Here is a 72,089-nt window from a genome sequence, read left to right as displayed (position 1 = left end):
TCCCTGCTGGCCCGCCCCCCGCCCACCTGAGGTCACTAAAAGCATCCCTCACCTTCCCTCGTTGGGACACAGACTCTCTCTGCACACGGTGGCGGCTGAACACGAGGTGCTTTCCAAGGACATCGACCCACATCTCTCCGCACCCGCTTCGCGGGTGCCGCATCGTTTGGGACTGCGTGGGGCTCTATCAGCAGAAGAACAGGAGCGGTAAGGCGGCTTTTGGGTGTGTGGCTTCGGCGGGGCTGCGAGCGTGCAGGGACTCCAACAACCAGGAGTCCCTGCGAGACCAATCACCAGCATCCGGTCCGCTCTCCCTGCTGGCCCGCCCCCCGCCCACCACGCCCCCTATATCACAACCTCAGACTCCCGCAGCTCGGGACGCAGCTCGGGCAAAGACCGGGCTAAGAGCGGGCCTTTTGAGGCCGTTCGAGGTCTAAGAGGTCTGGGCTGGGCCATTCCCCTTGGTCGGACTGTCGATTATCGCGATAAATTTCACTTGTGTCACATCATTTTGTTAAATATCCATTATGTGTACACGGGGTAGTCGCAGCAAAACTGCTAAGGGCCTTAATAAACCCAATGGGACCCTAGATGATTTCCTCACAAAGACCAATCTGGCCATTGATGTGGAAATCAGTAAAATGCAACATAGGGTTTCCTTAGAATTAGAAGCTGTGCGAAAACTCTCCCTCAATTTAGCTTCCTCCAAGAAATCATCTTTAGGTAACCTTGCCCTACCTCTAACCCCTGAGCGTACGTCAGGTCCCCGCCCCTTGCTAATATCGGCAGACATCCATCATCCCCCAACCACATCCCTACCCGAGCCTACTCTGAAATCAACATTACCACCTCTTAAGCCCTTGGATCTTAGATCGGTGGAACAGGGACTCAACTATGATCATGAAATGCAATATTTCCTAGGCAACTGATATATGGTAGTGATGAATTATACTGCTACGTGCCTACATATATATCAATGATTGTTAGAAGATATAATGTAAAGAATTTTGTATATTTCCTTTATGTCATAATGACTCCCCTGTACTTTCTTTTGACATGATGTTTGTGTTATTAATGAGATTGAATATGATCCCATCATTTCACATGTAATAGCAAAATGTATAGATACTACGCGTTGTATATGTAGTTTTATATACCCACGTGTGAATGGAATGAGCACCGTTAGTATATAGATTTCCCAGCACGGTGGTCACTACCCTAGTTCACCAGAATACAGCAATTGTTCAATAAGATTTAATTTATTTATTTTTCACAGCGAGCGACCAGTTAGGCGTGCTGTGGACTATCACCTATATTATTCTGCACTTCGCGCTGGGCCGTCCACATCAATTACTTAGAAAAAATCACAAAAAGCCCCCCCCCCCTTTTTTGTCCTGGTATTGGTGCCGTTAATATCGTGGTACTAATTACTCAGAAATACGCGGATAAATATTTACTTAGAAATATCCACACGAGATGGATAGCGTCTGAGGGTTCCCATGACAACCCAACATGGAGGACGCTTACGGGAGACATACGGTCTAGTTTTTTCACACGCGACACCCAGACGCTATTTAAATGACGTCAGAGCGCCGGTCACGTGTCCATACAGGAACACGACCGTCGGATCCAGACGTTTCACAAGCCGGTTCTCCGCTTGACAGAGGTAAGTTACCGATAACATTGTGGCGGAAGCCCCTACTTCAAGCAGCGTTACCGATATACGTGAACTATTTCAGGATCATAAGTCCGTTCGTATTTTATGTCGTTACAGCTGGGAGCACAAAATACTTGGACAGACACCACGGTATGCAAACATACCATATACCATTGGGTAAGACTTAATATATATCACGCTATTCGGTGATAACTGTAGTCTACGATCCCAAAAAGAACCAATTATTGATTTTGCCCCTAACACTTTTCAGAGCATTATCCTACTCGCCGTGGGCAGACGCAATAGAAATACCTTACATTTGGAAATTGTCAAGCGGATACTTTTTGATACACTTCGAACAAAAAAACGTAAGTGTAATTAAAATAACTTACCATAGAACCTGAATACCCTCGGATAAGGGGAGGTCATGGGTGCACATGATGTTCTATAGAACCGTCTTATAACTTATATGTTATGAATACCCTCGGATAAGGGGAGGCCAGAGGTGCACATATGTTCTGTTATTGATTATCCACCATATTATTTTGTGGTAGGCCTGGGTGCGTTGTCTTTATTGATATTGAGTCAGTGATTTTGTACTCAGAATCATAGACTGTCATACCATATATCTTCGTTTGTACTGCATTTTTTCAACCTATGATATGCAGACGCCTGTTGCAATAATTCAGACCGCTAATCTGATTACAGAACTGTTTCGGATACGCGATTGGAGTATCCATGGTCAAGGGCCCAGCTGGGTTGGAAATATCACCAGCTGAGCGGTGAGCGTCCACATACTTATTTACCTCACATTCGCATTACTGTGTTCTTCTTGCCTGTACATAGAATTATGACAAATGGTAATGAGATTTTTCCTGTTGTCATGTTTTCTTCCGTGCTGCTATATAGACCTTCTGACTGGATTACAGCCTTTTAGGTATGTGACGGACACTTTCTGAGGTTCATAGTATTGATACTTCACACAGATTCACTATAGCATGCAGTATGACTGTATCGCCCACAAATAGCTCACCTATGGATCATGAAGTCTGTGTCCATATCAAGATATTTCTGTCACACCCACATGTATTTGCACAAAATCACTATTATACTGCACAGTTAGAGATAATAGTGATAACCTTACACTTACGACACGGATGTGTTGGGATGGCACTCAGGAATAGGAGATGCATTGCTGTACACTGGTAGTAGCAACTACTGTGCATGCAAGACCATGTAACCAGGTCTTATGATATGATGTATCTTTGTGAAAGACATGCTCCATTGTCAATCTTTGTTCATTTCAGCCCTGAGGAATCGCGAGTGCGATGAAACACGTGTCGGCTGGCTGTTCATCACATTAAAGACTCCAAGATCTACTTATTGAGAGTTCTTTGTTTGGATAATTCTGCCATTTTGTTATATGCATGTTGGTTTTGCGTTACTTAACACTATACACACTGTCTTGAGTGCAACGGCAATCTATTTTGTCCATATAGGAGTAGTGCTTTTCTACTCAATTGAGTGGTTTAAGGTTTCTCCACTCGCCGTCCTGCACCTGAATAGTCAATTATCTTTACACTGATGTGCGTATAAACGGGCTGTGCACCCGTGTCTATACTGATCAAAAGCCTTTCCTTTTTTGTTAGTCTATTATCAGTGAAGGGTAGCCGCCACGCACAAATTTTTTGCCTTCTTCTTTATCCCGTCTTATCTAGAACACTCCTAGATAGGGATACTTATCTATCCAGATTATGGATCGCACCAAAGTGGCAGAAGAGCTCTTTGATAACCTAGCCAAAGGGATGTCCACTCAATCTGCTTCTACCAGTACTAACCCCCCTCGTGTAGAGGGTCTTAAAGATAAATTCTTGAAATTAGAAAGACTTAAGAAATTGGAAAACTCCAAATGGTGGGATGGGGTGACCTTAAAACAATATCTAAGGTTAAAACGTATTCCCAGAGGGTTAAGAGGTCAAATATTCCCCACATATGACGACTTGGATGCGGATCTCATCGTTAAATGGGAGGAATCTCTTACGAATAACTCCATTACTCTCATGGAGATTCTGATTGTTAGTTCAGAACGCAAGGTCACTAAATTACAGGCGGAAATAGCCGCTGTAGAACAAGAAATTAAGGATCTAAATTTGCCTGAACCAACAATCAAGAATTACACTATTTTGGATGAAATCCTTTTGAAACACCAATCGGATATCAAGAACAGGAAAGCTCGGCAACTTAGGAGGGACGAGTTGGATTACGCACGTGGAAGAATTTTCACGTTTGACAAAAAATATGACTCCATGATCCCGAATAGTTCCAAATCTAGTGGTAGAAATAAAACTAGCTCAGAACCTGCCTCTTTGTCTTCTAGTAACGGCTCTTTAAATTCTGTTAATACTACTGGAGGGGAGTCAGACAATCAAGACAGACAGAATATGCCAGCATTTTTTCAAGAGGTTTTACGTATAAGGAAGGGCAACAGATACGTGCCCCCAAGAAACCAGCCCGAGCAAAAACCAGACGAGGTAGGGGCAGCAAGTTCAGAGGACTATCGAAGAAAGTTGAGATCAGGAGCCAACAAGAACCAATGAGCATTGAGAATCAGGGTGTACAGGTCATCAATCTCTCCAAACTAATTCTTACTCCAGACATGATTTCTCTCTTGAGTAGGGGTTTAAACTTTAACCCTTACACTACTGGAGATATTTGCAAACTAAAGATTGATCTCTTTAAGTTTATTCGGAACCTTAAGCTAAAAAAGCATTTTTTTGGATCAGATAAAAGAGAGAGAGAAATGAGAATTACACCTGCACAAAACACGTCTGATACACTATCAATAAAAGATGTATTTGCAACCCACCTTTTGTTGTCATTAACTGATATGGAGGATTCTCCTCTTGACATGGACCAACTGTTGGAGGAGCTAGACATAGAATCGGACTTCAGCATTGTCAGTGGTTTGAAATCAAAATCCAAATGGATTCCCACACTACCCGGTGGCAATGCAATAGATATGTTTCACAAACGGGTGATAGAGGACTTGGACAACCTGAACAGTCACCGAAAGGACAGGATGTTTAAATATAAGGACAATCTAACCCATGGGGAAAGACATGCACTAACCACACTGATGAAAGACAATACCATAACCATCAGGGAAGCAGATAAAGGGGATAACGTAGTGATAATGGATCGAGTTGATTATCAATATGAAATCTCTCAACAATTACAGGATGAGTCTTGCTACGAACATCTCACGCACAACCCCATGGGTCCTTTAACTTTGAAAATTAACTCACTACTGCTAAAATGGAAACAATCTGGGCTACTGAACGAGGAAGAATTCTTATATCTTAAGGTGTTTAGACCAACTTACCCATGGCTATATACGCTTCCTAAAGTCCATAAAGAACTCCCTTTTCCTCCTGGGAGACCGATTGTTTCTGGCATTGGAGGCCCCACCGAGAGATTAGCAGAATACGTAGATCTTTTCTTGGGTCCAATGGTCAGAAACTTACCCTCCTACATACAGGACAGCAAACATATTCTAAGTACCCTAGCGGACATCCAGTGGCAAGAAGGATCCCTACTTGTCATGTTAGATGTTGTCTCATTGTACACAAGTATTAATCTGGATCTAGGCATTCAGACAGTTAACAAAATTCTACACAACAGACCTGCCACACTCTGGCAACATACTGAAATGTTATCCACAATGATTGAGCTTATACTCAAGAATAATGTATTTATGTTTGACAAAAACTGGTACTGTCAGAAGAGGGGTGTAGCCATGGGCTCAAAAATATCACCCTCGTTTGCCAATTTGTTTATGGGTGCTTTGGAATCCGATCTTATTTGGAGCAAGAAGGGTGCACAATATATCGACTCCATTATTTTTTGGGGTCGATATATTGATGACTGTATCCTGATCTGGTCCGGCTCAGAGGAGCTTTTACAGGATTTTTTGGGATATCTCAATAACAACTCTTGGGATATCCGATTTACTATGAATTGGAGTAAAACCAATATCGAATTTTTGGATATTGAATTTTATGTTGCATCAAACTGTCTTCACAGCAGACTGTTTAGGAAATCCACTGCATGCAATGCAGTCTTGCATGCCTCGAGCTCACATCCGCCTCACCAAATAAACGCCATACCTTATGGCGAGTTCTTAAGAGCGAGAAGAAACTGTAGTGAGGATGGAGAGTTCAGGAGATGTTTGACTGGCATGAAGGAAAGATTTCACAACAGAGGTTACACTAACAAGATCATTGACAAAGCCGAAAAAAGGGTGAAAAAAGTAGAGAGAGCACACACCCTCGCATTGACACATAAGTCCCCCACTACTGGAAGGGAACAGATTAGAATGGTAACGGATTACAATTCACTCCATGACGGCTTACGCAGGAGTCTTACCAAACATTGGGGTCTATTAAAGTCAGAAAGAGCTCTCACCGACTGCATTTCAGATAGACCTCAAATAACATTTAGGAGAGGTAACACTCTTAGGAACAAATTGAGTCCCACTGTACCTAGAGATACAACTACGACAACTTGGATGACACAACACAGTCTTGGCTTTTATAAATGTGGTTTTTGCAGTGTATGTAAATGGGCAAAACATGGCACTACCAAATTCATGGGCCCGGATGGTGTTGCCTACACGGTCAAATACAACATCAATTGCACCACTAAATTTGCAATCTATGTGATAGAATGTGTTTGTGGAAAGTTTTACGTAGGGAGCACTATCAGACAACTAAAAGAGAGAATAATGGAACATATAAGGGCAATACTAAATGGTGATCCTAAGTATCCGGTAGCCCTACATGTGGCCTCCTGCCAAAGTGACAGGATCAATAAAGTAGTCAAATTCTTTGGCATAGACACAGTCCCCCTGGATGTCAGGGGAGGTAACCGGGAATTACGTTTGAGGCGCACAGAGGCCACTTGGATCATGCGTCTTAGATCGGTGGAACAGGGACTCAACTATGATCATGAAATGCAATATTTCCTAGGCAACTGATATATGGTAGTGATGAATTATACTGCTACGTGCCTACATATATATCAATGATTGTTAGAAGATATAATGTAAAGAATTTTTGTATATTTCCTTTATGTCATAATGACTCCCCTGTACTTTCTTTTGACATGATGTTTGTGTTATTAATGAGATTGAATATGATCCCATCATTTCACATGTAATAGCAAAATGTATAGATACTACGCGTTGTATATGTAGTTTTATATACCCACGTGTGAATGGAATGAGCACCGTTAGTATTTAGATTTCCCAGCACGGTGGTCACTACCCTAGTTCACCAGAATACAGCAATTGTTCAATAAGATTTAATTTATTTATTTTTCACAGCGAGCGACCAGTTAGGCGTGCTGTGGACTATCACCTATATTATTCTGCACTTCGCGCTGGGCCGTCCACATCAATTACTTAGAAAAAATCACAAAACCCCCCCCCCCCTTTTTTGTCCTGGTATTGGTGCCGTTAATATCGTGGTACTAATTACTCAGAAATACGCGGATAAATATTTACTTAGAAATATCCACACGAGATGGATAGCGTCTGAGGGTTCCCATGACAACCCAACATGGAGGACGCTTACGGGAGACATACGGTCTAGTTTTTTCACACGCGACACCCAGACGCTATTTAAATGACGTCAGAGCGCCGGTCACGTGTCCATACAGGAACACGACCGTCGGATCCAGACGTTTCACAAGCCGGTTCTCCGCTTGACAGAGGTAAGTTACCGATAACATTGTGGCGGAAGCCCCTACTTCAAGCAGCGTTACCGATATACGTGAACTATTTCAGGATCATAAGTCCGTTCGTATTTTATGTCGTTACAGCTGGGAGCACAAAATACTTGGACAGACACCACGGTATGCAAACATACCATATACCATTGGGTAAGACTTAATATATATCACGCTATTCGGTGATAACTGTAGTCTACGATCCCAAAAAGAACCAATTATTGATTTTGCCCCTAACACTTTTCAGAGCATTATCCTACTCGCCGTGGGCAGACGCAATAGAAATACCTTACATTTGGAAATTGTCAAGCGGATACTTTTTGATACACTTCGAACAAAAAAACGTAAGTGTAATTAAGATAACTTACCATAGAACCTGAATACCCTCGGATAAGGGGAGGTCATGGGTGCACATGATGTTCTATAGAACCGTCTTATAACTTATATGTTATGAATACCCTCGGATAAGGGGAGGCCAGAGGTGCACATATGTTCTGTTATTGATTATCCACCATATTATTTTGTGGTAGGCCTGGGTGCGTTGTCTTTATTGATATTGAGTCAGTGATTTTGTACTCAGAATCATAGACTGTCATACCATATATCTTCGTTTGTACTGCATTTTTTCAACCTATGATATGCAGACGCCTGTTGCAATAATTCAGACCGCTAATCTGATTACAGAACTGTTTCGGATACGCGATTGGAGTATCCATGGTCAAGGGCCCAGCTGGGTTGGAAATATCACCAGCTGAGCGGTGAGCGTCCACATACTTATTTACCTCACATTCGCATTACTGTGTTCTTCTTGCCTGTACATAGAATTATGACAAATGGTAATGAGATTTTTCATGTTGTCATGTTTTCTTCCGTGCTGCTATATAGACCTTCTGACTGGATTACAGCCTTTTAGGTATGTGACGGACACTTTCTGAGGTTCATAGTATTGATACTTCACACAGATTCACTATAGCATGCAGTATGACTGTATCGCCCACAAATAGCTAACCTATGGATCATGAAGTCTGTGTCCATATCAAGATATTTCTGTCACACCCACATGTATTTGCACAAAATCACTATTATACTGCACGGTTAGAGATAATAGTGATAACCTTACACTTACGACACGGATGTGTTGGGATGGCACTCAGGAATAGGAGATGCATTGCTGTACACTGGTAGTAGCAACTACTGTGCATGCAAGACCATGTAACCAGGTCTTATGATATGATGTATCTTTGTGAAAGACATGCTCCATTGTCAATCTTTGTTCATTTCAGCCCTGAGGAATCGCGAGTGCGATGAAACACGTGTCGGCTGGCTGTTCATCACATTAAAGACTCCAAGATCTACTTATTGAGAGTTCTTTGTTTGGATAATTCTGCCATTTTGTTATATGCATGTTGGTTTTGTGTTACTTAACACTATACACACTGTCTTGAGTGCAACGGCAATCTATTTTGTCCATATAGGAGTAGAGCTGGCACCGCCTACCCTTGTGGCCGGTATAAGCTCCGCCTCTAAATTTGTTTTGCCCAACACTGCAGTAAATGCTAAAAAAGTTGCCCTACAAAAGAAGAAATGCCTCGCTAGATCTACTTATGCTCGCAAAAAGGCAAAAATTGCGAGATCTCAGTTTTTCAATAGTAGACGACCCTTGGGCACATTCGGGGCAGGGGAAGAAAAAGCCAAAATTAACACCGCTTCATCGGGCAATTATACCGCCTATGATTTAAGCTGTGTTGTGCTTGATCCCCCGGTGGTAACTCTCCCAGTTAAGAGCAAGGAAGGGTCAATAGAGGGTGGGTTCAGTGTGGTGGAGGGGGATAGGAGGGGGGACGAGGAATTCCTTAAAACTGTCTGGGACACACTGAAACAGTTACTTACCCCCCTGGAACGTAGACTTTCCCAAATGGAAAATCACCTGTTAGAAATGGATAGGACTATAGTTACATTGGCTAGCTTTAGTCTTAAACAAATGGAAGCTAGGTTTTCCCAGGGTGAGGGTTTTACCCCCCCAGGCACAGGCACAGGAGTCAGAACCCCCGGCCCCTACACCCCCAAGACTTAAACCTATACCAAAACCCCATACCAAAGTCAATGATACCGCTGCTACCATTTCAAAACCTATTACCCCCAGCGCTTGTCCCCCCCCAGAATATAGCACCATCAAAACCCAGGCCACAAGCTTGTCCCCCCCAGAATGTAGCACCATCTAAACCCAGGCCACAAGCTGTTGTTCACCAGTCTAATCAATTGACAAATAAGAAATTACCATCTTATGAATCTAGCCGTTCAAACTTTCGTGGTGGGTATATTGACCTACCACCCGAGGCTAGTCCTTATGTCATAGTATTAGCTGGTGTACCTGCTCTCGACCCCCCAAACCAAAGAGAATCATTGGTCCCTTAAAAACAAGGTCATACATTGGCTTAATACAAATAGACAGCTCCCCAATCACCAAAGAAGTCGGGTACTAATGGTGCGTAGAGTACCATGGGTTGGGCCCACGCGCAAATCCATTGTGGGCGATTGTATAGTGGTGTCATTTGCAGACCCCCATACAGCACAGCATCTTTGTTCATGGCCCCCTCGTGAAGAGGACCCCTCTGTTGTTGTTAGACCCCTCACCTTTTTCTATCCTCCTCGACAACAGTTTGAAATGGAGGGGTCTTGGTCAACAGTCCAAAAATCTAGACAGAGGGGACGTAGGAATGGTTGGCAAAACCAAAATAACTGGTGGCAAGGGGTTCCTACTACTAATATGTTTGGTTGTCTGGATGAGGTTGACTGACTCGGGGGGATTGATGCCTCTATACATTCAGTGGAACCAATTTTGACTGCTCCGAACACCCTGCCAGTATCTTGTATGGATCGTCCTATACCACAATTAGGTCCAAAAATAACACTGGACCACATTTATACTCCCACCTCGACTGAGTCAGGGGTTCTGGGACAGGTAGAGCCTATTATCCTCAGTAGCCCGGTTAACGCAATCAAGGTGGCCTCATGGAATATAGCAGGATTGAGGGGTCGCCTGGATAACGACGATTGGGTAGACTTCATTATTACACATGACATCGTTGTCTTCCAGGAAACTTGGTCAATCGATCCCCTGTTTAGGGTAGGCTTCCTAAATTATTATAAACCAGCCATACAGGGCCCCAGGGGTAGGGCTTCGGGAGGTCTTACTATATGGATTAGAAACTCCCTGGGCTTCAGCGTTAAGGAAATCCTGGTGGAGAATGCTGACCTCCTTTGTATTTCCCTGAGTAAGGACAATTGTAAGGACATTGTTTTAATTAACATCTATGCCCGAGGTTGTCAGGGTGGGAGGAAGCAACCCATTCTTAATGATCTGGAACATCTTCTGAATGAGTATAAAAGTGATCATCTTGTCTTAGTGGCTGGTGATCTGAACTGCTCATTCAAACCCATCCTGAGTCTAGCTGAGGATGTGGGGATTGATGAAAACACCGCCTGGAATATCCCCCCGTTAGCTATAACTAAGGGTGTTAGGGGAACGGAGGCTGCCCTCCACTGGCTGGGGCTCTGCTTGGAATGGGGCTTCGGGCAGTGAATGGCCGTAGTCCGTCTGACAAAGCGGGGAAACCAACCTTCGACAATGGGATTAGTGCAAGTCGCATTGACTATATATTGGTCAATATAGAATCCTGGTCACACGTAATTGATATGCTGATAGAGACCAGGCCAGAGAGTGATCATAATCCTCTCTCCCTGGGGCTCAGGGTTCCTGGATTAGGTGTCCCCCAAATAGAAACAGCTTGTATAACATCAGACCTAGTCCTGTGTGACAACAGAAGACGGGTCAAATGGTCAAGGGTCATAGCTGACTCAGAGATTATCTGTCAAATAGAGGAGTTGGTCCTAGACACAAGAAATAGGATGACTGCATTATCTCCCAATGGCGGGGTAGAGTCCATTACTGTTGATCTCCACAAGAAATGTTTTGCGGCTCTTAAAAAACTTCTCACTAGGCCACCTAAAAATCAGAAAATCAACCAACACAAAAGATGGTATAATAAAAACTGCAGAGAAGCCCACAGCAATCTAATAAACAACAAAACAAAGATGCCAGTGCTGATAAAAGTGAATGTAACATGAGGTAAATCCTCCACTAACTGAAAGTCAAATTCAGAAAAGGGATTGCTTTTTAGTCGCAGCTTTATTGTGTATTCAATAAATTTTTATAAAATGCATTTGTACATTTGGGGATGAAACATTAAAGGAAAAACAAGGATGCAAGGGGACACATGAAAAGGCAATCAAGTTAGAGCGAACCACCATTCGTTCCTACAATCATATCACTTTCACCAAGCATTCAACAGCACACAAGCTACTTTCATTCATACCATATATACATTATCTACAACAGGAAAAAACACTGCAGCTGCCTGAATGTAAACACACTATTTGTACTCCGTAGTGGCAAATGACAGGGGTTTGGCACTTTCGAACAGTTTTTTGCAAATCCGATAGAAATTAGAGAGTGTCCAATCAATAGCTAATGATCTATGTAAAGTTGTAACTCTTAGATCAGTGGCAGAACAGTGTGAGGAAGGGCCTACGCGTTTCGAATCTCCTATGATTCCTTGGAGATTCTCATCAGGGCCTTTGAGCAACTGGATAAAAAAGAAAAGAAATAGAAAACATTTTTACAAAACATGAAAAATAGCGACTGAAAAGCATAGTCAAAACATAGCAGGTAAGAACATTAATGTGTTTCATGAAGAGGACACACACTTCAGAACCTCGTAAACTCAGTTAGCCCCAGTCTTTTGACTGTACTTGAGGGGAAAAGAAACCATGGGGCAGCAAAGGTGCTCAAAACTATGAACAGATTGGACTGTAGTGAAAGAAACTATCATACATAGAACCAGGGGATCGGGGGCGGACCTTTAATAAACAAGAGGCTTGCATGTAACAAGGTAGCCAGTTAAGCAGCTGGATATACTGCTGTCGTGAAAATGTAAACAAACTGACCTCCGAGGAGGCAAACAGTGAACCAGGGGAGTGCCATGTCCACAAATTTGTCCTGGGGATTACAATTTGAATATTTCAGAAAGTTCATTTAAGCCAGACACCGCAGTGTCAAATTTGACAATTAGCATGGCTTCTCTTTTGGACAGCAGAACGCTCATATCGCCTCCTCGGGGGTTCTTTTCTATCTTTGATATCTTTTGTTCTACAGAGGGTTGGGTCCATTCCCCCGACACTTCCCTACTGCGGACCACCGCCTGCTACATTAGGTGGTAAGTCCGCCCCCTTCTTTTTTCGCTGCTACTATTAGGGGGTGATTGGTCCTTGTGATAGTTTCTTTCACTACAGTCCAATCTGTTCATAGTTTTGAGCACCTTTGCTGCCCCATGGTTTCTTTTCCCCTCAAGTACAGTCAAAAGACTGGGGCTAACTGAGTTTACGAGGTTCTGAAGTGTGTGTCCTCTTCATGAAACACATTAATGTTCTTACCTGCTATGTTTTGACTATGCTTTTCAGTCGCTATTTTTCATGTTTTGTAAAAATGTTTTCTATTTCTTTTCTTTTTTATCCAGTTGCTCAAAGGCCCTGATGAGAATCTCCAAGGAATCATAGGAGATTCGAAACGCGTAGGCCCTTCCTCACACTGTTCTGCCACTGATCTAAGAGTTACAACTTTACATAGATCATTAGCTATTGATTGGACACTCTCTAATTTCTATCGGATTTGCAAAAAACTGTTCGAAAGTGCCAAACCCCTGTCATTTGCCACTACGGAGTACAAATAGTGTGTTTACATTCAGGCAGCTGCAGTGTTTTTTCCTGTTGTAGATAATGTATATATGGTATGAATGAAAGTAGCTTGTGTGCTGTTGAATGCTTGGTGAAAGTGATATGATTGTAGGAACGAATGGTGGTTCGCTCTAACTTGATTGCCTTTTCATGTGTCCCCTTGCATCCTTGTTTTTCCTTTAATGTTTCATCCCCAAATGTACAAATGCATTTTATAAAAATTTATTGAATACACAATAAAGCTGCGACTAAAAAGCAATCCCTTTTCTGAATTTGACTTTCAGTTAGTGGAGGATTTACCTCATGTTACATTCACTTTTATCAGCACTGGCATCTTTGTTTTGTTGTTTATGATATAGGCTCAGCCTTGCTGATTAGAGCCAGCCCTATTTTGTTTTTCATACACAGCAATCTAATAGCAGCTGTTAAAACCAGAATAACCCTTGATATCAGGAAAGCTAGACAGTTTTATAAACACACCCTTTGGGAAGCTAAGAGGGACTGGGACGATTCGTACTGGCTAGATCTTCTCAAAGCCTGTGAGTCGTCTAACCAAGTAACATTCTGAGAGATAGTTAGATGGGGCAGGGATTCGGATTCCCAAACCCCTGTAAATCATGTTTCCGCCACGGACTGGGTGGAATTTTTTTCCGCCCAATTTAAAGATACAAATATTGAACAGGGGCTGGCAATCGAGCCCACAGTGGGGATAATACCAATATCGTATGGGGATAGGCTTACTTTCTGCACCTCAGACACTGTACACGCCCTAGGTTCTATTCAGTCTGGTAAGGCCCCAGCTTTAGACGCCATACCAGCGGACCTTTTTAAATTGAACCTTGATCTGTGGATTCCATATATTACAACCCTAGCAAACTCTATCACAGCAGGGGCAAGGGTACCACAATCCTGGAAAGGTGCCGAGATACTTCCAGTTTATAAGAAAGGGGATCGATCATCACCGAAAAACTATCGCCCCATTAGCCTGATCGACACTATCCAAAAAGTTGTATCAAGAATGGCCCTGGCAAGAATACAGGGGTGGATCGAGCAGAATAACATACTCTCCCCCATGCAGGCAGGGTTTAGATCAGGCACCAGCACCCTAGATCAGGTGTTCTGATTCACCATGCTGTATTGGAAGGTGGTTTTCTTGGGCAGTGGGGTCATCTATGCCGCCTTTGTTGATCTTAGGTCGGCTTTCGACTTGGTCCCTAGGGCAAAACTATGGGAAGCCCTCAGACTCATGGGTCTCCCACCTGAATTTTTAGAGCTAGTCAGGCGTTTACATGAGGATAATTTTGCCCAGGTAAGATGGCGGAAACAGGGTCAGGTGACCAACAGCTTCCCAGTTCAAAGAGGGGTGCGCCAAGGCTGCGTGTTGGCCCCTACCCTGTTTCTCCTGTTTATCAACCAGGTGGTTGCATTCTTTAGTGATATGCAAACAGACGCACCTACCATGGGGGGTTCAAAATATCCCATTCTTAATATTCGCCGACGACACCCTGCTCCTTTCTAAAACCCGGAGCGGGTTACAGGTAGCCCTGAATAGATTTGCCTTTTTTTTGTATAAACAATGGCCTACAGATCAATGTCGAAAAAACCAAATTCATGGTTTTTAACAAAAACAAACCAATTAAAAGTTCGGTTACATTAAATGGTGCCCCAATTGAACAGGTCAAGGTCATGACATATTTGGGCGTGACTCTTGATCACCAACTTACCTGGAACCCCCAGTTGGAGGTTTTAATACTTAAATTTGTTCGCCTTACAGGATGCTTATTGCAGGAACAAAAAAAAATCTTGACCAAACGCATTATACCAGCGGTAAAAATTTATGAGGCCAAGGTCAATGCTGCTACCCTGTATGGAGCGGACATATGGGGTTACAAAGACTTGTCGGCACTAACCACAGCACAGAATAGGTTTTTGAGGAACCTGGTGGGGCTTCCACAATCATCACCAATAAAACCATTGCTTTTAGATCTAGGCTGTAGACCTCTGAATGAGATGGCGCAGTATCGTCTCGCAGCACTCTGGCGTCGCCTTTGGACGACCCCAGAGCTTAGTCTTTTCGCTCATGAATTGGGCGAGGTCAAATCTTTGTGGGGTGCTCACAAAATCCCATGGCTCCGGGAAGTAAAACAAATTTTGTATTCAATGGGCCTCCCCGAATTATGGTTACATCCTGAATGCTCTAGGTTCCCATCCAAACAAGAATTTAAAGATCAGTTCTGGGCTGCAAAGAAATCTGCACTGGTCTCTCTTTCGTCAGACAACAGCTTAACGGGACTTTTTTTAACACATAAGGTAACACCGTCCCTTGAGCCCTATTGGGACTTGATCTGCAAAACCCTAGACCGTAAGCTGTATCATCAGTTTCGGGTGGGCACTTTGCCGACCAACTCCTTCACTGCAAAGTGGGCGAAGAAAGCAAGTAATAAATGCTTTTTTTGTCCTGACAAGGTAGAAAGTATTGGTCATCTGTTTTTCGCATGCCCAGCATATCGATCGCCTCGACTGAAATGGTTGAAACCTATTTGCAAAACCTTGAATTGTGGGGGGAATCGTGAAGCCCTGTTGAAATTACGTGATATACGTATTGAAATATCTGTGTAGCCAAATTTTTGGGGTGGGTGTGGCTCATTCGTGCAAAGAAATCGAAAACCCTTTTAAATTAATTATTATGAAATGATTGTATATCGATTGAGACACATTCTTTTTACATTTTGGGGGCTTATTTGAAGATGTTTTTAATGTTATATTATGTATGCTGTCTTTTATGAATTTTATTCGAAATAAAGACTAAATGAACTGAACCGAGAGTATGGTAAGTTGGAGATCAGACTTCTGGGGTGAAAGCGTGTGTATAATAGTGTACTGTTCCTGTCGGTGGGTTTGGTATATATGTCCATTGTTAGTTTGCATTTCATCAATTTTTTCTTAATGAGAACATCTAGAAAGTTGACTTGTACAGTGCTTATTGAATGGGTGAATTGAATTCTCGGATTTTTAGTGTTTAATTGAAGAATCAAATGCTCCAATTCCATTTCAGTTTTCGAACAAATCAGAAAAATATCGTCTATATATCAACAATATTGGACCAGACCTTCACTCCAACTGTTTTCTGTCAATATGTGTTCGTGTTCGAATTTTTACATGGAAATATTGGCATAAGCTGGTGCTCCAGAACATCCCATACTGGTACCTGATATTTGTCCATAATACTTGTCCTGCTATTGGAAGTAGCTGTTTTTGAGACAGAAATGTAATAAATTTAGAAGGAAAATACAGGTATCATGCGGTAAATCAAGTTGTAGAAGAGCCCATTCGGTCGCCTCCAGTCCTTCTGAGTGCACAATGGAAGTATATAGGGCTGTCACGTCAATGGTGCATAATACCCATTCTTTGTTGAAGAACTGCTGCATAGTTTCAAGTTTCTTTAAAAATTCGGTGGTGTCCTTGATGTAGGTGCACCATCCCTATACAAACCTCTGTAAGAAGAAATCAAGATATTTGCCCAAGGGATTAAACAGTGAATTACACCCGAGACTATCGGGCGAAATGGAGGATCTGTGGGGTGTTTGTGAATCTTAGGGGTCATGTATAACCTAGGTCTTCTGGGATTTTGTGTGGTTAAATATAATCTCAGTTGTGTGTTGATAGTTCCCATGGTTTCTGCTGTTTGTAGGAGAACTTTTAATGTTTCTTGCAACAATGGTGTGGGATCATTCTCAAGCATGATATATGTGTTGGTATCTTGGACATGTTCATCCACTTTCCTGGTAAAGTATGCTGTGTCCATTATCACCAAGGCTCCTCCCTTGTCTGCGGGTTTCAGCGTCAAATTGTGTTTCTGTGTTATAGATTGAATAGTTCGTCGATCATGCTCCATGAAGTTAGATTTCCTGGGTGTGTTGTATTTTATCTTGGCCAGATCACGTTTGAATGTGTCTTCAAAGAAGTCAAGAATTTTGTGTGATGTAGGTGGCTGATATTTACTCTTAGGTTTGAATTGGCTGAGGGCCTGTTCTTCTTGTTCTTGTAGATCTTGAATCACATTGGAAAAATAATGTCTCAGGCAAAGTCTGCGCATGAATTTATATAGTGGGATGTTGATTTCCAGCGCATTAGTGCCATTAGTAGGTAGGAAAGACAATCCTTTATTGAGTGTAGATATTTGTTGTTTGGTTAAAGCCGTAGATGAGATGTTGACAATCAAGCTACACTCTTTCCGCTGCGAAGAGTTTTCCCCTTGTCCTCGCCTGGTTTTGCAGTTGCTGCGTCAGGAGTTCTTTCGCTCGATTGTGGTGGTGGTTGGCCTAGATACTGGACCTGTGATAAAAAAGGCATGGTTGTTGAAGTAGTAATTGTTCTGGTCCTGCTTGAATGGTTGCTGATATCTGTGTAGCTGGTACTGATCTAGATTTGCTTACTGGCTGTCGAGTGGAAGCAATGTCTTGATCCGTGGTGATACTCTCCTCACTTGATGTATTGGTTCTGTTGACTTGGTACCGTTTTTTGGCATAGATCTCCGCCCAGGTATAGACCTCATTCAATTTGTAATCGATTGTGTTGCATCGATATTTTCTGATTTTCCCTTCCTGAAGTTCTCTGTTATACCAATCAAGTTTTTTGTTCAATTCCTCTAGAGTTACTGTCCAAGTTTGGGGTTCAATGCTTCTTTCTAATTTTCTTGTCAAATTAAAAATCCCTTCTTCCAGGTCTTTGATCGTGCGGGACAACTCTTCGATAATTAATAATATTAGATCGAGAGAGCATTTGTTCAAAATTGAAAAACATTTTCCCATGAATTGGGGGTTTAGATGGAATCTGAATAGCATTGGTCGTAGTGCTATTCTCAAACCTCGAGGGATCCTTTTTGCACGATGATTTTGGACCAATGTTGAAGCATGAAGTCTTTGATTCAACTGCCTGCATGTGAGATATTCTAGTTGTTTCAGTTGCTGAACAGTGGAGCCCCCGTGAGTGTCAACTAGCTTAATTTCTTGGATAAGTGCGTATATGTCCGTTGCTTCCTCATTAGTGTATGCCAATGTGTTGGCTCTGTTTTCAGTTATGTGTGTAATGCTGTCAAATGATGCCATGTTAGTTAACGGATTCTTTCTTTTTGACTGTTATGCCCAGTGGTGCAACCTCCTGGAGTCAATCGTAAAATGGAAAAAATGTTGATGGGAGGTGCACTCTCTAGCTAGTCTAAATCTATTCTCAACTAAAAAATGTAAACTACTAATCTAAAGGGTGCTACACTACGTACTAGTGTTGACTGCACAGTGAATATTAATGAAGTGATGCAGACACCGGTCTGGAAGCAGTGTGCACTGTTCCACGGAATGCTAAATTCCACTTATTGTTTACAAATATATTAAAAATAAACTCTGCTACTTATTACTTTGAACAATTATCTATCTCAAAAGTAATGCATTGTACCATGTAGTATAAACAATTACATCATTGCTTACTGTAAGGGTAGTACATTTGTATATACATTTTTCTTGATACAATATCTCATCATAAAGATTTTGTGGTCTGTTCTGTTTTTGACAGACAATAATTCAATTTTCCAATAATACAGAAAAACACAAAAAATCGATCAATTAAATTTCATGTGACTGTAGGGTCCCCTTTGTTCCTCTCCTTCACGGTGTTCATGGAGTAGGAACCTCCATGACACCACCGGAAAAGAGGAAACTTGTAATATGCTTGGCAAGACTACGGCGGTCCTGCCAAGAATATTGCGGCCTCCTAACAACCGCAAATTCACCAGGGAAGGGCAGTTTCCTGGCGGCTGGGGCAGGGCAATGGCAGTCCGACCACCCTAATTGTAATTGGGCGGTCGTTAGACAGCCTCTGCCATGCCCCAGAGTCTGGCGGTCAGTGAAATGCCAGACACACATTCGGCCCGTATGTGGGAAGTGTTAGGTGCCATGCATGAGGTTTGGAGGGGTGCTCAGCTGTGTTGTAGTGCAGTTGAAGCTGCTATTATGCATGAATTGGGGCAAAATAGAGTGAGGCAGAGAGAGTTGATCCTGTTAATAAATTCTGTCTTACTCCATGGCATATGTCAGAGTGATTCAGGTGGTATGGAAGGACCAGGTGATTACAGCTCATTGCAACTGCAGGTGGCTCTCAAGGATCCTTCTTTTTGGGATAGGTAATTCCAAAGCTTGGCCATCTCACCGAAAATGAAGTGCAGTCATTGCAAGACTTTCTGAAGGAGGGATAGTTTTGAGTGGCCGAGTCTGGATGTGAGTGTCCTTTGACAGTAGCTGTGAAATCTGAGCTCTAAAACGAGGGCCTGCAAAGAAGGAAGCGAGTTGTGACAGCCAGGCACAATTCTTGGAAAAATTGAAGATGAACTAATCTGGTAGTGGATTGTTGCCTTAGTGGGAATCTTGGGCCAGATGTAAGACCTTTTTTTGCGCGGTCGCAAACAGGAATTCAGCTTGTTTGCGACTGCAAAAAAGGGTCCTGGCATGTACAAACGCTATTTTGTGAGTCGGTGCCTCGCAAAATATGGTTTGAGACTCGCTATTAGGAAGGGGCATGCCAAGGGCGTCCCTTCCTAATAGTGATTCGCACTTCAATGTACGATTGTTTTGCAACCGGAATTGCGTTCGCAGAACAATCACGGTTTAACACCTACTTCAAGTAGGTGGTGAGCCACTCGCAAATGCGAAAAGGTCCCAAAGGGACCCCTTCCCCTTTGTGAGTGTGTGCGAAAAAAAGTGTTTTAAGAGCAGGCATGCCTACTCCTTAAAAAATGAAACAGAAACGTATCATTTTTCTTTTTTAAATGCATCCCGTTTTCCTTTAAGGAAAACGGGCTGCATTAAAAAAAAAAACTGCTTTCTTTAAAAAGCAACTGTAAACACAATACAACATCAGGTGGTTGTGAGATTCAAACATATCTTTACTTATGCATGAGACTGGCGTGTGCTGATCACTTAGTTTAAAAGTTTCTCCCTTCACCCTTGCAGAACTCGCCAAACCTTTGTCCTGAAGAGAACCCGCAAAGACACTTTAGTTTCGAAACACGTAGCCCAGGATCAATGGAGGATCTCAGTTCAACGAGTATCAATATGGATGATTAAAATTCATTTATTCACAAGCAACTATTTGCAAGCCCATATTAGATATATCTGGACCCTCTTAATGTCCTAGCACCAATAGCGTTTTCTGTGAATATATTGCTCTGGTTTTTCAAGTTTTGGATTGGTGAAGACCGAATTTTAGTATGTTTATTTAATATTTCCGAGTTAAAATATTGTTTGTTTGTGTAGCTTTTTAACACTTTGCACATGTTGTTTCACAAATTATTCACTCTACATCCATTGAATTGAATGTGGTTTTTCTTTTCTTTCATGGCACCAATGGTGAAAGTTTGAAGTGTGCTTTTTTCAAATACAACTAAAGAAACTTGAGGTCATGTTTATTGAGTAAGATGTACTTCATGCATATGCATATGCAAAGATGTGTTTGAATCTCACACTCACCTGATGTTGTATTGTGTTTACGGTTGTCTGAGGCCCAAGTTGGTGTAGGTAAGTACCAACCCCCCTAATTTAGACATTATTTAAAAAGCAGTCACAGGCATGGTGGTCTGCTGACTCCAGCAGGCCACCATCCCTGGGAGTGCTGGCCATTACCGATTCCTAATGGGGTTGCAAATAGCACCTGCCTCATGAATAATTATGAGGTAGGCAATTTGCGCCCCATTCGGAATCGGTAACAGTGTCTCAGACACTGTTGTAAATTGCATTTTGCAAGTCGCAATTTGCAAGTCGCAAAGGGACGCAATTTGCGAGTCGCAAAATCTAAGGGTCGTACCTCTGGCCGCTAGAATATAAAACTATGCAGTGCATTGCTATCATTGTATACAGAAAAATTTGGTTGCTTGATTTACCTGGGTTACCCCGGAGAAGTCAGAGAACATAATCATTCTCAGGCTCTTCACTTCAGTGGAAGGATATCATTGCGTGTCTGAGTTCCTGAGTGCAGAGGGCAGTGGGGTGTACCTATTTCAGGTGTCACATAGGAGGTACTCCTTTTTAAGTCCAATAGTCTTGAGATGGTTGCCAGACATTGGATGGACTACTGCTTAGAGACATGCGACTAGGGCATTCGCATTAAGATGTAATGCAATTTCCACCTTTAGGAAGGTCTGAGTGTCAATTAGTTAATTGCAGCAGGTGAGGTTTCAGGATTTGATGAGGCACAGGAGAGAACTGAGGTATACATTAAAGAGGAGAAACAAAGAAGAGTAAATATTTCGGGAAAGCTAAATACAGAGGCGAAAGGTGCAAATGTGAAAGGATGAAGGATGTTTATATGAGATTGTTTGGTGAAGTAGAAAGAGGATGATACCTTTGCTTCTGATATTTATCGTTCTCTGTCGTGAGGTGGGGTTGCATGCCAAGTTGAAGGAAAGATGGGTCCATTCGTGTCAACTGTGGTCTTGGGAATATCCTAGATGAAGATCAGGGTGGATTCCATACCGCTGCCTGGGTTCACGTCTGTTTGGTGATAAGAGAAAAGCAGAGGGTGAAGTCTTATCTTTAAATGAATTTGCCTCAGTGCTAATGAATATAGTCTGAAGCCATACAGTAGGTTTAATATGGTTTGTATGAAAACCTGCCAGATGTGAGGGTGTTGTGGATGAAGGAGTTGTGGATGCGGACTCAATTTGGTACTAGTGCTGAGGTGGTGAGAGGGATGTTCTTGAATGCTTGTGCCAGGCAATGGTGTTATGGAGAACAACTGACGTTGATGAGTTCTGTAAAGCTTTGGTAACATTGCAATTTTAGGTGTTGGCTAAAGCAAATGGTCTTGAGATTGTGAAAGCTTTCGACCTTGGTGATGCTAGTGCATCACAGAGACACGTGGGTGATTACCCCATTGAAGGTGCATCCTTGATTCTGTAATTCAACAACAAATTTGTTTAGTTCTTTTGAAGAGCAGGCTGCTTCAGAGATATGGGAGATGTGGTAGAGCCCCTTTGCCTTTTGAATGCAGCTTTGCATATTCTGAGTAGTGCGGGAGACCAAGCCAGTCTTTAGGGGAAATTTCTCCCATTGTCTTTAATGGGCTCCCGTTACTCGTTGTAATGATTTTACTACTGGAGAACCAACTAGTTAGTCTTCTGTTACAGATAGGACCAGGTGTTGAGTGGACTTAATCCGTAGAATATATCACAACCCATAGTTCGAGCACAGGATTCTGAAGCCAATTCCTCCTTCTCCCTTAGAGGTCCTTACACTCCCTGTCGAAAACCAAGGGCTGTGAGGGGGACTTTCATGGGGTAAATGAGGAGAGCGAGAGAAAAAGAAAGAGAGAGAGACAGAGAGAGAGAGAGAGAGAGAGAGAGAGAGAGAGAGAGGGAAAGAGGGAGAGAGAGGGAGAGAGAGAGAGAGACAGAGATATTCTGACTTCTGCAAGTGGTTAATAAAAAAAAGCAACTGAACTAGGACTGGTAATACTGGTGTCTGGTTCAAAAATATTTCAGTCCTGATGTTGTAAGTGGGGGTCCTTATCACTCACCGCCACCACCAAATGCTAGAGGCGGGAGTCCCCGACCCCTTGCTGTAACGTTAGGCTAAGTAAGGACACCGTCTGAGATAGCCCTGCTCACCCCCCTTAGTAGCTTGGCACGAGCAGCCAAGCTTATCTCCAAGGCACGAATGTACAGTATGTGCAACCATGCTCGCAGTAACCCAATGATGTCACCACAAATAGACTCCACACGAGTTTTTATAAAATGAGTATAAACTTTATATAAGAGGTTATACAATATGACCGCACAATACAAAATCGAATTACAAGAATCGGTAGTATTATTTCCAGTGGGTTGGTAGGTTCTAATCCCAATCACCGCTTCTAACCAACAGTTAAGCTCACTTCTAACCGTTTCCAAAAGGTTAGGCCAGTTGTACTGCTAGAATCACACACGTTGCAAAAGAAAACAAATGCTGCAATGCGTAACAATAGTCTCTTGTACGGTGCAACAGAGAAACAATGCCATTCGTAGCGCCACAGTCATGTACTTTGCAATAAAAGTAATGCAATGTGTATCACTACCAGCATGCCCTGTACCAGGAAGAAACAAAGCAATGCGTCACACTACAATCATGTACTGTGCAATGAAGAAATAATGCACTGTGCCACGTTATAATCAGATACTGTGCAATGAAGAAATAATGCAATGCGCCGAGTTACAATCAGGTAATCTGCAAGGGTAAATAACGCAGTGCGTAGCGAACCAAGCATGTAGTTCGTCAGCCACAAATGAGGTCAGGCATCATACGACTATTCGATAGTTCGTTAGTATCCATAATGCAAAGTGTAATACAACAGTTTAGGTGCTCCATTAACAGTGCCCCCAAAATGGATCAATGATGACACAAAAGTACTGCTTCCCACTCCGACCCCAGTACTGCCCTTCCTTGGATCAGCACGGGCCAAGATCCGAGCTGAAGCAACAGACTTGCACAGCTGACAGAAGCAAGTGGCCGAGAGAGTGTCCCTCCGGGCCCACACCCCACCCCAGGGATTGATCCACGTTACCTGGGGGGCGAGACCCTGTTCTCCTCTCCACTTCAGCGACTTGGGCCTTGATCCAGAACTACGTCACGGGGTGCGGCAAGCTCGGGCCGGCGGCCAGCTCCTCCTGGGCTGCTGGACCTGGCCGCTGCTGTTTTACTCTCAGGGTCGAATGACTTGGCCCTCCTTCTGGCTGTCTTAGGGAACACCGAGACCCGCCCTCAGCACTGTGGAGACTTTACTTCAAATTCAGTGCACACCCTACCCAGACACTCCTCACCATCGCCTCAGGTTGCACCTCGACACGCACACTGCGCATCCGAGACACTGCCTCTTCTCAGGTGCGCACGATGACCCGCCGCTTTCACCAGTGCCCTGCTTGCACCTTCACACACACTAAGCATGAGCGGATTTTGCGGATTGGCAATCCGCGAATTTGCGGATTTGCAAACTCGCAATCCGCAAAATCCGCGAATTCCCGCGAATTTGCGGATTTTTTTTTTTTTTTGTGTTCGCCCGTGTTTCTGCCAGTTCGCAAGGGTTTTTACAATTTCGCAATTTGCGAACTTACCTGTCGGGTCGCAAGTTTTGCGAACTTGTTGTTTCTACGTGTCCAACCTGTTTGGGACACTCTTCTTCATCACTGCCACTCTCTGTCACCACTGCCACTCTCTGACTACTCATGCCACCCTCTGGCCCACCCATGCCACCCTCTGTTTCATCACCACACCCTCTGGTTGTCCAGTGTACATTATTTTTGGCAAAGCAAAGCACACCTTCCCTGCCTCAAGTGACCTGAATTAATTTGGGGCTGATTAATGTGTCACAGAATATTTTTTTAGCTGGCACCTGCTTCCTTAGTGCGCCCTGATTAGTGATCTTTTGCACTTGCTAAGTGCTTTCATTGTTGCAAAATTAGTTACAACACCTGCCCTGCCCCAACTGACAATAATGAATTAGGGGCTGATTAATGGATTTTAACTTCCAGCCTGGCTCCTGCTTGTCTCCCTTAGCTGTAATTCAGGACCTTTGTGGCATATGTGTAACTATTCTGAGGTTCAGAGCAGGGTCACATAATAGTTGCAACTGGCAACTGAACTCTGGAGGGGCCCCTCAGGAAGCACTACAGGAAATGGCTACTAATGATGTGCCTGAACTTTTGAACCTGGTAAGTAGTTACTTTCAGTTTTGCTTAGATCGTATTTCTGCAATTTCGCACTTATTCGCGGGGCGCGAACTCACGCGAACAGTGCGAGCAGTGCGAGCAAAATCCGCTGCTCGCGGATTTGCGGATTTTTCAGGAAATTCGCAAATCTCGCGGATTGCGGATTTCCCGAAAATCCGCAAAATCCGCGAGCGGAACGGATTTTCCGCCCATGCCTAACACACACCCTGGGCGTCCGAGTCACTTCTCTTCTCCTGGTGCACACGATGACCAAGTGCTCCTCACCAATGCTCTGGCTGCACCACGACACGCACTCTGTGTGTCCAAGACTTACTTCTTCTTTCGTGCACACAAAGTCCAGGCGATCTTCACCAACGCCCTGGCTGCACCACGACATGCACTCCACGCGTCCGAGTCTAACTTCTTCTCCCGGTGCACATGATGACCAGGCACTCCTCACTAACACCCTGGCTGCACCCTGACACGCATGCTGCACATCTGAAACGCACTTCTTCTTTTGGTGCCCACAACGGCCAGGTGCTCCTAACCAATGCCCTGGCTGCACCACAACACGCACTCTACGCGTCCGAGACTTACTTCTTCTTTCAGTGCACACAATGTCCAGGCGCTCTTCACCAACACCCTGGCTGCACCACGACACACACTCTGCACGTCCGAGTCTCACTTCTTCTCCCGGTGCACATGATGAGCAGGCGCTCCTCACCAACACCCTGGCTGCACCTCGACACGCACGCTGCGCGTCTAAAACTCACTTATTCTTTTGGTGCCCACAACGACCAGGCGCTCCTCCCCAATGCCCTGGCCTGCACTATGAAAGGCACCCAGCGCGTCCGAGTCTCACTTCGTCTCTCCGTGCACACAACGACCAGGCGCTCCTCACCAACACTTTGGCCTGCACCACGACACGCACCCAGCACATCTGAGACTCAGCTTACTCCTGCTTGCCTACGATCACAAGGCACAACTTCTGAGGGTCTCGAGCTGCAAAAGCATGCGCACACCGCGTTGCTTGGAACTTCTATGGAAACTTTTATGGTCCTGTATTTCCAAACAGGGAACCAGCTCACCTCGGGCCCTTGGGGTTACAAGACACAGCACAAAGCACAGTCTTGTTCTAGCAGGGGGACCCAGCGCCTTCAAGCACAGTCCCAACAGCCTCTCCCTTGGTTAGAACAGCAAACAGAAGACCATCCCCAGATCACAAAGCAAGGATTGGTCTTCCCACAGCAGGCTCTACAGCTGCTCCTTCTTTAGCAGAGGTTCCTCTTGACCACAGAATGGGTCCAAGCCTTTTCAGTCTCAATCTGTTTCATTCCGTTGTTCAGGGGTTTCAGCTCTAATAGTTATACCCCTTACTGTCTGGATCCTTAATCACCCAGCAGGAGATGGGTCAATTGGTTTATAGCACCAGCCTTGGCCTTTTCACCTCCAGGGCTTCTCCTCCCCCTTGTCTCCAGATGCAGGGCAGCCTGGTGCCATCTCAACCCCTCCCTGGGTCAAGACCTCTCCCATCTCCTCTCACCTTTGTTATGTTATGTTATGTTATAGAGAATTTGTATTGTGCACTAATACTCTAGAGTGTCCTGGCGGGGGAGTGAGCTGGGGTAGGAGCCAATTAGACGGTCTGACTAAACAGATGTGTTTTTAATTGTTTTTTAAAGAGTTGAAAAACTTGAATGAGCTGAAGGTCCACGGGGAGCGAATTCCAGGCCGCTGCAGCTTTAACAGAAAGCGACTGGCCTACCATACGAGCTCTAAGGAAGCGAGGGGTAGGCATCCGGCGGAAAGAAGCAGACCGCAGAGGTCAATTCAGCACATAGAAAGTAAAGTGCTTCCTAAGATAAATGGGACCATGGCCATGGAGGGCCCGGTGAGCCAGCGTAATGACTTTAAATTGTACTCACTGAGCCACCGGCAGTCAATGCAGATCCCATAGATATTGCTGAGCACAGGATCTCTTCGCGCCGTTAAAAAGGAATCTGGCCGCTGCATTTTTTATAATTTGTAGTTTTTGTAGCAAATAGCCAGGCATGCCTATGAACAGAGCATTGGCATAGTCTAGCCGAGAAAAAATCAGAGCACCGGCAACCGTCTCTGTGGCCACTCTCGGGAGCAGAGTGAAGATCTTTCTAAGTGCTTTGAGGGTGCCAAAGCAGACCCCAGTCAGTTTTTTTACATGGTCAGTAAACCGAAGATCCTCACTGAACCATACCCCTAAGTTTTGTGCCGGTCCACCCTCAGAACGAAGGCAGGGGAATTTTGGGGGCCATAAACATTGTCTGAAGTCCAAAAGAAACTGGCCGTACAGGAGAACCTCAAATTTGTCCTCATTGATCAGATCCAGACAGACAATCCACATTTCAGCAGAGACACACAGAAATGCTTAGAGCACAAAACTCAGCCACATTCTAAAAGAGTGGTTACTAAACACGCAGTGACAAAACCACCTTCACAGAAAGATGTGTTATGACACTGTGAGTTCATACATACTAAACTTCACCTCTCCTTTATAAACTGACAGGAAACTAGGCTAACAAACACAACACCCAGCCTCCCTCATTCTGTCCAATGGGCAGGATGGCCTTTCAGCAGTGAAAAACAAAATAGAGTATTTTTCACAGTCAGGACATAACACACCTTAGTATATGTCCTGCCTTTTACCAAAACTGCACCCTGCCCAGAGAAAACCCGGGACCTACCACAGGGGTGCCCAATGTGTATGTAAAAGGGAAAGTCAGGCCTGACAAGTGGTTGCACTTGTCAGGACAACATGCTAACTTAGCACTCTGCGCGCATGCCCTACACTGCAGGCCTGAGTTCCCTTCTCCACGCGCCTTTGCATTACTAGCCCTGGCACACACAATGCGCATCACTAGCGATATTACTAGTAAGGCAAACACACAAACCATGGCCAACTAATCACCATTACATTTTACAAAGGGAACACTTGCACTTTGACACTGATCAGCAGTGGCAAAGTACCCAAAGCATCTAAATTGGCATGTTCTGCATTTTGTCCATCAATTGTTCTTTTTGCATTTGTCACCCCGAGTGGGACGGTTATGCCCAGACGAGTTTCCCTTGCTCTCCATGCCACTTGAGTCAATCTATCCTGGCTGATGAGGCCTGGGAGCCCGAAACCAGTCCTAGGATGCTTGTTTCCAGTCCAGGGAGGACCTGGCCTGGCAGTTCAGGCTGGACTGTTCCCATTAGGCACAGGGTCAAGACTGATTTGCATATGGCTGGGTCCGAACTGGAATAGCATGGTGAGCAAAAAAAACTATGGATTTAGGCCCAGATCTCTGTACTGGGGTGAATGTATGACATTGTTCTGCAATCTCTCCATCAATTGTTCTTTTTGCACATAATTTAGTCAAACATATTGAACAATTTGATTTTCGATTGCCACATAAAGTTAGTGACCTCGCATTGAAGGCATTAAAACCTCACACATGAGCAAGGAAAAATTAGAAAACATCACAAATAATCAAAGTGAATGCTTGACAATTATATAGTGCTCAATGAGGCAACAGAAATGAACACTACAGTATATGAAAAATGAAAGCGCTAACTGTGAATGTCTTCAATGCTGGAACAGCTTGCAGGTTGAAAAAATGATCTTTTCATAAACTTTTAGCAGCACAGCTCACAAGCTCACGATGGACAGCTAAATTCCAGCACAACTGGAAAACCAGGAAAAACTAAGATACACTTCTTTCTAATTTATACCTTTTCTACTAAAGACAAGAGGAGAAAAAGATCAAAATCCCTACTCTGCAGGACAAACATACACAGGGCCTCATTGAGGTTTTGCCGTAGGGCAGCGTAGCAGGCCTTACTGCTGCGCTTCCCTACGGCAAAACAAAAGGGCAGCAATGTGGCAGATATGGTGCATTCCTGTCCTTTCCCCCTAGCCGGCGACAATGGGCTGCCATGCGCCATGGTGCAAGGGTGCTTGCGTTGCGGGGATGATTATTTTTGTACAGGAATGGAAACCTTTATGTACAAAAATAATCACAAGTGGCTTTTTCCTCCATGTGTGCTGCAGAATGCAGCACACATAGAAGAAGGAAGAAAAGCAGGAGAAATAAAGATATTTCTCCCCGTTGCGCCTCCCCTACGCCTCCCCTGGGGAGGTTGAAGCTTTTGGCGCTGCCTCAGATTTATGGTTTCTCAGAAATCTGGGGCAGTGTCAAAAGGCCATGGAGGTTGCTGGGAACGCCCCTAGCAACACCATTTGCACGCCCCTTTAACGCAGAACACTGCGTTAAAGGGACTGATATTTATCAGGCAGCATTAAGCCAAAAAAAGTGGCTTAGTGCTTCCTGATAAATATATAGCAGACTTCTGCGCCACGGAACGTCACAAAAAGTGACGTTCCGGAGGCACAAGGAGTCTCCTAAATGAAGCCCACAGTGCTTAAGGGAGCTTGGTGCTTCCACTGCCTTGATGGGTGTATTGCTGGCTGACAAATTGAAACAGTTACAAGTTTCAACTGCTTCCTATCCCACAGCCAGCAGCAGCCTGGAGCATCTGCCTATATTTTTATTACATAAACGAGAAAGAAATGAAGCGACACCAAGCATATATGTTTTATTCATTTTTTGCTCTCAGAGAGTGTAACTCCTGTTTCACTGGTGCTGGCTTAGCGACCTCTGAGGCCAGGGGTCACAGGAGCAGTGCCAGGGGTAGCAAGGGATAAGCCAGGGGTCACAGTTGTGACCCCCGGCGACCCTCAGATGATGTCCAAGGGTGGAGGTTGTGGTCAGGGTTATATTCATTCATAACCAAGATAGTCACATTACCAGAGTGTGTTGCCAGAGCTCCCCTCTCCAAGATGGTGTCCAAGCACTTCCCTGTGAAGTCATTTAAGGTGCTATTCATATATATGGGAGTTTGGATCTGTCATCACCCACCTTAAATACTTTTTATGCTTCACTTTTGCTCCTTTCTGTCTGGATTATTCTTTCCTGTTGGGTTATGCCAGCTTCTCTCTGTATCCTGTCTCTGAGTAGTAGTGTTAGTCTTGCATCTCAACCATTGTGAAGTACTTCAACTTTAATCAAGAACAACTCATATTGACAAAGAGCACTTGTTGGGGGTTTCCTCCTAATTCTTCAGGAAACACGTGACACCTTTCATATATATGTTAAGTTCAGGGTTACACTGTAATTACTGGGGGGAGTCGCCCTTTTTTCAAGCAGTCATGTAGGTCACAAGTGAGAGCTTTATTGCATCCAGTGCCAAAAATGGCATCATGCAATTTCATCCCTACATTAATGATCCTCGTTGATTCTTACATTGCTGGCCTCATAAGCTTCAATGGAGACCCACAATTCCTAAATGACTATACACTTGTCATACTTTTGAATAGAATATCTCACTTGAATGCAGTCCCACACATTCCTGCAATGCTGATCTGGCCTTATATCCTTGAATGAAGGCTTTCTCATTCCAACATCATTCGCTTCTCACACTCAAATGGCGTCTCACCCATTGCTATATTAATGACCTTATATACTTCACTAGAGTCTCACACGGTCCTTCATTACTGTACTGGCATCAGACACTTGAATAGAGTCTCACTCATTCATGCGTCATTGGCCTATTCCGTTGATGTATCATTCAATCCTGATGCTATGCTGTCATATGACACTGTTGTGGTCAAAGGAGATCTAAAAGCATACTAAAGATGTGTCCGAGGCCTTATAGACAGGTAGCGATGCATCGAGGTGAGTTTCTGCCCCTGTTAGTTTTGACCTTCCTCTGCCCTTGTGGAGCGCTGGAAGTACAGTGGAAGATCTTGTTCTACAATCTCCTCACTAGATTTGGAGATTGCTGACTTGACATTCCAGTAATTAAAGACAGTATTGCTTCACCTTCGAGTTCCAAGCATAGTTTACTCCTCTTAAATTCAGAGAGCATCTGTAATCAGTACTCTAGGTAGTCCTGCCAAGTTCCCCAGGTCCATGTGTGACTCTTAGCTCTTTGCATTCTAGAACTTGCAGTCTTCTTGATAAAATATATAACCAGGACTGCACGTCCCAGAACACAAAGAAAAAACCTTGACATAACCTGGTACTCAATAATAGACCTGGGAACCATAGCATCTGAGCTGGAATAGGACAGTGTTTTAGAGAAGCAGCCACAGTATTTGACCAGCTTCAGAAAGACGAAAGGGTTTGCAGAGTTCAAAGTGTAAGTTGTAGATCATTTGGAAGAATCCGTTTTCTGTTTCTGTAGGACGAGGAGTGCGAGAGAGAAACTTGTTTGCTATTATACTGTCTTGCAAAATGCGATTAACATGTATGTATGTAGTATTTCTACAGCATGAACCCCGCCGACAGGCAGCAGAGCGTCGTTCAGGGTTAAAGACTTGCATAAAGTCAATAAGTGATTGACAAGGCATTTGGTGTGTCGACTTATTGCGATGTACTGTGTTTTTAAAAAGACGCGTCTTCAACTCTTTCCTAAATTGGAGCAGCATTGGGGTGGTCATCACGGATAAGAGGGTGTTGTTCCGTATCATAAATGAAAAAGGCCTGCTGCCTTGTTCAGATTTTTTTACACTTCTTAGTTTTAAGCCTGATGGTTTCCTGGCTATGAAGCAAAATTCCCATGTGCATAAATGCAGTGGCGGCTGGCATGCAAGGAGGGTAGTGGGCGGGAGGAAAAAAAAACATAAGTTATTAATAAATAAAATAAAAATACACTTACCTTCAATCCTTTCGCAACGTCCTCCTTGCTCGTGTCCAGGCAGGCAGGCTTCAACGCAGGACCAGAAAACTGCAGTAGCCAATCCTGAAGCTGCTTTCATGCAGCATGAAAGCAGCTTCAGGATTGGTTACCACTGCTGCTTCCTCATGGATATCTGTCGCTCTGCCCAATACTCCATGCAGACAGTAAGGTTAAGCAGGTTAAATGCAGTGTTCCTCCCCCGCATAAAGCCGGATTGGTTAGGGTGGATCAATGACTTTATGACGTGGGTCAACCGGGTCACCAGCAATTTTGACAACATTTGTACTTCTCCGTTTTGCAGTGAAATCTATACTACTGTTATAAAGGAAGAACTTTGAACCTTTGAGGCGGGTAAACTCGGGAACCACAGCGCCAATCCACACACCCGATACATTGTTGTAATCGTCAGGGTGTGCAGATGAACATAGGCTATATAAACGTAATAAATATACGTTATTTAAAAAATTTACCGGAAAAAAAAGTAGTCCCTTGGAAGTAGCGCTGGCCGCGACGTGCGTGCCCGACGTGAGGAGCGCGGGGGAGGAGCGGCGTCCAGGAGTGCGAGGAGGACCGGTGGACATGGCGCGGGGAGGAGCGGTGAGGAGCGGCAGACAGGCGGTGAGGAGCAGCGGACAGGAGTTGAGGAGCGGCGGACAGGCGGGGAGGAGCGGAGGACAGGCGGGGAGGAGCGGTGAGCGGCGGATGAGGTAGGTTTTTTATTTATTTATTTAGGAGCGGTGAGCGGCGGAAAAATGATGCAAAAATGAAAATCGTGAGCAAGAGGAAGCAAACAGACCATTACAAAAGTGAGCCAAACGGTGCCATACAGGAGGAAAAAGTTACGTGTGCGGGTTACAAAAGCGTACATCGTGAGCAAGAGGAAGAAAACGGAGCATTACAAAAGTGAGCCAAACGGTGCATTCCAGGATGAAAAAGTTACGTGTACAGGTTACAAAAGCGTAGAAAGTAAACATAGAGGTATAGGAGGAAAAAGTGACGTGTGCAGGTAGCAAGAGGAAGCAAACGGAGCATTAAAAAAGTGAGCCAAACGGTGCATTACAAGAGGAAAAAGTTATGTGTGCAGGTTACAAAAGCGTAGAAAGTAAACATAGAGGTACAGGAGGAAAAAGTGACATGTGCAGGTAGCAAGAGGAAGCAAACGGAGCATTAAAAAAGTGAGCCAAACGGTGCATTACAGGAGGAAAAAGTTACATGTGCAGGTTACAAAAGCGTACAAAGTAAACATAGAGGTATAATACTGCAATATATGGAGGAAGGCTCCGGGGGATCCACGGACAACGTCTGGGCGGGCGGGGGCCCTGAAGCCAAATTGCTCCCGGACAACGTCGGGACGGGCTGCTAGTTGTCTTATAAAAGGCACACTTCTCCGGTGGCTTACCCTCCTTATGGATCACCAATATATAGCTATTCTCTGGTCTCTCAGCAGCAATCCCACTTCACAGCTCTCCCGAAACATCTGTAGGAGAAGGGGTGCTCTTTTAGCTGATATAAGTTTGCACAGCTCAATGGGCAGACCATTTGGGCTTTCCACTTTCCCCGAAAGCAGTGCCCGAATGGCATGGACGATCTCACTTTCTGTTAGATCCTGTTTGAGGGGGTCTTTGTCCTCGGACTTAAGACATAGCATCTGGAGATTCACCAGCCGCTCCCACGCCTCCTAAATTGTGGCAGTGGAGGACGGAGTATTCATCTGCCTGTAATACTCTGAGAAGGCATCTGCTTTACCCTGTCCCTCACAACTCGGGCACCTTCCTTCCCTCTAACTGCAAACACCCATCTCGAAGTCGCTTCACGTTTGTCTAGCCATGCAAGGAGTTTGCCTGCTGTATCTCCAACCTCATAATGACACCAAAGCAAATTTGAAATACTGCCTTGCAGAGATGGCACAATGGATGTCAGCACATTATCTAAAATTAAACACAGGGAAATAAGAAATCCTGCTCTTCGGAGAAGCCAATTTAATTTGGGATGCCACCGGGTGGGCACAAACCCTGGGAGATGCCCCAGCACCCAAGCAATGTGCCAAAAACGTAGGCATCCTCATTGATAATACCCTTTCCACGAAGGACCATTTGAGAGCCCTGTGTGGAAGGGGCTTTGCAACTCTGAAACTGTTAAGAAGATTCATTCCCTGGATTCCACTGGAATGTAGAAGAACAGTCACACAGGCCCTGCTCACTAGCAGGCTAGACTGTGGTATTGCTCTGTTCGTAGGCATGGCAGATTACCTCTCTGCACGCCTACAGGTACTACAAAATGCTGCAGCCAAACTGGTGTATAATAAAAGCAGACCGAGTTCAGCATCGATGTGCATAAAATACCTCCACTGGCTACCCTTGCGACAAAGAGCAGTGTTTAAGCTGCTCAGTCATGCACATAAGGCACTGCACTGTAGTGGACCGAGAATTCTACAGAATAAAATTGAATTCAACGTTCCCAAGAGGTGCCTACGGTCACCCCATCAAGCGCAGGCCAGGACAAAGTGTATAAGGAAAGTGAGGGCAGGAGGATGTTCATTCTCAGATCTGGCAGCATAGAAGTGGAACGAAGTACCTCAAGACCTACGCCTTACGGCAGACTATTTAGATTTTAGGAAAAAACTAAAAACGTATCCGTTCCCCAAGACCTAATATTTGAGGGATCTATTACTCCCGCTGGCAGCTGTACGACAAATTCTAGCTTTTAGGACCGTGATATTCTTCAAGGTGGTTGTTATCGCTCTATAAATAGATAAATAAATAAAGGTGGTGCTGCGTCACACAATATCTGGCACTGGCTACCTCCTTGGCCACATCTCTAAACTCCTTCCGCTTAAGTGCCAGGCGGTGTCTTACTGACTCATTATCATCCAAGACCAGGTGTAGGATAGTAGGGTCTGCTTTCATGGTCAACCCAGGAATAGTGTTTTTTTTTACGGTGTTTATGGAGTTTTAATTATTGCTTGCTTTCTGCACTGATTGAGCATCTGTATAAATAGCGGGTGCACAGGGTATATGAGGTCCAAATAAATTTTTACTGCACCAGAATGGACTACATAGTCAATAGCATTCTTCAATAACTCTGAAGATTGTAAAGATGCTTTCAGCATACTATCGAGCAAGTGACAAGGATCTCTTACAGGGAAGCACTTCAGCTCAGGTTTCAATTTTGACAGACCATCCTACAACTTTTTTTACATATGTAGCTGAATTACTGCAAATACTAACAATATCACTCCAACCTTTATTGAACTCGGTAGGAACTTTTTTCAGGAGCATTTCAAGTGACACTGCGTTCCATGTTTACCAAACGTCTGGTGTAATGTTTTCACCACTATCTCAGATACTTGGTGAAAACATTCTTTTCACATATACCTGTCCCCACAACTTGCTTTGAATGTTTAAAGCTTGGGGAGTTTGGCAATTCACTTACAATCAATACTGAATCACTAGAAAAGGGGGCTGATGTATCAAAGGATTTCACCCATTCTCTGTCTGTTCGTAAATGTGAGGGTACATATTAGGAAAGATTGTCATGAAACCAGCCATTTTACCTATCTGTGAAATCAAATGTAGCCAAAATATCAAATATGATTTTGATATTTCCTGATTCTCTACAGTTTATAAAATAACTAAATAAGATCTAAACATGCTTCTAAACACTGCATCTTTAGACCAAAGACTACAAACCTGAAAAAAGTAGAAGGAAGAATTTTTCAGTGACCTCTCTAAACAACAAAACTCAAGCAGATAATGTTAGCCCAATCTTTCTTGATGCTACCTTGTATAACAAAGTTACATTGTATTGGCCCCTTCAGGAAGAAATACAAATGTCTCTTTCGCTCATCTTTTCCTTTCTTTGAACGGCTCTAAGTTTGTGGTTGCAAAGGTGTTTTTCAGTGTTTATATGTTTACACGGGTGATAGCTGTTTTCCTTTTGGTGGGGTTTTATCAGTTATTATAGGTTTAAACCTAAAACCAGATGGCCTAGGTATATGCTAGACAAAATAAGAGAGGTCAAAAAGAGGGCCATAGTGTCAGGGAAGTACAGTTTCGAGGGGGGGGGGGAGAAGATCAGGATCAGATGTCAATCAGATCAGGGCGCTGCACAAGGGCCTACTTTCATGATTGCAGTTGGAGAGCACAGTAGAGCTTGCATATCCCTGGAAAGAGACGGCGAGCCCCAGAACTGTCAGCTGGACTGCGTCGTGGGACCTAGCGGCAGATGGCACAAGAAGGTCCAGGGATTCCTCGCCATGGCGCACTCAGGAGTGGAAGGGAGCAGATCAGCACTGGGTACAGCAACGGTTCTGACGGGTCCGCCTAGGTGAAATCCCTTAGTTGGATTGGCACGGTCCCTCTGGGATTTCCAGATGGTAGCATAACGGTAGGGCAGCAAGTGTCACAAGGTCAGCCAGGATACCAGGAGGTTGCCAGGATTCAGTTTTCAGAGGAGCCCCTAAACCCCATGTGGAAGATTGGCAGAAAAGACATATTATAATTAGGGCTCCCAGTGTTATGGTATTTTTTTTTAACATTTCCGTGTGTATTTATCCATATTTAATTTTTGCCCATCTTGTCAGTATTCATCCTTATTCATTTTGTGCCCTCTAATTAGATGCAGTTGCTATATGGTATGTTTCCTCATTTATTTAACTTATAAAGATGTGCTCATACTTCGACTCCTGTTGTGTTTTAGCAAAATAAACAGCCAAATATAACATAACAGCACAAAAGCAGGTAAATATTGGCATTATACTATAAATGGATGTTGACATATTTTGATATTTAACAAAACGTCATCCTATTTTTAACTTCCCATGCAATCTATCTGCTCAGCTGTTGGCCTGCAATTAATGAAAGATAGTATGGAAAGTCACTCAAAAGAAGCCTAAGTTCCTGTATTTTTCAATGTTAAAAACAAATAAATACAGGAAGCACAGGGTTTCCTGTCTGTTTTATCTGTAAAAATCAGTAAAAATGGAAAACTGGGAGGCCTAAAAAATGAATGCATCCGATGTTGTTTAAAGTCACATTTAGTATAATTTCTGGGCTTTTTCAGACTCTTAAACAACAAATGTTGGTATCTTTCCTCTTAGAAAAGTGGCAATTCTAGCTACTAATGTAGGGCACACATGATTTGCCTCTACTAGCCTCCAATTGGTTGAACAGCTGCGCTGGGATGGGAAATCATGAACAACTTGTGCATTTGGAAACGACAGTGGGACCAGTGTCTACCATTTCATTACTATGAATCAAATTGGATTCAGAGACAACAATAGCGCACCTGCTGCATGGCAAGAATATGGGAATGCAAGCGCTTTTGACACGATGTTGGCAAAAACAAAAGTCACGGTCAGGGAGGTGCAAGTGCTCTCGGGACACCTAAATTTCACATGTAGGGTGGTGCGGACAGGCAGGACATTCTGCAGGAGCAAAGGATTGCATTTTTTGAGTTTCTCCCATTAGTGGTAGCTGTTTTGACTGTGGGGTGCACAATTGCAACACATGAGGGTTCTCTTCAGAATAGACAATATGTCTGTGGTTCAGGTGGTTAATTGGCAGTCAGCGAGAGACGCACAGGTCCTTTAGTTGCTACGGGTGTTTGTGTTACAATGTTTGCGATGGGATATTCTATTTAGAGCCAGGCATGTACTGTGTGGACAATGACATTGCGGATGCCTTGCCTCGTTCACTGTGGGAGAGGTTCCATGGATTGGCCACAGAGGTGGAAAGGGACAGAACTTGTATGCCATCGGAAGTCATGGACAGTGGGACACAGTGGATGGATCCACTGGTAGTGGGGTCCTAAGGGGCATCTACATGTAAGGCATAGGACCAGGCTTGGGGTGAAACTATGAGCTCAGGAGCTCGTTGTCACCAGAAATAAAGAGAGATAGTGGAGGACATAGTGCAGTTCATGTTGCATCTGACAGAAATAGGTTTATCCAGAGTCATGATCTCTAGGAAGCTGCCAGGCATTTCCTTCATGGGGATATTGTTGTGGGGTAATGCACCATTGCCGGAAGAATTGAGTAAGAGGATGCTAGAGGATTGGAGCTAGGGAGCGGGGTAGGTCAGGACAGAAGAAAACACCTCTTTTTTGGCAATTTTTTTGTTGAGTGAGGCATATTCTGCCAGAGATTTGTTAGGTACAGGTTGAACTTGTCTTGTTTTCCACATTAATGCTGTGGATGTTTTCGGGGCCTTTAGGCTACCTGTATTTGATGGGGGGCAGGGAGGATCAGGGTTTGAAAGGGGAGGATGTTAGCTTTAGACAGGATGGCTTCGAAATTTGCTTGCTCAGGTCTAAGACTGACCAGCGGGCGAGAGGAGTTACTGTGCTATTACAGGTTTAGGAGAATGGGGTATGCCCTCTAGTATGGGGCAGAAAACTCAGTGTCTGCCTCTCCAACAAGGGGATCGAGTGCCTGTATTCCAAATATTGGCAGTCTTGAGGAAAGCCATAATGAGGTTGAGAATAGTGGCTGCGGATTTTGGTACTCATTTCTTTAGGATTGGTGCGGCGACGTAGTCAGGCACGAGAGGGTGGTCAAAGGTACAAATTATGGGACTAGGTAGATGGTTGTCAGAATGTTACCAGTGATGTGTTAGGGGTGATGAAGGGGATGAAAGTTTGTTCAAATTATGTGTTTACATAATTCTCTCTTTCGGGTTTGGTTCCAGGTCCTATGGCTGCTGGCTTGTTGGTGTGGTTGGTGGACATTCCTTCATAAATCGGGCAGATTGGGCGCCTGTGAATAGTTCATAGGGTAGGGATTTGGGTTTTCATAGATCTTTGTCCATCAAGTGTTTTAGGAAAAGTGGCATGAGGTGAAAGGAGCTTTTGCCAAGGCTAAACAAGTTGATGAGGACAGATAGTTGGCCAGATATACTTTTGATACATTTAGGAGAGAAGGACATGGTAGTTGAAAAGGGCCTGGTGGTTTTACGAGTCATAAAAACAGATTTGAGAGAGATAAAATCGCAATGGTCAGGGTGTTTTGTTACTTGAACTGAGTTTATTCCCAGGAGGTATTGGAGAGGTGCAATCAAGCTCTCAGCTGTTGTCAAAACTAGGAGAAAAATTAATAGGGAGATGTGACATTTTCGTAGGGACGAAGGTGTAGAAAGACTACAGCATGTGGACGTTACGCGGAGGTGGAGTTTTTCAGGTATGAAGGAGTGCATCTTTTGGAGTGCGAGCTGAGGTTATACTTGTTGGAGCTGAGGGAGATTTTGGTTTAAACTTTGAGGGGGCAAGAGTGAATTGGCAACCGATGGAGGGGGCATTAAAAAGTCAGTTGGGGCCTTTTTCTATTGGCTGTTGGTCCACAAGTTTTCAGGCCTTTACTTAAGGGGTATTTTGGTTATTATAGGCGCAGCAGGCAGAAAGGGAAGGTCTTAGCAAACCCACACCCAAAGTCCTGGAGTTAAAATGTTTTGTCATAGCAAGTTCAAGTTGAACACATGATGTCAAAGTTTGAAGGGGTTGTTTATGTGGTGTGCGGTTAGGGGAGGAAAGCATGGATTGTAGGTTGTTGAATGTATAATGGGGCTTTAGCTCTGTAAGGCCTTAGGCCAAGAATGCATCTGTGATATGCACCTGTTTCAATAGAGTTACCTTTTCCACACATATAAAAAGTCAGTGGTCTGAAAGTGCCCTCGTTAACCCAATAGTACTTTGGGGGACAGCAGACCGAAGGGAGGCCTGTCCCCCGGGGTATTGGGGGAATATAGGTCTCAGTCTAGCTAAAAGGATTTATTTTGCACCATTTTGGGCTGGCACCCACCATTTTGTTTGTAGGTGGACACATTGATTTGAGTTGAATACTTCTGGTGCCCTGGCCATGCTTACCAGAAGAATTTATGGAATGTTGCGGAGGGGGTATTTTGGTATTAATAGTGGAAGGGATGTTGGCAGTAGATCTCCATGTGAGGAGGTTGCAGTTTCTAGTCCTGCTGCAACAGAATAAATCAAGCCTTCATACCTTCAATCTGCGGTACAGCGTCTTTATACTGACTACAAGTAGCCAATCAGCAGGACATCCCAGGTGTATCTTTTCCAGATCGTTTGTGGCAGAGTGTAGATTCCTGCACTGACCACCATGAACTCGTCTTGGCGGGTTTTCTCCTGGTCGGCCATTAGAGGTGCTTTGTGGCTCCTGCAGCATACCTCAGAGGTACTGTGCACTTAATTTACTATCAAAGAAGACCTCCAGCTCTTCTGCGAGTGCCGTGCTGACTACTGCCTGACTTCTTTTCTTTTCATCACTAGGTGCCACATACACCTGGCTATTTTGGATCTGGCCTGCGAGTGACTGCCTGACTTCCTCACAGTGCTTTGTTGCTGCCACGTATGCCGGCGGCCATTTTAGATCGAGTTTCTTGCTATGTTATTGATCTGTTCTTTTTGCAGTTGTGCTATCTGTGTGAACTATGGTCATTTGCACACTGACCTCCATGTGTGTAAAATTTGTGGTGACAAGCACACCAGATCTCCTGAATACACTACAAAAAAGTGCGAGCACATTGGGCACTTTTACTAGGGTGGTGTCGGACTCGTTACCCGTTCATTCTTTATGGAATTGTGCTAACAGTGCAAACTACTGTGATTTGCACACCAACTTCCATGTGTGTCACATTTCCGGTACAGGTCCATTCTTTATGCAATTGTGCTATCAGTGCAAACAACAATGATTTGCACACCAACCTCCCTGGGTTTCAAATTTGCGGTGACACACACACTAGATCTCCTGGTTGCTCTACTCTACAATGCTAACACATTTGGTACTTTTACTAGGGTGGTGCACGGGATATTAAGATTATGAAAGTGTTCTGTAACAGTATACTTGTACACAAATACAATTGACCGCAGTCAGTCCTACATTTTGTGTGTAATTCACGGTGACACACACACACCTCTATGCATGTTACCACTCGACGACGCTATGGAACAGACGATTGCACCACCAGCTACATTTCTAACTAATTCTGCTTCACCTGAGTCAGTTTGGGACAGATGAAAGGAAGTTTTTGAAGCATACTTGGAATCCCTTAAAGGGGATTCTTTTACACGTAAGAAAAAGTTGGCCATTTTCAGGCATTGTTTAGGTTCTGCAATATTGTTAAACACATTCCTAAGGTGGTGGTACTTACAACCGATGGTGAAGGAGATGGAGTAGAAGATGAGTATGCCACAGCTATGAAATCCTTAGATTCACAGTTCAATACATGCAAAACTGTAACATTAGAAAGATCCAATTTTACAAAAGGGTCTAGTTACTGGGGGAATCTGCATCCAGCTTTGCGGGTGCATTGACCATTCTAGCAGTCTCATATGAGTACGAGTCATTTGAGGAGGAGATTATAAGGGACCAGTTGGTTGAGAAATCTGGTGATAAAAAGGTACAGAAAGCCCTGTTGTCTAAAGCTGACAACATTACAGGACGCTTTAGAGATAGCCACTTAAATTGATAGCACAATGTACTATATGGAACAGATGTCATTGTCTACATCTAAAGCATCGTTGCAAAGTATACTTGCGTTCAAGACCAAGTAAAAGAAGACCAAAGAGAGGTTGGATCAAGAAAAGGGTTGAGAAGAATAAAAAAGAGTGGCAAAACATAAACTTACAAGCAGTTGGAGCACTATAGGTATGGTAGGTCACCTCATCTTAGTAATGCCAGAGTGTGTCCAGCCACAGATAAGACATGTTCCAAATGATTTACAGAAGGGTTTGCAGATCATCTGGCAAGGAATTGTTTCACAAGGACTCTTCCAGGAAGAAGCACAATGTAAAGCAATCCTCTGAGGGAGAATCATCATCCATCGAGGAGCATCAGGTCTTCAACATTACTGATGGGGGCATTTGGGAGACATGTGGTGTAATTTTAATTTTGCAAGGATCCACAAGAACTGTATGTTCAGTAAATATCAATGGGATGGACATTAAGGTCTTGGCAGATTCTGGATCCCCATTCATCCCTATCAGCAATAAAGTTTGGAAGGAACTGTTCCAAGCGCAGGGTATTGTTTTAAGAGGATCTTTGATATGCCCTGTAGGCTATGGTTGAAAAGTCATTGATGTTGTGGGTGAATTTGATGTTGATTTGTGCTTCAGGGACATGTCTGTTGGGGTGGTATGAGCAGGGAAATGAAGGCATTATAGGGGATCCGAATTATTCCCATCAGCTTATCCTCTAGAATGATTATACACAGTCAAAGAGAAAACATGGTAATCCATGTAACATGAAGTTTTCAGGGATTAACTGGCTCTATTTAAAGGCTGTAAATATAAAATAGGTTGGTTAAAGGGGTTAAAGCAGTAGTGCATAAGGCCCATAGAGTGCCTTTGTCCTTACAGGCTGACCTGTAACAGGAACTAGACAAATTATGTGCCAATGATGTAATAGAACCTATTGAATCCTCTGACTGGGTGGCTCCTGTGGTTTAGGCAATAAAAGCTAATGGTACTTTACATGTGTGCGCTGATTTGTGTAATCTCAACAAGCACATATGGGTAGATCAATACCCATTAACCAACATGATGGAGATGGCCTCTACACTAAAAGGGGGAAGTGGTTTAGCTTATTGGATATGACATCAGCATATCACCAGATTGACTTAGACCCAAATTCTAGGCATTTTGCGGCATTCATAACCCTGGAGGGGATGTTCCAAATCAAACGTATTCCCATTGGACTTGCTTCTGCCTCTGAAGTTTTACAGAAGATTGTGGAAAGCACGTTCAAAAGGATTTCTGGGGTGATAGCCTTTCAGGATGATCTGCTTGTGTATGGTGTTGATCAGTAGCAGCTCAATGGGTATACTTGCTCTGTACAGTATCTGAGCTTTCTAGACTGAAGTGGTTTTAATTTTTTTACCGACTTGGGGTGTGATTACTCACTGTTTGGTACTTTTAAATTTGTGTGTGCCACCATTTCTGTTGAGGCTCTTGTTTAACCTGAAGTGGTCTTCGCCCCGTTCTGCAGCAGCTGTGTGCCGTTCGAGCAGAGGGCATTACGACTCCATTCCTTCCAGGGGACCTCATAGAATCAACAGAATAATACGTGTAGCAAATCCTGTGGAGACTCTCTGCTGCAGCCACAGGGTGCTAACTCTTGCCCTCTACTTCTCCCCCTTGGTATGGCAAGCAGGAGGTGATACGATCCAGTTGAAACCTGGTCAGTAAAAAACGTTCAGAAAATGTAAAAAAGCCCAGGAGGTAAGGCTCAGTTAATAATGTTGTCTTTAACATTATACATTTACGTAAACTAGGTTTACGCCGTTCTAGCTCTTACCTCCCCAGTTTTTTGAGTTTGCCAAAGGACTCCCTTATTATCCCCATATCCTGTTTGGTCATTAGATCAGGGTTAGTGTACAGTTTTCCTCGGCCTAACCTTTCAAAGCTGCCCTTAATGTATCTGAGCCATGGGATGCTGAGCGCGTAATCGATGGTAATGCACTCTTTTAAAATCATCTGATTCAGGGTTAATTCCTTATTCAGCCAAGTTTTTAACCAAAACGTAAAGGGACGGAGAGCCAGAATATCGCTTAGAAAAGGCACCCCAAGTTCTTCATGTACCACCATATTAGATGTGCCATGGGGAACACCCAATAAACATTTCAGAAAGCTGTTCTCGACTAACTGAAGATCATCTATAGAGACGTGCCCTATATTTCGCTTCCATAGGAACCTGTTGCAACACTCTTCGCTTGATAAATCTTCAGCAGGGCTGAAATGGGTCTCTTTCCTAACTTAGATGCAAAGTTGAAGATGGGGCATTCACCCACATCAGATTCCCCTTCTTTCTTTGTTTGGGTGGGCCCCATTTTCCACGCACATCCAAGACGACCCCCAGATATGAGAAAATGTCTGTTTGCTGTACTTTGGCCAAACCAACCCTGAATTGAAACCATTTTTTGGGGCGTGTCCCCACTTGCATGACATAGGATTTTGAATCGTTGATAGATAAGTCCCGATCTGCCATAAAAGCAAAAAATTAATGAACAAAAAAGTTGCCAATACTGTGCAATAATTCAATATTTCACCAGGGTCATGAGCTGCCAGTCGCTCATTGCCACAGACCACTCTTTCAGTCAAGATTTTTACCAAAGTTAAATAAATTTCTTTTGATTTCGTTTTTCTTTTTTTCTTTTTTGAACAAGGTTTTTATTTTTTTCCTTTTTTGATTGATACACAACAGAATGTATAATTTAGCTTCAGTCTAATACATTCATTATAGACAATATAGGAAGATCAATGAAGGACTAATGGGCTAAAAGATTGGAAAAAGGAAGGCAAGAATGCCAAGGAGTGGAAAGAGTAGATTAAACATTTAACACATAACACTCTCGGACACCAATTGATGACAGACAACAAAAGATTTTTGGGTGGTAGAAAGGAAGAGGGGCCTTTTGCTCTAACAGAGATTTATTTTATATTATAGGCCCTGCAAGGATACTGTTTATGTTTGGCAGGTGAAACCTACTCCACTCAATAGAAAGATACACAAATACAGTTATATTCATAGAATAGACCATCAATCATTGTTATATTTACAAGACATATTTGGAAACGATTGGTCTATGTAAACAAAGAATATGAAAAAAGGTCGACGCGTTTCGAATCCCTAGGAATCAGGGGATTCTCTTCACGACCAAACAACACAATCTGAAAGACATAAATTAAATAACGTACTGTCAGTCATCTATGTGACCGACTCTCAACTTACATTCGGCTCTGCATATACTCAGATCATACCTGGACTTCTTTGTGGTGTCTTCACGTCCGTGAAGCTAGAAAATTGAAAAAATTGCAGACTTGTCTAACGATGTTTAATTCAGATGAGGCTTCTATTGAAGGGGTCAGTTAGTAAGGGGTCAGTTAGTAATCTCACTTACTTACGAAGTCGGTCGAGTTTTTCCTACTAAGTCCGCTTGGTTTAAGACTCTGAATCCATCATATCTTTCTTTATTTTGAATTGTTTACTTCTCTAGAAAAAATAATAATATGGTTTCTTAATGAGGTCTGTGGTCTAGGGATGAAGTCTACAAACTTTTAAAAAAAAACATGTATGCATGATTTTGTCTTGCCGCTGATTATACTAGCATTTGCTTACATGAGGATTGTCCATTTCAAAATATAATTGCAGGATCGGCATAGTGTGGGGGGAAAAAAGTGTTTACGGAATGTGCACACGGCTGCCCTTGGTTGCGCGTTGTTTAGTTTAACATTGACTTAAAGGCACGTATTTAAAAACTAATTGGCGGTTCTATATCGCCAGAATCCGGAGTTTGAGGTCGCGAAATCGTTAATAAAATAACTAGCATGCAAAAGCCAGTGGTTCAGTCGTGCGGATTTACCTTCAGTTTTTTTTGTCGGTATCCTCCTTAGTGCAACGCCGCCATCAGTGCAGACGCCATTCATTCATTATTTCCAGGTCAGGACGCGACCTCAAACTCCGGAGTCTGGCGATATAGAACCGCCAATTCGTTTTTCTAATACGTGCCTTTAAGTCAATGTTAAACTAAACGACGCGCAACCAAGGGCAGCCGTGTGCACATTCCGTAAACACTTTTTTCCCCCCACACTATGCCGATCCTGCAATTATATTTTGACAATCCTCATGTAAGCAAATGCTAGTATAATCAGCAGCAAGACAAAATCATGCATACATCACAGACTGCTGCCCCCCCGCGATTCTCCGGGCTGCCTTTTCAGCCTGCCCCACCCCTCCACTGGCCCTCCTGAACAACTCCCTTCTGCTCGGTGAGGTTCCCAGTCAGTTTAAGAACGCAGAAGTAGTACCTATCCTGAAGAAACCCAGCGCCGACCCTACGATCATGGCCAACTTTCGTCCCATCTCCCTCCTTCCCTACCTTAGCAAAGTACTTGAGTCATATGTCACCAGCATCCTCAGCTCCTTTATTGAGGACTCCAACTTCTTGGACCCTCAACAGGCTGGGTTTAGACCAGCCCACTCAACCGAGGCGGTCATTCTCTCTGTAATGGAGGAACTCCGCAGAGGCGCTGACTCTAACACCAGCCAAGCTTTAATCCTCTTGGACTTGTCGGCAGCCTTTGACACGGTCAACCACTCCATCTTGGTCGACCGTGTCAAGGAGGCTGGTATTGGAGGGACGGCCCTTGACTGGGTTCGTTCCTTCCTGACGAACCGCCACCAATCTGTTCGAATCTCCCAGTTCTCGGCAGATAGGATAAAACTCACCTGCGGAGTCCCGCAGGGCTCGTCTTTGTCTCCTCTCCTTTTTAATTTGTACCTTACCCCCTGATCCACTCCCTCCGGGGAAGGAATGTCACTGCATTTAACTATGCAGATGACATTCAGCTCATCTTCAACCTTGACTCGCAGGAAGCGGCCCAGGACTTCCAGTCCACCCTTTGTCATATCAGCGACTGGATGGGCGCTCGCCACCTCAAGCTTAACCCCGACAAGACGGAGCTCATTCTTGTCGGAGGCCCAGCCAATCCCTGGAACTCTACCTTCTGGCCCCTTTCCCTTGGCCCCCCCCCCTGGTCCAGTTGATAAAGTAAAAAGCCTGGGGGTCTATATCTCACAGGATCTTTCCATGAATCATCAGGTCAGCGCCACAGTATTCTCTTGCTTCCATCAGCTCAGAAAAATCTGAAAAATAGCTCACTTCCTCACCACTGACGCTCTCACCCTGGCGTTGTTGGCGTTAGTCATCTCCCGGATCGACTACGCCAACGCCCTATACGCAGGCATTCCGCAATACCAAATTAAGAGACTTCAGTTAATTCAGAATCAGGCCGCCCGCCTAATCTATCGTCAACCAAAACATCACCACGTCCGTCCCCTCCTCAAAGCCCTTCATTGGCTCCCTGTGTCGGAACGCTGCAAGTTTAAACTTGGCTGCCTCACCCATAAATCCCTTGCCGGCATCGGCCCCTCTTTCATCTCCTCTCTTCTCCACCCGTACAACCCCCCAGACTCCTCCGTTCTTCCCATCACGCTCTCCTCCAGACACCAAGGTTTAGGCGTAAAAAGCACGGAGGCCTTAGATTCTCCTTTCTGGCCCCCTCACTCTGGAACTCTCTACCTTTGGACCTCAGACTCTCCTCTTCCTATCCTCACTTTAGGTCCCTCCTAAAAACTCACCTTTTCCGCGGTGCTTATACATAAGGTTCCTCTTTCTCCCCCCTCTGCCTCCCCCTGGGTTAGTGATCAGCGCCAAGAAACCGTCCGGTGAACGCAGCGCTTTACAAATCCTTTTTACATTACATTACATTACATTACATGTTTTTTTAAAAAGTTTGTAGACTTCATCCCTGGACCACAGACCTCATTAAGAAACCATATTATTATTTTTTCTAGAGAAGTAAACAATTCAAAATAAAGAAAGATATGATGGATTCAGAGTCTTAAACCAAGCGGACTTAGTAGGAAAAACTCGACCGACTTCGTAAGTAAGTGAGATTACTAACTGACCCCTTCAATAGAAGCCTCATCTGAATTAAACATCGTTAGACAATTCTGCCATTTTTTCAATTTTTTAGCTTCACGGACGTGAAGATACCACAAAGAAGTCTAGGTATGATCTGAGTATATGCAGAGCCGAAAGTAAGTTGAGAGTCGCTCACAAAAATGACTGACAGTACGTTATTTAATTTATGTCTTTCAGATTGTGTTGTTTGGTCCTGAAGAGAATCCCCCGATTCCTAGGGATTCGAAACACGTCGACCTTTTTCCATATTCTTTGTTTACATAGACCAATCGTTTCCAAATATGTCTTGTAAATATAACAATGATTGATGGTCTATTCTATGAATATAACTGTATTTGTGTATCTTTCCATTGAGTGGAGTAGGTTTCACCTGCCAAACATAAACAGTATCCTTGCAGGGCCTATAATATAAAATAAATCTCTGTTAGAGGAAAAAGTCCCCTCTTCCTTTCTACCACCAAAATAAAAATCTTTTGCTGTCTGTCGTCAATTGGTGTCCGAGAGTGTTATGTGTTAAATGTTTAATTTCCTCTTTCCACTCCTTGGCATTCTTGCCTTCCTTTTTCCAATCTTTTAGCCCATTAGTCCTTCATTGATCCTCCTATATTGTCTATAATGAATGGATTAGACTGAAGCTAAATTATACATTCTGTTGTGTATCAATCAAAAAAGGAAAAAAAAACCCTTGTTAAAAAAAGAAAAAAAGAAAAAGGAAATCAAAAGAAATGTATTTAACTTTGGTAAAAATCTTGACTGAAAGAGTGGTCTGTGGCAATGAGCGACTGGCAGCTCATGACCCTGGTGAAATATTGAATTATTGCACAGTATTGGCAACTTTTTTGTTTATTAATCTACTGGCGTAGCCTTACTGTGCTTCAGCCAAAACCCCAGTTGTTGCTTGATAAAAGCAAAAAAAGCATCAGGTAGGGTTTGTAGCCCGATCGCAGTCCTGGATAAAAGGACTGCATCATCCGCATAAAGTAATACCGGGAGACTGCGTCGGCCTACATGCGGATAATCAACCCCTGTAGACAAAAGGGCTTTATCTAGGTTGTTAATATATAAATTAAACAAAAAGGGTCCAAGATACACCCTTGATGATCACCTCTTTTAATATCAAAATCACAAGACACACGTAGGTCTTGCGAAAATCTAACGGCCTTGGTTGCGCGAAGGAGGTCTTCTAGAAAGTGAACGATGTTGCTATCTACCCCTATGTATTTCATTGACTGCCACAGTTTGGTCCTATTCATGCGATCGAATGTGGAAGATAAGTCCATGATAGCTAAATAGACGGTACCAGGGTGTGCAACAGTATACTTGCTAAGGATCACAGTGAGGTTTAGGCACTGGGCCACAGTGGCCTGGCCTGGGCGGAACCCTTATTGGGCATTTGATAGAATATCATGTTCCTCTGCCCAACCGGTCAATCTGTCTAAAAGCACACAGCCCACCACCTTGACCACCGAATCCAGCAGAGATATCGGTCTGTTACAATGTGTGTTATCATGATCCAACTTCTTGGAGACTGGCACAACGATCAAGGTGGCCCAAGACTCAGGGCAACTCGTCCTCGCCGCGGAATTAATTACAGTGGTGAGTACCGGGGCCCAGAACGTGGGATCAGATTTAAAAAGATCCTGGGGTATGCCCTCAGGACCCTGGACTTGTCAGCCCAGCAATGCCTCCCTTAATCTCGTCCAACTCAAAAGTCAATATGGTGGAAACTACTTCTCGACCTGACTAACAGATCAGCTGGGGGGGCTCTCAAACATCGCTTTAAAATACGGCACCCATTCATCCTCCGTAATGTGTGAGCATATGGCGCTACCTTCAGCTTGCTCAAGCTTGCTGTTAATAATGCTCCAAAATATAAAAGTTGATAAGGCCCAGTTTTCTGGAACCCTTTCTTAAAACCAGATGTTGTATACAAGGGCTTGGTGGCAGTGAAACCTGTATCTGACAATCCACAGCGACAGAGATGAAAATAACCAGACCCCCCTTTGAAATACCAACCGTTGAGGGGGAGGCCGGGACAAAAAAAGAGTTATAGCCCACTAAAAATAAACTGCAAACTACCAGCAATGTTTCCTGTAAACAAATCACTTAATATTGTTTCACAAATGCTATCCACAGTGGGTCGGAGAATTTATTAGCCAGGCCTGCGACATTCCAGGATATAACATTGGTATCATGTCCACACAAACTATCCTAGTTTTGCCCTGAAGAGTCCCGCCGAACTATATAGTTCACCAGGTCCGTTAGTGGGGAGCTACCAAGTCAGTCACATGTATCCAATCTAGACAGGGGAGTAAATCTATTTGACAGCTCCAAAGACGATGGACCAAATCCTTGGTGGCATGGAGGAATCTCGGCGGGGTATTCTGTTGTTGCAAACAGATTCAGGTGAACATTCCTGGTGGGTAAAGTTCTCTGCGGCAAGACATTCAATGGGGCTGTGTTAACAAGATTTATGTGTATACTCCCTGCATGGTCAGGTTTATAAAAAAACCCGAGTGACAGGGCCTCAATGGCCGACTCGGAGCATGAGCGATCAGGATGTAACCTTGAAAATAGAATCCTTTCTACTAGATGTGGCCTGTTAAAATGTACGATAACACAGTCCCCGATAGTGATTTGTGAGTACTGCCAATCCACCTCACTCTTCGCACCATGATAATGTTTTTTCCACCCTTGTTCCCAGATGTGTATTATATGTAAGAAGTCCTTCAGCTGGGAGAAGTCTTCTTTCCTACCCCCTGCAAGAGTTGGCACATTCCCCAGTAACACAACATATGGGGTAGATTCCGCAGGCAGGTGTATTACTGGTAGATCTTGGGAATGAACTTCCCTTCCCCTCTGTGGCCGTGCCCCTGTTGGGTGAATCTCTACCCGAGACTGGAACTGTGGCTGCAGAGACAGACTGCTATTGGGATGATGGAATCCACTCTGCATCATCAATGGGTAACTTTCATTATCTTGTCTGCCCTGTCACTGTGACTGACCCCTGTCGATTTTTTGCTGGCAGTCCAAATTAGGGGGTCTGGTAGAGAGCTTTGTACAGGTTGGACAATTGTGCCTCCATTCGGTACTGATGGAGCAGGGCATTTAAGGTCCAATAAACTCTTTTCGATTGCTGCCAAACAATGGAATATCGGAACCAGCTTTGAGACCAACATGTTCTCCATCGTTAACTTGGACAATGTAGGTGTAAGAGTGGTTGGGGCTGTAGGGAGCAGGTTGAGTTTTAGTCTTTTGTTTGGGATTTCCTTTTGGTACCTTTCCCTGTCCCTGCCCCTGTACCACCCAGCTTGGTCAGATGAGAGTTCCCTTGCGTAGTTGCGTTTGGTCCTGACGCGTGCATGCTATGAGTAGTAGTTGCCGCCCCCACTTGGGCTTGATTTGATTTAGGTTAAATGCCACCATGGTTGTCGATAATGACAGCCGGAGAAAGAGGCTAAATGAAGAGCAATGAAGGGTAGCTCCACTGCAATCATGCATTCCTGTGATATTTAAAAGATTGAATGGATCGTTGTCCGCGCTAATCAATAACACAGGTAACCGGTGACCTAGAAAGATGACGATTAACCAGCTCAATCTGCTTGTCCTGGACAGCTGCAGCACGCTGGAGAAATGAGTCCATAGTGGTTACTGGGGCAGTAGTGCCAACAGCCGCCCTTCCAGAGGCTAGCGTCGCTTTGCGTCTGACCATGACGAGTTCAGTGTTAGCTGTTTAAACAATTAGCTGGCAATATTTAGTGCTGTTACTGGGAGGGGTTGTCAACTATTAGGGCCTAAATTAGCGGTGTGACAAGATGCAACTTGGTCACTGAAGGTTTTGCTGGAAGTCCTGTAGCAGTCCAGGGCAATCAATGGTGCTCCTCGGGGGGTATAAGGCAATATTCTGATAACAGGCCATGGGAGTAGGCCCAGCCCAGCCTCTGCCGGGCTAAGATGATCTTGTTTAGCCTGAAGTGGTTGTCGCCCGTTCCGCCGCGGGTGTGTGCCGTTCGAGAGAGGACGTTACAACGCCATTGCATGCCCCCTGCTCACTTCCGGCCCAGTGGGTAATACTTCCTCTGGTGAGCGGCCTAGTGTTTCACCGCCATCACACTATTTAATTCATGCAGATGCACGCACGCAGCAGAAGCGGCCATGAACCCTGAATTTTCCTCCAGGGGAACAGGGTGCTATACTTCCACAGAGATCTTAGCTCTTAGAAAAGCAGTTGACAAAGAATGTCTCCATTCCATTGCAGTAGGTACGGGAGTTATTGGTTGTTGAAATTGCAATTTATTTGTTTTGCGAGAGAAACGGGAGGGAAGTGCACAGATGTCCTTGAGCCCGTAAATGACTCTTTACTTTCCCTGTTTCTAAACTGTAGGTCACTAAGTAAACATAATCAGGAAATTTGTGAGTTATTCGCGGATCAGAAGCCAGTAGGGCTGTTTTCAGTGGAAACCAGGCTGCATGAACAATCAGCGCTGGATTTTCTGGAAGTAGTACCAGAGGGATATGCTATATTGAGAGTAGATAGACCTGAGCAGAGAGGAGGGGGGTTAGCGGTTATCTTTAAAACAGACTACCAGGTGAAAATGACTAAACTACCAATTTTGGGGTGTGAAGTGGCGTTATTTACCATGTCTTTAAATGGCGATTGGTCAGTGGCAGGATTCCTTATTTATAGACCCCGGGTCCAGCGGGAGTATTTATTAATGATCTGGTTGAAAGAGTGCCTCCCTATGCTATCCACTAAGCATCTTTTTTAATTATAGAAGACCTGAATTTACATATGGATAACAAGGATAATCAAGAAATCTGTGAATTTACAAATGGCTTACAGGCCGTGGGTCTTGAACAGTTAGTCCATACTCCCACACATATTAGAGGCCACATTCTAGACAATATTTTCCCTAACAGAGCTCAGGGAGAAGCTTTGCCACCTGTGCCTGTAGCATGGTCAGATCACTTGATTCTTTCTTTTAAGATCAAGAATCCTTGGAAGGTGTTCGGCCAACTGAAACATCCTTCGGAGTCTAGATGGACCCGAAAATGTTCCTTACTAACCCATGACTATTTTATGGCCAAATTGTCTATGAATTTGCCGGAAATAGAGGTCTCTACCCAGATAGCTGACAAACAAGTTTCTTATTGGATTAAGGAGGCAGTTGACTCCTGAACATCACTAAAACTCTGCAACAGTTCCTGCTCAAAACCCTCAGTGGAATCGTTTTCAGAGGAGTTAGTAATGCTTAAAAAAGAATGTAAATGTTTTGAACGTAGTTGGAGGGTGGACTATCTGCCAGAGAAAAAGCTGAAATATCGAGAAGCATTAAAACACAGCCACAAACAAATCAGGAGAACACGTAGAGTTTTTTATATCCAAAAATCAAATCCGCATAAAATGCTCCTAAAAATATTTTTCATATTGTGAAGTAACTTACTTCCCAGGACCGAGTTACAACAGTGCTGCTGGCATCTTTAGAGTACTGTAATAAAGTAGCTAGTTACTTTTCAGAACAAATTGAGACGATATATGCTACCTTCCCAGAAACTAATAGGAAATATATTTTCACTCCTCCTAAGAGTGAAACTTCTCTTGAGGTAAGTTATATTTTCCAACTGCAAGTCGAAAAAAGATATATATATCAGTGGTAAAATCAGGCTCTCATGGAGATTATCCCTCCAAATACGCTACTATGAGGGTAGGAAGTAATTGCACCTGTGCTTACTAACTTGCTGAACTCATCGTTTAAGTTAGGGCAGGTCCTTAACAACTGGAAACACGCAATGGTGGTTCCGCTATTGAAGAAACCATCCTTAGATCTCATGCTTCCAGAAAATTTAAGACCAGTATCACCAGTAAATTGCAGAAAAATTCCTCAACTCCCAACTAACTTCCTCAACTCCCAGGCAGGTACTTCATGAAACTCAGTCTGGTTTCAGGGCCCTTTATAGCACGGAATCTGCCTTACTCCCGGCCTCTGAGGCGCTAAAAATAGCAGCAGATGAAGGTAGGACGGCAGCACTGATTCTGTTGGATTTAAGTGCGGCTTTTGACACAGTATCCCATGGCTCCTTTTGGAATGATTATGGGATGCCTATGTCAGAGGCAGCACATGGGAATGGATCAAGCATTTCCTACAAGACCGATCTTTTCAAGTCCTTTAACGACCCTTTAAATTGGAGGTCCATCCCCTGTCACAAGGGGTGCCACAGGGTTCTGCCCTTAGCCCAACGTTATTTAATGTGTATATGCGCCCACTAGCCGATATAGTACTGAAACATGGGGTGAAGCTAGTGTCTTATGCTGATGACACAGAGGTGATCATCACGTTAGAAAAGAAGGATGTAGATGCTGCACCTAAATTCAAAGTCTGCTTAATTGATCTGGATAAATGGATGAATTCCAGTTGCCATCAATTAACCCGTTCGATGCTGATGACGGAACCGCTCCGTCATCAGCTGCGGTTCCGTCTTGGCCCTGCCGCCGCGCCTGCGCGGCGCTGATTTCGCGCCTGCGCGTCGCGTTCTATTGAGCGGGGCGGGCCATGACGGAACCGCTCCGTCTCGAGCACAGCCCAACCGCGGCTGGTGACAGAGCGGTTCTGTCACCAGCATGCGGCTGCCATGCGGCCGCCCCGCCCTTTTAGCGCTGCGGCGGAATAGCCGCCACAGCAAACAAGTTAAATGCTGGCAAGACTGACATCATGGTTGTTTGGTAAACACCCTTCCATTTAGTCTCATAGCTGGTGGCCAGTAGAATTAGGGCCGACCCCGGTTCCCAAACCCAATATAAAAAATTTGAGAGTTTGGTTTGATAATACTCTACCTTTTACAGAATACATATCAGCGCTGGCTGGTAGTTGCTTTGGCCTCTTCAGGATGCTAAGGAAAGTTTTAGATCTCTTACCTCTAGATGCTAAAAAGACCATTATCCAGGCATCACATCACAATTGAATTACTGCAATATTCTCTATCTAGGGGTCACTATAAGCAATATGAGAATGCTTCAGAAAGTCCAGAAAGCTGCTGCCCTGATGCTACTGAACATCCCAAGGCGAACCCCAGTGGGAGCAGCCCTGAGGGAGCTGCATTGGCTACCGGTGCAGTACAGAGTAATATTTAAAGCTCTGTGTTTCTTCCATAGGATTCTGAAAGAGAAAGGACCTAGTTATCTGTGGCCCTTACTTACTCCTTAGAGACCTAGCCAGAATCTGAGGTCTGTGGGCATGGCTAAGCTGACAGTCCCAAAAATTCATAAGGGATGTTTAGGAGGCAGATCCTTCAGTTTTTTTGCAGCTAAAAGCTGGAATCAACTGCTGTTAGAGCTGAGGATGCAGCCCTCAGAAGTGCTGTTTCACAGAAAACTCAAAACATGGTTCTTTCGGTATCCTTTATGGGGATTGGTGCTAACTTCTGCTGTCTTGGATTGGCCCCGTTTTCTTTCAGACATGGATGTCGTAGCACATGGACACTCTGTTTGGAGTAACCATGCTCTTTTAAGCTTTTAATCTAATCTAGCTGACTGTTTGTCCAGATTGCCCAGTAGCGGAGACAACGGTGATAAGGAAGAGGGAAAAGACTGTAACGCTGAAACTATGTTCAGTATAAAAGGTCTCTCAACTGGTGCCATATCAGAACAAGAGTGGAGAGATGCCCATGATGTAGACCTATAAATCAGGGATGTCATGAGGGACATAAGTAAAGGCTGGTCAAGTGTGGGTTCTATGAATAGTCTTGTTAACAAATATAAACATGTGTTTGACGAAATGTCTGTAGTCAATGGGTTGTTCTACTGTGCCCCTATGTTGGTAGTTCTTGGTGCAATGAGAGTGAAAGTGCTCACTTTGGCTCACGAAGGCCACATAGGCATGCGGGCTATGAAGAGAAGAATCAGGGAGAATTTATTTTTGCCTGCTCTAGATTAGCAGATGGAATACTTTGTGAGAGACTGCATGTGTTGTGCCATAAGCAACAAATTGCAGGTAACTGTCCCCAGTCCTGTGGAGGAGGTGGACGTTTTCACCAAGGAGTGGGCTAAACTGGCCATAGACTTAATAGGCCCTTTGGCACTGACCAGTGGAGTACCAGAGTATGGCATTATTCTTATGGCTTACTATAGCTGTTGGCCAGAAGTCAAATTTGTGTAAGTTCCCAATTCAGCATGTGTGATTGAATCTCTAGAGTCCTTATTTGCCAGGGAAGGGGTGCCTGTGAAGTCCTTTCCTACAAAGGATTTCAGTTTTCATCTGCACAGCTTGAGGGTTTTTTAAGTTTCACGAACATTCAACACACTAAAACATACCTTTATCATGCCAGGAATAACGGTCTCGTTGAAAGATTCAATAGAGTTATCAAAGCAAACAAACATTTGTCTAAGGCCAATGGGTTGAACCGAAAACTAGAACTCGCAGAGCTGTTGTGGGCGGTGCGCACCACAGCCAATGCAGATACTGAAGTATCAGCATTCATTCATTTTATTGAGGGGATGTGTTCCCTCTTCCAAAATGTTGAGGAGGTAGATGGATGAGTTTGGGTTGCCTGGAAAGAAAATAAGGGAAGTACGAAGGAAGCGAATTGAAGCACAAAACAAATATGATCAAATGTATCTGAAGCAGGGGTCCAAAGAATTGAAAGTAAACGTAGCAGATCTTGTACCCAAGGGAGAGTCAAGATTCTTTAATATCAAGAAAGTTGTGAAAGTCAATGAAAGTGCCATGAAGCTGGATGATGGCAATTGGTCGAACAAGTGTCAGATTGCTGTGTCACGATTGCGCCAAGAGGGAGGGCCTGCAGAACAGGCGCCGGAAGAAAGGTCTTAGTGGTGACAATCTTAGGGGAAAAGGCTGTGATCTGTCTTCCACGGCTAAATGTCACAGAGGTGACAATCTTGGGGAAAAGGGCCTTGACCTGTCTGTCAGGGCTACCAGATTGCCAACCAGAGTCCAAGATTATGCTTTGCATAATAACATGAAAACTGTACTGCGTCTCTAACCCTTATTTTTCTCAATTTTCTATGTCATTGTTCATGTATGCATGCGCTTCCAAAGCATTACTTAGACATGGTTAAGTATCACCTCTCTGAGCATTATGTACTTTTGTTTTGATACCTGTTCTTTATTCATTGCATAGGGGTAGGATGCGTTGGGTTGCATTCTTCTGGTGCCCATGGCCACGCGCACCAGATGAATGCATGGAATGTTGTGGAGCGGGCGCTCAAGGATTAACAGTGCAAGGGAGGCTGGCAGTTGATCTCCATGTGAGGAGGCTGTAGTTTCTAGTTCCTGACTACAGAATAAATCAAGCCTTCATACCTTCAATTTACGTTATAGCGGCTTTATAGTTAGCAGCCCATTAGCTTAGCGATATTTCTTCTCCAATCCACCCACTACTTTTGCTAGTAGTTGGGGAAAGCTATGTTTTATGTGATGGTCTTTTAGGCAGGCTATTTGCAGAAGGTGGGCAGGGGCACGATTGGTATTGATTGTCGCTTTTAGACAAGTTCAAGGATGGGGGGTTGACTCCCAAGTTTGCAGGCCTTAACTGAAGATTATTTTGGTTAATATAGGCTAAGCAGGCAGAAAGAGAGGGTCTTAGCAAACCCACACCACACCGGAAGTCCTGGAGTTGAACTGTTATGTCAGAGGAAGGTCAAGCTGAGCAATGATGTTAAAGTTTGAAGGGTATGTTTACTGGGGTTAGGGTTAGGTTTTGGGAAAGAGAATATGGAAACTTGACTGGATGAGGTAGCTCTTTCTTCCAACAACCATTTCAGTTGAAAAAAACAAAAGCCCTGTTTGCGAACATGAAGCCCTCTGATTGGCTGGTCATAAGTGTTGTCAGATTTGGCTATTTCCCACAGAAATGGGTAATTTCCCATTTGTGTGGGAAATAACTTTCCTGGTGGGGTGCACAAATTTGAACTTTATGATGCCCTGTGTGAGCAACCTTCCAGAATACGTTGACGCCGCCAAACAGAATGTTGCCCAGCTCCCGAACTCTGCAGAGTAGGGCTGTCAATCATTCATAGCACGAAAGCGCTACCTATGATGGCCCTGCTAAATGCTAATGGCCTGCCCCCAAGAGTGACTGGACCAATGTGGTCACCAGGGTCAGGCCTGTTATTTTGTTATGGATTGCCTCATGGTGTGGGCAGACCTCAGGCTCAGCTGTCTTGAGAGTCAAGCTTGTCTGGTTACTGGTGAGCCCTCCCACCAGCCTGCTGGTATTCTGAGAGCCGGTGTGTGTCCCATCATTTTTAAGGGATTAAAGCAACAGTAAGATAACTCTGGTGATTAAAAATCTGACTTGAGAGAGCTTTGCTTTGTCTAGTCACAGTTTTGCCTAATTATAAAATAGCTCAGAGGGTCAATGTGGCTGCTGCAAAGCACCACTTGCCACCTTTCTTGGGGAAAAATATGAACTTATTTTCACATTTGAAGATTCTGTAAATGCCTTGGCATGATACTTAAATGTAACTTAAAATAAAATCCCCAGCATTCATTTCCAACATGGCTTTTCTGTCTTTGTTTATTCAAATTTTCAGTCAGGTATCCTTAAGGTAGCTCTAGATCACATTTTGTTTTCTTCTTATGGTTACAGTGTAAGGAATGTACTGACGAGGGGAAGAATACCAGCTTTTGGCAATTTTGCTATTTTATTTACTTACTAGGACCTTAAAATATTGGTCATGCCAGTACAAATCCAACCAGGTGGAAACCCTACTTGTAACATGCAGATCCCGGATTTGTATTGTATGTAGACAGTTTAGTGAGTTACTGCATTTTTCACAGAGATCCTTTAGTTACTAGTAGTTAATAAGGAATAAAAAGGAATGTCAAAAAAATGAACACCTATGGAGACAGTCCAAAAACAGTGAAGCGAGACTAAACTATGTCCATAAACCGAAGCAGTATATTCTTGCCATCAAAAATGCAAAGAAGGATTACTTTACTCAGCGCATTCAAGAAAACAGCAATTCAGCGAAAGAACTGTTTAGAATAGTGAAGGAGCTTAGCAAACCATCCAGCACTTCACAAACACTCACCCCCTCGACCGAGGCTTGTGAGCGTATTAGCACCTTCTTTTTTGAAAAGATCAAGAAAATATACTCTACCTTCACCCCCCAACGCACCCACAGCAACTTAGACAACCCATCCAAGACTGCTATGCCACCAGAAGTACCCATAGATCCACCAGACTCAGGAAATGTACCCTGCTTAACCCGTTTTGAACCACTCTCTGCAGATGATGTCCTAGCAGTTCTGAACACAGTTAAATGTGGATCCCCCTCGGACCCCTGTCACCACTTCGTGTTCTCAAAAATTGCACCCACGCTCTGTCCCCTGATCACTCAACTTTTTAACAAATCGTTAGTCACTGCCACCTTCCCTGATGCTTGGAAGCACGCCTCTGTGACCCCCCTTCTGAAGAAAGCGGGATCTGACATTCTCAATCCAGAGAACTACAGACCCTTCTCCCAGCTTCCTTACCTCTCTAAAGCTCTGGGGAAATTGGTCAATGTACAGCTGACTAGGTACCTAGAAAGTAATTCCCTTCTGGATCCCTCCCAGACTGGTTTTAGAGCCTATAACAGCACCGAGGCAACGTTGCTGGCAGTGTCGGACAGTATCAGATCCTCCACCGATCAAGGTGGAGCAGTGGCGCTGATACTGCTTGACCTGTCAGCAGCGTTTGACACGGTATCCCACGACTGTCTGCTGAACATACTCCGGAGCAAGGGAGTCCAATCCATGGCATTGAACTGGCTACACTCTTCTCCTGAGTAACCGCACCCAGGCAGTACATATGGGTCAGTTCCACTCAAGGCCCAACCCCATCGGCTGCGGGGTCCCCCAGGGCGCCTCACTGAGCCCCACCCTCCTCAATGTCTATAGTTCATCTCTTGCCAACATTGGAAGGAAGTGGGGCATTGGCATCTGCTCCTATGCGGATGATACGCAGCTGATGGTGGCCATGGACGAAGGGGCTGATGTAACCAAAACCAAGCTACATGACTGCCTTTCCGAAATGGCCCAATGGATGCATGATCACTGCCTAAAGTTGAATGCAGGCAAATCGGAGATTCTTCTGTTCGGTGGAGCCAAACGTGTGTGGGATGCCACATGGTGGCCACCTTCACTGGGATCGGCCCCCACTCCTAAACAACATGCCAGGAACTTGGGAATCATCATGGATGATGCCCTGTCCATGAAGGATCACGTCCGATCCCTTTATGGCAAGGGCTTTGCCATACTAAAACTTCTCGCCAGGATATTTTCCTGGATACCACTGGATTGCAGACGCTCAGTGACACAGGTCTTATTGGTCAGTCGCCTGGACTATGGCAATGCACTATTTGTAGGGATGAACAAACATTTATTCTCCCGCTTACAGGTTTTGCAAAACCTGGCGGCCAAACTCATTTGCAACAAAGGTAAACGAGACTCGGCATCGGAATGCTTAAAGAAACTTTATTGGCTCCCGATTCGCCAAAGGGCTGCCTTTAAATTGCTTAGCCATGACCATAGGGCTTTACATAAAACTGGCCCCACAATTCTCCAAGAGAAGATCGAATTTTATGTGCCCAATAGGAACCTACGCTCATGTCAATCAGCTTTGGCTAAAATCAAACGCATCTACAAAGTCAGAACAGGCGGTCGCTCCTTTTCTTACCTAGCAGCAAAATGGTGGAAAGAGCTCCCTACTGACCTAAGACATAATACAAATTATCTCCAGTTTCGAAAAAAACTGAAAACCCACCTCCCCCAATCCTTAACTTCTCAGCATACACCATCAGTAGTCCTTATTTGGTATATAGCGCCGTTATATCCCGAGGGATGAATTTCGCACTCCATAAAAACCGCAAATAAAATAAATAAGTAAAAATTCTCCTAACGTAGCACAGTGAACAATAAACGGGCATCAAGGAGCTGCATCAAAACTGCAAGGCATAGCTTTCGACCTTTTTTCCCCTCAAGCATTGGCTATTCCAACGTTGCTAAAAAGGACCCCTTTAGCGAATAATAGAATCTTATCAGCACAAGCGACCATTGCATTCCGTTTTATATCCTAACTCTGCATTTCTTCAAATCGGGTACTTTTAACATATAATGCCTAGTATGCCTAATATGCCCAGTATGGATGAGATGTGAATCCTACAATGTGGAACACTGATTGCCTTATGTCAAACCCCATGTACATTGATTTATACACTTGTATGATTCATTGTTTCTGTAGAATATATTTGTGTATTGTAAAGCGCTCTGACACCATACAGTAGGATTAATAGCGCTCTAAAAGATATTGAATAAAAAATACATTAGTAAGTGGTATTTACATCATCAGTCTAATTACTCATACATACATACATCTGACATTCTTACATTGAGTGTATGCATATCTTTTACATACATGTGATGAACAAAGTAAAAAATGTGCCTATAAATCATAGTGTGGTTTAAGCACTTGTGAGGTGAGTGTCTTTGTTTCACTCCATAACATAGATATTTCGGTGTTAGGATCCAGAAAGCATTCAGCCAGGATGGGACTCCAACAAAAGCAGGGCTGATGGCCCTTTAACTGAGAACTTGATTTTGGGACCTGATGGAAGTGAGAATAAGAAACCCCCCGACAAGTTGCTTCTCTGAAAGTACAGCAGACAGTGTGCAGCTGCTGCGGATAAGGTCCTGGTGTCAGTAGATTACACTGGGACAAATTCAGTGTATTTTACTGATGCTACCCCCGATCCGAGATCCAGCTCAATAATAGCTGCCAGACCCCCCTCACTTCATGCCCTGATTAAAGGAAATATGTACAGAAGGAGAAAGTGGAAACTGCTGCCGAGGATGAAAGTGATGTTGTGAGATATGCAAACACATGATTTCAGAAAGATGTAGGACTTAAACTGACTTTACATCTTGGCCTCCCTTCGCCCCGATGGGCATGTAAAACTGGTCATGACCCAGCATCCTACTGTATACGTGTAGTGCTGCTTTCAATTCCAGTTGGCATATATGTGACTATCGATCTCTGTACTCTGCAGAGAGGCCAAGGATTGCATGTGCATTTAATCTGAAATCCTTAATGAGCCGCTGGCAGGCACTGTAAGAAACTCATACTGTTTTCAGCCCGAGGGCTCTCAATCGTGCCCATCCTGAACATCCATCCACAATCTGAACTCACCCAGACATCAGCAGGTAACTCAGTTCACAGTATGTACTATACTATATTCACATGTTGCATGAAAGTAAAACAACTGAAACCCAACATCTGGAAAAAGCAAATATTCTTGGGGATGAAATAAAGCATGCGAAATATAAACAGGGACGGCTTTGCTGACATGGATTACCTTGGGTTTTTTACTGTCATTCTTGAGAAATCGATAAGTGCTTTTACCTTTAAAGTTAAGTACATGAATATATAGGTAGCCATTTCAAAGTCAGTTTGAGGACCCACCCCATGTAGACTTCATTGTGGGTGATCAGCATGCACCAGGTGCCCAGGCTCATGGGATTGTCCAGGGCAGCGGTGTTATGATAGCAGGGCACCCCGAATGATGAAGGGGAATGGATTGTGATGGGACAAGAGGAGTGATGGCAGAGCTGAGAGAGCACCAGTGTTCTGATGTTGAGTTGAGGGTGTTGCCGAAGGTTCTGGGGGGAAAGGGTCTTTTAGACCCCAAACAAACACTGCTGCTTCATGCCAAGACTGGGAGGTTTCAACTAGTTTTTGCTGCTACATAAGGCAACAACACAGGTACTTTATCACGTTTAGTGCCAGATTAAGTGATTATGGTGAAATACTTTGGAGTGGAAGGCAGGGAAGGGAATTGTGAACGTCTCTTTTCTGGCTTCTCATTTTACTGCGGTGACCCAGCAGCTGTGAAACATGACTCTCTTTGAATCTTTTAAGTTTTCGCACTGCTGCTTCATATTTAAGGGCACTTGTCATTTGTCTGCCACAATGTTTGGTTTTATTGTTTTTCCATACTGTCATGCATGCCTTGTAAAATAAGCTTTTTTTGTTCGAATTTCTTTAGGCAAATACATAGAATGCACACCTTGCCAGACAAGTCATACTGGAATTAGTTTAACACAAGAGTTCTTTCTTAATACATGTTTCATTGTGCAGTGCTACTTCTTCAAGATCCATTCAATGCTCTTTTATGGAGCCTCACTGCTGAAATAGCTTTGACATTCCAGTTATTAGATTTTATTAAGACTGATTATAATCTGCTCATGTAGAGTTAATTTATAAGTATCAGGCACAAGTTTGTTTTTGTGGTGACCGAAGTGCCAGTTAAAAGGTCACTGGGAGGACTAGTTGTCAAAACAAGTGTTTTAATAGAATTTAGGAATGACTGCAGAAGTCCATTGTTGCCCAGTGTACATCCTCTAACTATATGTATATTAAAGCATTAACTTTAACATGTTTTCGGCAGGTTGTTTTTGAAAAATTTGAGAGCTTCATCTTCGGGCTGATATTTGAGCTGATACCGCTCTGTGTTCGGCTGAATTTGGGCTTGAGATGGGTTTCAAAACCTGGCAACACTGCTGGCCATTCATAGTAAAGTCTGTTGCTACTACTTTTACTGAACTCAACGCTTCAGCCCCAAAATCCTGAAAAATCTATTGAAAAGAGACAAAAGAAGGCCATTGTTCCTGTAAGACAGCCACAAGAGGATTTTCCAAATAGCAACATTTAAAATAAAAGGTATATTTTGACTTTGACAATCAATTTTGCTTTGAGACGAATGTCTGAGGGGAGACTCACATTTTTTTGTTATTTTTTTAGTTCAGATTTACAACCAGGTGAGGGTGATCCTTGCCATATGGTCGACCACTACATCTGAAAGAGTGTACTGCATGGTGATAGATGTTGAGCATAGTCACTCTATACTTTCCATATTGCAAGAGATTTAGGACTACTGTGTTTATAATTCTTTTTATTTTCTTGCAAATTTCTTTCCTTGCTGAGCCTTACCCCAAACCCTTTCCCTCACCTGATCACCCTAAAACTCTGTACCTTTATGGTAAGCGGGATTGGGGATGTCAAGAGGTGGACCATATTTTGGATCACACTGATCCTGACGACCGTTCTTGTAGGAGTGAGCCCTGACAGAATTACGCACCCAAGAATAAAAGCTTCTATCGGTCTGTGCGTTTGCAAACATGGCCACCATGGATTATGTACTACATGCTTAAGCATATGTTTAACAAGAACTAGTAGATTCTCATGCTGAAACAGCAGCACTTCAGAACAAAATAGAGCGACAACAAAGACATACTTTTGATGTATCCATGGGTATTATCCAGGTCCAGGTGGACCTGGATAATACCCTATTCCGTTGGCCACCCCATAAAGATATGCTGAGGATCCCAATAAGGTGCAGGTATTCTTAACGCAGATATTGTTGCACTTTTCATGTAAACTTCCTCCTTTCCTATGAGTCATTCAAGAGTAGCCATAGCTATTTCTTATTTAATAGCGGATGTGGCTACATGGTCCGTTCTGCTGGTTAGAACCAATGACCCACTGCTCTCTGGCTGGAATGCATTTCGTACAGAGTTTAAAAGGTTTTTGATAGGACAGCTACTACCTTTAGCGCAGATAAATAACTCCTAGAATTACAAGTGAAGAGAGATTTAGTGGCATATTTAACTACTTTCAACCGCCTAATAGTCAAAACTGTATGGCCAGAACAAAAGTGTATGCCATTGTTCTATCCAGGGGAGTATTTGATGGATGTCTGCACACAGATTGATCTGCAACCACCCAATTGAACCAATTTGATTAATTTGACCTTGAGATTGAACCATAGTTTGACAGACAGGGTGTTCGACTAAAAAAGGAGATAGGACATTTGCACGTTTTGATAGGAACTATAGAAGATAACAATGAGCAGTGAGCAAAGTGTCGAACCTGTGGAAATAGGTGTCATTCATTATCCTCTCTCTAAGGAATAAAAGAGTCCCATTGATGGAATGGGCAATGATTATACAGTGGGTAAAAAGATAATTTTTTGAGGGAGTGTCGTACAAAACCTAGGCTTACTTCCCAGTTTATTAACATGAACAAGGCTGCTGTGTTAGTTGTGGAAGAAGATAGAGAGTTATGTATGCTGGAACCAGTTGAGAAATCCCAAAGGAAAGTACCTTCTTTGGCATTATCGGTACCTAAAGACAGTGAGAACCATAGTCTGGTTCCCATGATTTTGTAAGATATTGAACCACAACATCAAGTATAGCTAATGATTGATTCAAGGACAACAGGCAAGTTTTTTATTGAACAGGGATAAGTTCAGAAATTGGGTTCATTACGAGTCCCTAGACCAGTACCTGAGTCAATGCTCTCCGTAGATGGGACACCTTTGATGTTTGGCCCTATAGTTGAGAAAACGTTTCCCATGACATTTAAAAGTCATGCGGGGCTACAATGGCATGTGGATAAGATTGGTTTTAATATCATTGATGTACCACAATATGGGATTATCCTTGGTATACCATTATTTTGGTTACACAATCCAGTGATAGATTGGAAGCACAAGAAGGTTTGTTTTCACTCAGAAGACTGTAGGAAGCACTGTATCCGAATCACTGCTCCTGATGGGTTAGCTTTTGACCCATAACATCCAGGTAGTCACAGCTGCGGAAAAAGACAATGAATTGCCTGGAAGTTATGAAGCTTACAGTGATATTTTTGGTGAAATTGAGGCAGAAAGTCTTCCTCCTCACAGGACATATGTCTGTCAGATAGATCTGATTCCCAGGCCAGCAAAGCCTTCATGTAGAGTTTACACGCTCTCTGAACCAGAGGCACAGCATCCTAAGCAATACTTAGATCACTACTGTGTGATATGGTTTATTCGTCCCTCAAACTCTCCCGCAACCTCTCCTCTTTTTTTCTTATATCAACAGTGTTGGAAAGTGGGTTATTGGTAGGGGCAAATGTAGGTTTGCCACTGGCAATAAGGCCACTAACACATGATAGGACTCAGCATAGGTCTTAGAAAAGTATACCTTTGCTCAACCCTTGGTAACGTGGCTGCGAGCAGACAGGCTTAACTTTAAAGACTGGTATTTAAAGCATTTAAAAACACAATTTCAGTAAATAATCAAGACACAACACAAAATAAAAATCCAATCTATAATCCAATTTATATAAATAGGTAATATATGTATCTTTTAAATGACACCAAAACGAAAATAATCCACTGTAGGGAACCAGAGATATGAATTTTTTAAGATTAGTCACTTTCTAGTGCTTAGAAACCAACAGTGCCCCTTAAGTCATTTTGTTTTCTCTGTCAGGGACACACGTTTATAAATTGTTCTGAAGAATTCTCACCACTGTAGTGGGCCGCCTTCTTCAGCAAGCGGGGTCCAGTTAGAACACCTTCCTGGCATTCTGCTGGCGGGTCCCAAAGTATCCAACACACAGTCCAAGGTTCTGGAATCTCCAAGAGGGTCATTGAAAGTGTGAAACTTCAAGTCTGCAATCCACTTGAACAAAACCCTTACAAATCCACTGGTACTCCAGTCTTTGAATTCTTTGTGGGGCTGTCCAGGTGAGCTCTGTTAACCTATAGCTTGCAGGGAGTTTCCACTCTTGAGTCTTTTGGCAGCAAGGTAATCCACAGGGCTGTAGTTTCAGATGGTGCAGTCTTCATAGGTCAGGCCTTAGAGTTTTTTGCACATCAAAACCTTCAGCAGGGCACTTCTTGCTTCATTCAGTTTCAAGCAGCAGATCTGGAGGGCTCTGCTGCCAAAGCCCAGCTCACCTGAGTTTCTGTTCAGTTCTGATGGAGGTTGAAGACAGTCCGACCCCACCCTGAAACTGCTTGTTTCAGCACACTAGTTTTAAAACAGTGCACTAAGAACCAGAAGCTCAAGGGAAGGGGGGAAGTGGTTAAAATAAAAAAAGAGAGACAACACCGTTCTTGCGTTTCCACAGTAGAAGAGGTACTAAAATCTGCGGCCCTCTCTGACTTCTGTAGAAACTGGTGCCTAATGAAACATAAACAAAGAACAGATAAGTGCAACCTATCCCTAAATGTGTTCCTGACTAAACCTTAATCTATTTGAAATTCTCTTCTAAAAGTACCTCTTGGATCCTGGTGGAGTTCTGGACTTTTTGGTTCCGTCCAGAGGTGTCAGGGTACAACACCCAAAGACCCCGGAGTTCCACCTGCCTTGGTGCACAAATGAACAGAAACACGGGCTTCTCGATGGTGGCGTCAAAGACCAAAGGTTTATTACTGCAGGGACACAGAAGTCACAGAATCTACACACGGGCAGAGACTAGGAGCCTGTTCGATTTGTACAAAGTGGGTTGCTCCTTATATACTAAAAATTGTGCTCTAGGCAAATATTTCACATGTCGGTACATTCCCAAACCTTTGTGTCTCTAAACAATAAATATTTGGCGTTACACAGGAACCGTTGATAAAATCTGATACCAAACATCTACGAAGAGGGGTTCCCACTAGTTCATCACAATCCCCTGTCAATATTGCTTTCAGGACCCGGACCGCCTCATCGTAAAGTTCGTTACCTCCCCCTAATAAAGATTCAGAAAGAAAGAAACAGAGCCAGGTGTGGAAGATAGGAAAGCGGGATAAGGGATGTTTGTGGGTTGTAAATGGGCAAGGCTACCGGCTTCGGCCGCCTAATCATGATCAGGTACAATGGACACGAAGACCAGTTTGGCAGGATTGGCCTCGGGCAGAGGAGGCAGCCTTTGTCGAGTCATGCAGCTACAGCGTGATCTGGTTTAAGGTGCACGTGTCATGTAAGAGGTGAATCTCCGGCTAAGGCTACGTGTCCTTAATCAAAGTGAAGTGAATGAAGTGACCAGAGGCTATTGCATATGTGAGGGCAAGGAAATACCAAACACAAAATGGCGGCCATGATCTAAGATGGATGCCGTGGGTAGATCAGAAATGTGTCAGAGGAAGGAGTGCTCTTGCTCGTAGCGTAGCGAAAACACTAGGATATGCTAAATGGATCATTTGCGGTTCACTGATACCAATATTAGGTATTTCCGACAAACTTGAAAACACGGGTTCAAGTCGTCACGGAACCGTCACGGAACCTCAGACCCTCCTTTTGCCCTTACATAGGCAATTACTCAGTCTATGTCAGAATCTAGTTCTATGCTCATCAGGTCAGTGACATGCTGTTGTATCATCATCCTTTCTCGTGCCTTTTCTCCAAACGCAGGTGGTTGTCTGAGACAAGTCGCAGCACAAAGACCACACAGAGCAGGACCACACTGGATAATCAGACAACATGAGAATAGGAATACTAGGATGACACCAATGACCATTAGAACCTTCCATCCCCACGCTGAGATCAGAGTCCAAAACCACTCCATGAAGGACCAGTTTCCCTTGTCTACATGTATGGAGTCTGAAATCTTGTGCAACTTAGAGATCGCCTCATAGACTGTTGGAGCATTATTAGGAATAAAGACACAGCAGCTCGATTGGATCATTCTGCATACCCCACCTCGATCTGCAAGTATAACGTCTAGAACCATACGGTTCTGCAACGTCATGAGCCTATCCGCCTGAAGCTCAGCTGTCAGATTGCTAAGGGCACCAGCAGTTTCGGTGATAGTAGATTCAACTACCCGTGTTAGCTGACGTATGTTTCTACTATTGGCCATAGGCCCCCAGAACGGAAGGAAGCCTTTGAAGAAGTCTCCGGCTTCCTGACCAGCGGTATCTTCCTTGCTGAAGACACCTCTTGCTACTCTTGTTCGATGGTAATCCGGTGAAGCAGTGTATGTCGGAGGCAATAATCGAGCAATATAACATGATCCTGAGAAGTCGACAGGCAACCATGTATAAGCTCTGTCTCGACAAATGAAATAAGTACCCCTAGCAGTGAGAAAGGCAGGGGAAGAGTTAGCCGGAAACACATAAGTCTCTACGCACTCACTCCTCCCTAGCTGAGCTCTCGGATTTCTCCCATTACCTTGCAAACAGACCTGACCTCGGTGAGGTACGACCCAGATTGGAGTTGAGCTTTTACGCTTGCTTTCTCCTAAACTAAGGCGATACTCTGAAGTATTCCAACTTAAATATACTCGCAATTCGTCTCTAGGGTATGATGGAGTATTATTGACGTCCTTGACCATGTCAATAATTCCCTGGACTAAAGCTTTGTTAGCAGAGTTATATTTAGTGGAACGTGGTGGACGTGGAGGATAGGTTTCAAGGGCATAAGCAAAGATGGTTTGGAAGGCCTGAAATGATCCATTATAGCTGTAAGGCAAAACCAGATATGGAATACCTTTATCCATAGTGTGAGGTATCAAGCCACATACCCAGCAGTCTGTAGTGTTAACTACCAGTTGGTGTTGGTGCAAGAGCTGTACAAAAGTGTTGTTGGTGAATTCTGAGCGTCGGGCTTGCTCATGTTCTGGAAACGAGTGGAAAGAGTGTATAGAAGAAACAGTGGAAATAGCTGGATCAAGGGGAGGTACTGTAGAAACTGGAACAAAAATCAAATTTATGCTAAAGACAATTCCACCCACCAATGTTGTTAAAACAATCAAAAATGTAATGGCACATTGCATCAGAAAACATTTGCTGTGAAGAATTCTAGTAAGTCTGTTTCTGCGAACATAAATCACATTTTCTCGTTGCAGCGCAGGAAGCTCCATCTTCTACAATCCGCTCGCGACCACTGATGATGTGTACGTAGATGAAAATGCCTCTATCAGCCCTGGGAGTTCCCAGAACCAACAGAAAGATCGACCTTGTGTCAGACCCCTGCAAATTCAAACTAGGCACACAGCCACGACCCTACGGCTACCCAGACGGCAAGGCAATTTTTAAAAACAATAAACAATAGCAAACTTCCTGGCTGAAGGCAAAAGTTCAATATATATATAAATATATCAAAATCACAATATGCAGTTGCCTGCTTTATTAGTCCTTTTTATGGCTTCTAAGGTTGTATCTCTTCTTCGCTGGTACTGTTTGATCAAAAAATAGTGTTTCACTAGCAGCTGTTGCAGAGTTTAAGTTCGCAGATAACAAAGTTTCTTCTGATGCTGGAGACAAATGTTCAGTGTTCAAAGGAGTTTTTTCAGGAGGAGAGTCAGGTTTCAAAGTGTCAGTAATCAAATCGGCATCGCTGAAAGGGATAAACTTCGGAATAATTTCAGATTCGGAGGCACCAATTCCCTTCTTCACCCACTCGTCGTAGGGCAGCGGCAGCGGAACACGCTTTACGTGAGAAGCATGGATCCAGTGCTTGCGGCCAGCAACACGTACAGCTGTCCTCGTTGCCAGCAGAACCTGGAAGGGGCCGATGTAGCGAGGTTGAAGATTCTTTGTCCTCGCAAAATTTCTGACCACCACGTGGTCGCCGGGTTTCAGCTGATGCCCTGGACTCTCCGGAGGTTTTGGCAAAGCATCGAAGACCTGTTGATGAATAAGACTCAATTTAGCAGTCAAGTCGTAAAGGTAGTCTATCAACATAGGATATTCAATGGAGCACAATTGTTTAGGCCTTGGCACACCCCAGATATTTGCCGGGCGGCCAAACACAATCTCATATGGAGAAAGCCCTATTCTAGAATGCACTGTTGCTCTTGTTGATAACAAGGCCAAAGGAAGTGCGTCTGGCCAAGCCAAACCTGTGGATGCTTGTATTTTGGCTATCTTAAGCTTGAGAGTGCCGTTGTAACCCTCGACTAAACCAGCAGATTGGGGATGGTTTGCACTATGGAATTTTTGTTTCAATCCTAGACCAGCACACACACTCTGCATAACTTTCCCTATAAACTCACTTCCGTTATCTGACCATACGATCCGTGGCATTCCAAACCTAGGGAAAAATTCCTTGAGAAGAATTTTGGCAGTTGATAGGGCAGTGTTGTCTTTTAGTGGGTATGCTTCTATCCACCTGGAAAAAGCACACACTACCACCAGGACGTACTTTAAATTGTTGCAGCGTTCCATGTGAATGAAGTCTAACTGAATCACTTCAAAGGGGCAGGAAGGAGGAGCGAAATGGCCAGCTGGAGTTGGAGTTCCCTTGCCAGGATTATGCATCAAGCACACCATGCAGTTTTTCACCACTCTCTCTGCACACTTACTGATTCCCTCATTCTTCCAGACCGGAGCTAACATCTTACATATCCCTTTAGAACTTATATGCGCAACTCCATGTGCCATCGTCACTACTGCAAGCACATATGCATCAGGCAACATCCAACGCTGCTGTTCTGTCAAATCAATCCAACATCCATTTGAGTCCAATTTGCCCGTACTTTCTCTCCATACACGTTTCTCTTCCTCAGTCGCTTCTTTCTGAATCTCTTTCACACTTTCCATAGTGTCCTCACACATTCCAGACTCAGCAATCCATCTTGCAGACGTAGCAACATACATTCTACTCATCGTGTCTCTAGCTGTCTGCTTAGCAGTTTCATCAGCAAAGGCATTCCCACGACCAACATCATCCGTGATTGCTTTATGAGCACTGCACTTCACAATCGCAACTTCAGTCGGCAAGGTTAGAGATTCCAACAAGTCGTTAACTAGCTGACCATGTTGGATCTTAGTCCCATGGGACGTAATGAAACCCCTTTCTCTCCACAACCGGCCAAAACTATGGGCCACGCCAAATGCGTACTGACTATCTGTAAACACATTCACTCTCTTTCCCTCAGCTAAAACACATGCTCTCGTAAGAGCTATTAATTCTGCAGCTTGGGCAGAATTCTGACTCACTCTTGCAGTCTCCACAATCGTCTTCAAAGTCGTTACCGCATAAGCAGCAGTCACATCACCATTCTCCAATTTAAAACATGACCCGTCCACATACAGCGTACCATCCGGATCTGATAGCGGAGTATCTTTCAGGTCGATACGTCCTTTTGTCTCTTCCTCCGTTTTGAAATAACAGTCATGTGGTTCAGAATCACTCGACTCTTGATCAGTCGGCAACAATGTTGCTGGATTCAATACATTGCATCTTTTGATCTGAATATGACTCGCTAGTAATGTCAGCTCGTAACCAGATAATCTCGCACTAGTAAGGTGTTGTGTCTTCGTTCGGTTCATGAGTGTATCCACTGCATGAGGAACCATGACCACTAGCATATTGTTCATCACCAAACCAGCAGATTGTCGAATGGAAGCTGCAGCTGCCGCTGTAGCTCTCAAACAACTAGGCAACGCTCTGGCTACCGGATCTAATGTTGATGAAAAATACGCACAAGGGCGTTGTTTATCACCAAATTTCTGTGTCAGAACACTCAACGCGCAACCTTCTCTTTCGTGAACGTAGAGCGTGAATGGCTTGCTGTAATCAGGTGTACCCAATACAGGAGCTGAACACAATGCTTTTCGCAATTCAGTAAAACTCTCTTGACATTCATCAGACCATGGCACCGGACTCGGAACATTTTTCCCAGTCAAAGCTACCAATGGTTTCGCTAAAAGAGAAAAATTTGGAATCCACTGCCTACAGTAAGAGGTAATACCTAGGAAGGCACGTACTTCTCTCTGTGTGCGTGGAACACTCATCTGCGTAATGGCCTTTATTCTTTCTGGGGTCAACTTCCTTCCCTCCTTTGATAAGAGGTGACCTAGGTAGGTTACTTCTTGGCAGCAGTATTGCATTTTGGAAGGTGACACCTTATGATTCAAATTAGACAAATGATGCAATAGTGAAATCGTAGCTGCTTTGCAAGTTTCCTTATCATCGGCAGCCACTAAAAGATCGTCTACGTACTGCACTAGAGCCGAACCTGGAGGAAGGACAAAAGAATCTAGCTGACTTTTTAAAGCTTGACTGTAAATGGATGGACTTTCACAATAGCCTTGTGGAGCGCGTTTAAATCTGAAACT

This window comes from Lissotriton vulgaris, chromosome 2_2 (genome assembly GCF_964263255.1).
Source record: "Lissotriton vulgaris chromosome 2_2, aLisVul1.2, whole genome shotgun sequence".
Lineage (NCBI taxonomy): Eukaryota > Metazoa > Chordata > Amphibia > Caudata > Salamandridae > Lissotriton > Lissotriton vulgaris.
This window is presented reverse-complemented; position numbering follows the sequence as displayed.